Raw genomic sequence first — 65,338 nt, forward strand, 5'->3', positions numbered from 1 at the left:
TAACCCCCTAACCCCCTAACCCCTAACCCCTAACCCTTAACCCCCCTAACCCCTAACCCCTAACCCCCTAACCCCTAACCCCTAACCCCCTAACCCTAACCCCTAACCCTAACCCTAACCCCCCCCCCCCCCCCCTAACCCTAACCCCCTAACCCCCTAACTCACTCCTTATCAATATTTCCCATGGTATCTCTTCACTAAGTATATATTTCACTCATACACAGTCATTCTGACTCAATCCTTTATCTTTCCATTCATTTACATAGTAAACCTAATCATACATAGATAAGTAAACTGACTCATACATAGTATAAAACCCTGAGGTTTTGGCACCAAAACCTCAACCTCAATATTTTTGAACTGTTCTTCACCTTCACTCTGTAACCACCCAATTTAACTTCTCATAGTAGTGCTGAATTATATTCTGTCTCTACAAACAGCCACCTAGTGTGAAACTATTATTCCAGCCAGCTTTTAAGCTAGACATCACCCAACAGCCAGCCTCCAGGCTAGACACCTTCAACAGCCAGCTTCTAAAGCTAGACAACAACCCAACACAACCTCTAACTACATACATTTTACTTCCTAATCACCCCTCTCATAGGTAGAGACTACAGGTTTAGTTACCGAGTCCTAACAATGGCCAAACTGAGTGAGGTTTGCTGGTAAAAATTATTAGGGGGACTGACATGCTTCGGCGGGCCAGAAAAGTGCATGGATCATAACAGTAGGTTATTCCACACATCAAACAACGACAGACCAGTCAAACACGTGAAACATGTGCAAATGCAGGGCAAATGTCCAACATGGTCATGGTAGCAAGTGATTGATTCTTGATGAAAGTGTTATCTTCAAGTGACAGGAACATTACGACTGAAGTTCCATGAATGAGATGTCCCTCAATAAAAGCAATGGGCTTGTTTCCATCTGTGTAGAGTTCAGGGATAGCTTCATGGGTATAAAACTAAGGAATGGGGGAAAAAAACACCATATGGTGCATAATGTCTTCGCGATGTGAAGTGTCGCTAAACTTCATGCAGCGAGCCTCCTTTGGCTTTGAAAGAAAGAAAAGATCATACAGCTTACCATATACCTTAACAACGCGGTTCGTCACATCTGTTTCACATGGTTGTCCCTGTATGGCTTGTCGGTTAATGACCACAGCTGATTTCTCAGTCTGAAACATTGTCTACAAGCCTAAACTGACATGTTCTATGAATCTATAGATGTCAAGCTTGCTCCATGGAAACAACGCTGACCAAAAGAGAATGCCCCAGCTCAGGCAGACCCGTTCCAAAGCATGGAACTTTGACAATGCAAGATCAAATGTGCAGAAAAGCAGGACTGGGAAGGGGAAGGGGAGATTCCGCCAATGCAACGTGTTTTTTGGACCTAGAAGCAACTGTTGACGATGAGGACGACAAGGAGGACAACAACAATGCAGAAGATTTGAGTGCGTATCAATGCAGTTTTTTATTTGCTGGTCCTTGGAATTTTACCTCAGAATTCAGCAGATGACTTCCTTGTTTTTGAAGACGAGGCAGGATGAGGGAACACATTTTGGAAGATAGTTTCTGCACACTGGACTTGCTTCACTTACAAGAGGAGAATTTGTTTGACACCCTGCATTGATGAGAAACTTTACCACCTGTGAGGAAGATGCAGATACACAAGTGCTACTGCTGGAAGATTCTGATGGTGATGGATAATTTGGGTACTTGCACAAGCTTTGGCTCCTATGTTGCTGGGTACGTATGGTTATTTTTCTTTTCATAGAGCATCATGTATTCATTTGCCAAATATTATAGCCTCAAACAAGGAACTCTGGATCATGGGAAATATTCTGCATAGATGCATCAAAAAGAGAACGAAAAATCGATATCAACCCTCCATTGCTGTTCAGAAGGGGACAGCATTCTATTTCTTGACACTCCTGACCCAAATGAAAGACACAAAAATCCTCTCGTTTCACCTGTTAATTTGCCGATCAAAAGGGAACCTCTACACCGTGGCCTTGATATAATAGTTTTGGAGGACCTGCTTGAGAGTGCTTGGTCACTCATCCCTCCTCTGGATCACTTCATTCAACAGAGACTTGGGTCTCCCTTACCCTGTCCAGTGTTTTACAGTAACTGGCAGTTAGCATTCTCAGGTGGTCCGCTTGTTGTCACGAGATGCATAACTTACTTCTCCATAATTAGCCTTCATATTGACCTTCATTTCAGGCTCTACATCTCACATGAGCAGTGAGGGCGACAGTTGTCCTCTCAAAATCAGTTGAAGCTGGAATAAACAACTCCTGTCAACTGAGGGTATTGTTGCTGTTTAATCTTTATCTGAACAAGAAAAGTTCCCACGGTTGTTTGAAGCAGATGTGGGCGAATCAGAGGACAAGGAAAAGAAAAGGAAAATTTGAAAAATGGAAACGCGATTTGTAAAGGGTTCCCACGGCCTAACTGGTCTGGAAAGGGGTCTAACTGCCATTAGGGAAGGTGAGGAGTCCCCCAACCCGAAAAGCGAAGCGGATGGAGCATGGGAAGTGGGAGTAACAAGGGGGTGGGCGTCTCGATGGAGCATCCGACTCCCCGCCATACCAGTAACTCTTTCCGCAATTATGTTTGTTTCATTGCACTAGTTGCCCCTTAGCGCTACCAATCCTGACGCTCTTGCCGGAATCCGGATGTCGTTCCCGTGATGGTGGAGTAAACTAATAATAAGCCCATCAGTCGAGGTGGCTAAGTTCGGTGGAGATATCCAAGAGCACATACGAGTTCATTTAGGTCAAATTCAGCTTCAAGTAAAATTGTGAACTTGATGTGAACCCGTTTACGGAGACAACCGGACCGACGGTCAATCGAAATCTCTCACGTATGTAAGGCTGTGCGGAGCGCGGGCTGTCCAGTGACATCCGTTTATCTCTTTCTATCATCATCCACGATCCACTAACTCCAACGGCGCTCGTCCTGGGATTATCTTGCAGTGACAAGTACGATTGTGTCATTCGAAATTTTCCATACAAAGGATTTTGTTCAACAATGCCTTCGAGCCAGACTTAATTCGCTTCAGATGAGCTGTGTGCCTTTTGGCGATGGAGATGGCGATATTTTGCTTCTTCTCTGATACTAGGGCGCGAATCTACCACTACGGTATATGGCTGTACCACAAAGCCCGAGAGTTCGGTGTAGCCTCAAACAACTAGAGACCAACATCTAGGGCCAGTGCGCCAGAGTCTCGCGAATTGACCTTAAAAGGGAAATCTTAATGTTATTCGTATATCTATCATTCATGCTCCTCCATCAAGAATGATCATGAGCGTCAAGGTAGTTCTCGCTTCTCCCGTGAAGTTACTGATGAATTGATCATAGCCACGCGTGCAGACCAAAGCTGGTTGGTGTCCCCTACCACTGCGAGCGTATCAAGTTGTTGACTAACAATTCTATCTATTCAAATAGAATTAATTCGGGCTCTCGGCTGCTTAGGGATAGCTATCTATTTATATCTTCCAATATTGCACGGATGAAGCGGCCTTGTCAAACGGAAACGCTCCATCCCAAGATCGTACCTCTTCGGAGCTTTCTTTCAAAACAGATCGTAAGTTCTCCACAACTTTTCGCATCCGAGTTTGATCAACGATTCTCCCGGATTCTTTCTCCTCTTTACAGCTCTAAGTGTTTCGGGAAGGAATGATCAGTTTTCGCCTTTGATTTCCACAACTATCGTTTTTTACCTGAATTGCTTGAGTAATATCGCTGTCCAAGACGACGAGGGCACCGTACAACTTGTCGCCTTCCCTCCACCGTATTCCCACGGTTGCCGAGACTATGAAAGCGAGGACCTCCAGCGCCGCAAGTCCCATACCAATACCGTACAGAGATCGCCCATGGATGAGCGCCTCATTGAAATCCTCGGTAGGCACTACAGCCCCTTGCTCCCCTCTTCTGAATAATGACTCGTAATTGGGTTTGCACTCTTCGCCTTTAGAGGAGTAATATCCGCGAGCGACTTCGCCGAATGTCTTTGCAATGCCTGGTAGCCCTGAAGAAAGAAGCCTGCGTACAAGTGGTCTCAAGCTGAAGAGGCAAAAATGAACGTAGAGCAATTGACGGTGAACAGGGGAACTTACTCGTCAGAATCGACGTTCGCGAGAAACGTGTCGACCATGAGGTTCCTACAAGGAGAGATCGGAACGGGTAAGTGTGAAAGATGGCGCGAAAGCGTTTTTGTTACTTACACGTGTCCCACAACAGGGTGGGTGACATTTGTGGGAATCGAGACATCTGGAGCGGGCATTGTGAACAGTAGGGCTGCCTGACAACTCGGTAAATCAGTGAAGATTTATTTTATACGCGAGCAAATCTCGATTTGGGGAATTGAAACAATTATCAAGCGAAACTAAATGGCTGTAGGGTAGAGGGACGTTTGGTATTGACGCGATTGGACGGAAAATGCTCATAACCTGGTTTTTTCCTTCAATGACTTTACTGTTTGGTTACTGATGCTATTTTCCCTTAGATTTTTACTCTTTTGTCCAGAAAAGCGGTACCAGATTGCTGTCCCGTCACACATCCCATGTTTTGTATTGAACAGGAAGATATGCACTCCGCTGAGACCCTCATCTCACCTCAATTGCCTTGTTGTACTCACCACTGTCCAGCCACAAGATGATCAGGACTGAAAGCGCGTGGCTGCCTCGGATCATTCTGGATTTCTCCAAAGGTTATAAGCAAGCTACGAAAAGGCGTCGTGTATATTCCTTACATCCCTTCTACGGAATCTCATACGTTGCGTCGACTTTCTTCAACTGCAAATCATGGAAACCGTTCACCTCGGACCCTTCGTTGTTCCTCGTATCTGGACTGGCCTTTGGCAACTTTCTGGCAATGCTTGGGGCAGCGCACCCGTTTCCAAGATTCGAGAGGCAATGAAACGTCATGTCGACATGGGATACACAGCATTTGGTGAGATGATTTCCTAATTCCCGAAAACCTGATGGTTAATTGTCTTCGTTGTTTAGATATGGCAAGTGGACGGACTTTTTCTATCGCTCATGTCTATCTGATTGATTGGATCATTTACTTTATATACGTTAGGGTAAGTGAATTGAATTGACTCACAAAAGCTGTGTGTAGGTGACTTACCGTCCTCCACAAGCTGATCATTATGGAAGCGCCGAGATTATCTTTGTACGTCAAGGATTCAGGATCCATGTTCGGACTTTGGATGACAATTGATTGACGCTGAGCAGGGACAGTTTCGCAACAGCCTAAGCTCGGAGTCTCCGCGTGTCATTGGGGCGACCAAGTGGTGTGTTTTCAGGGATATCACCGTTGATCGTGAGACGGTCAAGGCTGCGGTTTCCGAACGATTGGAACGTATGCAGACGGACCGCTTAGACCTTTTGCAGGTATGGTTCTACCTTGATTGATGGCTCTAACTTGATTGACCGATACTCTCACGATTGCTATCGGCATCTCCACTAGTTTCATTGGCAGGACTATACTAGCAAAGGCTATCTGGAAACTCTAGAAATGTTGCACGATCTCCAGATCGAAGGCGTTATCTCCTCTCTCGGTCTCTGCAATTTCGATACCATCAGAATGGATGAGATCTGTACTCAGCTAGGGCCGGGAGTGATCGTGTCGAATCAAGTTCAAGTGAGCTTTCCTTCTTCCCCTATGATGTGGGTATCTATTGATCATCTTCGGAACTCGAAGTTTTCAGTTATTGATACGCGTCCGCTCCACGGAATGTCTGATGTTTGTGAGAAACATGACGTCAAGTTGTTGACTTATGGTACGCTGGTGAGCAGTTTTCGGGGATCTAGCCACTGTTCGGATCTCATTGAGCTCTAGTGTGGTGGATTTCTGTCGGATGACTGGCTGGGGAAACCTGTACCAGACCCGTATTCCGGTACTCTCACGCCCTCGCAAAGAAAGGTATATCCTCGTTACCATTTCCTAGGGACTGAGCCTCGATCATTCATACTAACCTTGTAACCTTTTCTTTTCTAGTACCTTGATATGATCGTGAATGCGTGGGGTGACTGGGAACTGTTTCAATCATTGTTGCGTGTTCTTCGGGATGTCGGAGCTAGGCATGGCGCTGCTAGCATTTCCAATGTGGCTGTTCGCTGGGTCCTAGATCACCCGTTCGTTGGCGCGGTGCTAATAGGTATTTTGACTTGTTTGCTTCGAGCGATGAGGCTTTCTCAACGTATCTTCATCAAGGGGCTCGCTTGGGCATATCGGAACACATCGAGGATAATTATCGAGTTTATGGATTCAGTCTCACGGCTGAAGACAACCGAGATATTGAAGCGGTGTTGGATCGCTCGAGCGGGCGCAGAATGGTGACTACAGTTGGAGACTGCGGAGCTGAATACAGGTAACCGTGTAGACAATCATTCAAGAGACGGCAAAATAGCAGAAGCTTCCATTGCTTACGTTATTCAACCAGATTCCATACACCTTCTAATTTATTCGCGTTTTCTAAGTATGGCGATATCAGTGATATTAAGGGGGAGCCCAGTGGTTTAGTCTATCAGTCACTTGATGCAAGGCCACTGTCGTCCGATCCCATTTACACTTTAGCTACACGCTTCCGTGGGACGTCAGGAAGCCATCAGATCTGGTCCAAGTTGTGATTAACGGGATCGAAACGGTATCTACAGAGTATTTTCAATCGGAGACAAAATTTCTTGCTGATTGACCCCCCCTGGGCCCAGGACTTTCTACTATATCATTGATCATTGTCTTTCGACACCCGTAGAAGGATGAATTGGGTATTCCGAGATTCTTGCCGATAACTTCGTTCAAGTATTTCTCCGGGCTAACTTGGTCAACCAAAGAGAGAGAAGTCACATCATTGTCTACGTGAATGCATCTTCCATTATTTTCCTGTAGCTATCTGCCTCTTATATATCTTCACCGTCTGCTATTAAGAGCCTACTTATCGTTCGCCACAGTTTATGAACAGAACAGATCCTCCGGCGTCCCTTGTCACGCCTAAGCACTTGGCTTCAAGGCACACTCTCCCAAAAATATCTCGGCTACCTTGAACTCCGCATTCTGGTTACTTACACCAATCCTCTCCGATTTCTAGACCAGAAATTTGAATATGTCAAATGTTGGGAATTGAGAGTATCGAGGGTAGAGATTTACCTATTCCGAATATCCATTGAGAAAGAACTGAGGTTTGCTTCAAGTTGAGGATACTCCAGCTGACATATAGCGTGCCCACTGCCGAATCATACTCGAGTCGTTGAATCTGAACGTTATCGAGCTCTCGAAGCGGCTGAATCAACTCGGTATTACGGATCTCCCAATGAAAGGATGCGCTGGACGTGCATTGTAATATAGCCGCTATGTCATGACCGGAGCTCAGGAAGAAAACCCAACTTTTGAGGAATATAAGTTGATATAATGGTAGCGTCAGAGGCGTAAAGAGTGTATCGTAGGGAAGACATAAGAGTTAACGCGCCCAGAAGAGTAAAAAGCAGCGGGCGATGGTCGAAGTCGTAAAGGGTGGTTTTGATGACAGATTCGAGGCTAGTGTATCTCCTGGACTATTGGGGTTTGGAGCCGGAGATACGCGTACGGATGGAATATCACCAACGGTGCTATCGAGAACAGCGATAACAGTGATTCCAAAGAAAATTTGCCATCGATTCGAGGGTAGAATGTGTGGGGAGTCGGGATAATCTTCAGACCACGGTTGATTTGACATGATATCCAGAACAGAACGAAGAACACGTATACATCCTTAGGAAGTACGTGAGATGAGATCTTCGGCATTGGGATATGAACGTGAATAGGACTATCGCAGGGTTAATATAAACCTGTTCAAGGACGGAGAAACCGGTCAGGCCGCTCATGAGTCTCGCCTTGACATTAGGGAGTCATGAAAACGTGCCTACAAACACGCAAGAGGACCAAGTTGCCAGATGAAAGGGTCACCCATGAGGTGATGAGCCGGAAACTCGGGAACAGTATTTCAAACGGTCGCCCTCGTTCCCTGAGAGAGGAAAAGATTTTCAAGTCTTGTAAAGAGGCACTAAGCACAATTTCGAATTCAGAAAAAACCGTACGGGCGTACCTTGAAACCCAGTCCTGTATATCCCACCTCATAGCCTTCGTTCCTGCATGTGTGGAAACCAATGTGAGTAGCAATCAACCAGCGATGGAGACAGAGTATATATACAGCAGTTGCAGTGGGCAGTGCACTCACAGGACAGTGATGATGGCCGTTTGATTGAAGAGCAGTGAACATGTAATTTCAATCGCCGTTTGTATTTATTTAGAGCACCGCCACTTCGTGGGCGGGTACCTGAATTTCGAGGCCATCCAATGCGTCCAGCTAGAGCTTGATGGAAGGGTGAATAGGTGAAAAATACGTTACTGACGACTCACGAGACCTCCATAGTGACCCCTGCCGACAACGCATCCGATGAGAATCATACCGTCTGCATAGCGAGGACACGGGAGTGAAAAAAAAGCGAAATAATACCGCGGCCGCCATGGCTATTCTCGTAGCGAAACATCCGAACCAGTGGGAATATGAGGTGTCAAATGGGAAACAGAAGCGTCTATGAGTAATGAGTCTACCCCCCACCGAGTTGAGGCTAACGCTCAAAATCCCATGCAACTTAGCATTTCCCTAGGGATGTGGCATGAGCAGACACTAGTCATCCCCTCCTCCATTGTTACGACTAACCATGGCTCTGGCAATGAATAAGGATGTAAGCTGTGCGTTGTTGAACATGATCGTTGAGATGTATTTGACGGAACAGATGCCGATGGAATGTTCGAGAGAAAAAGGAGAGGCTTTTGAAGGTTTGAATGCCCTTCAGGTGCACACATATTCGAAGGTCAACTAAATCCGTGACTGTTATAGTGAAGTCATTGAGAAACGTGAGCAAAGATATGAAGAGGCCAAGCAGAATAAATCGACAAGTAGCGAGAGTCAAAGCCCAAGGGTTCGGCGCGACGGATATTTCCGACGGGAGCACCGCAAAACTGTGCAGTTATTAGTCATCAAATGGCGCAATACGGCATTGTGATTGTGTGACCTTTTGTTTCCGAAATCCCGACACTTTACCAGAGTCGTAAACGCGTACACCTGCCGGCCTGCACATCATTTTGGCTGAAAGGTCTTGCGAATAAGTCAATTCCCTCGGGGACCAAAGACGCCACAGCTGGATCCATATAACCCACATATAGCTTCCAATTTTAAATACAGTGAGCTTTGTTTGTTTTGTTTTCCGCTCAATACCCGCTTGCTTAACGATCATCCTTACGATAGCTCAATTGTTAATGTTGTGCAGATAGCACTTTGGTCCTGACGCTTTCTTAGGATACCTTGGGTATGGGTGGGCGCAACCACGCTGAGCGTGCGATTACGTGTGACTGGCGGTGGTTCTCCACACATAGTGGGGTGTAATTTCTGGGGTTCCAGGCTGGCACCTCTACCCTCTACCCTGACACCCACCACTTCACTGAATGCACGTGAAGGCCACCGATATCCCACCCACCCGTGACCCGACCGATGCTGTGGCGGAATGGGGGACAGCCACTGCGGGGTTAAATATACTTCTCCCCTCCTCAGGCCCCCGATACTCAATTACGGCTTACTAAATTACGTCGTTTCTTTCAGATTAGTAACAGCCAGTCCAAGACTTCTCGACACAGAAGTCAGATTATGTTGCCTCAACTGACCTAACATCTCAATTTACCGGTGTCTCTATCCTTGACTATCGCATCTAGCGCTGAGGGCAATCTGATTCTGACCAGCGCAAGGTCAACGGGCAACGGCATGGTAGTTTTTAAACCTCTGTATGGTGAATTGCAGTGACCTAAACTGACGTTGAGCTTTCCAGGTTTGAACGGTTAGAAGCGCGGTCATGTTTGGAGGAGCTTCAACAGCCCGACAAAAAAGCAGTGCATGATCGACTTCTGATTTCGTTATGTCAGTGGAATTAATGAACCTCCGCGCCCCAGTTTTATTCGCAGTTAAGCGCTGATCAATTTGCGTTCCATTTTTTAACTACATAACGTACCCCAACTTCCTCCAACTAATATAAAGATGTTCGAAAACAAATCGTCGAAGTCGTATCCCCCGACTCTACGCTCAATGAAACACCCAACTCCCCAACGTACAACCAAAGATTATCCCCTTCTCAGTTTTTCGTCTCAAATGGTACGGCAGAGTCTTTCTGAACGGACATGTATCACTCATGCTAACACGAGTATTCTAACAGACCTGGTACCATCGCGATCAGAAGTTGCCCATAGCGATCATGCTTCCCCTGCGTCAGCTTCCAGTTCTCTTCCCTCGTCCGGACCACCTAGTACCTATCAACTTACTACAAATACGCCATGGTGAGCTCATATGTTTTGACTTCTTCTTTCTCGGCTCAACATCATCCAGTATGCAATATCCCGACTCCGAATTTCAATTCCAAAGCCAGCAATTCCAATTCAATCTTGACGATAATTTTCCTGCTACAAATGGCCAACAAGCTGGCTTCTCCTATGAAAACGATGACTCTCAAATCCTCAACGGACCCACGAACTCAAACTTCCATTCGACCCCGTACCAGATCCCTGGTCCCTACCAATTTTCGACTTCCACGCCCGATTCGTATTACATGCACCCACCGACTGCATCCCCCGACCCGCAGTTCTACAACGTCGAAGCCGAAAACTGGATTTCCTATCCGAGTGGAGACTCGTGGCAATACCCCGCATTGCCTCCTCCAAATCCACCAAGCGTTTCGTCTTGTCCAGTGCCACATCGCGGGCAAGTGGGTTCACAAGCGATGACTGTCGTCGCTCTCTCAAGGCGAAAAAACAAACCAGTGTTCTTCTGTCCGGTTAAGGGATGTATATCCAAAGGGTTTACTGCGAGACATAGTTTTGAATGTGAGTTCATCCATCCCGAATCCTTAGATACGAGAAGTAATTTACCATATTTTCGTTAGATCATAAACGGTCACACCAGAATATTCGCCCGTACAAATGTTCGAAGTGTACTCGTACATTTGGGTCGCAGTCTGATCTTACGAGACATCAGAGATCTCGGGGAGGAGCCTGCAAAGTCCTGGACAGTCACCCTGTCAGGAGTTCAGAATGACTGAAAAAGGACATTTTCTTCTCTAAGAACTGTACAGTTTTTATGCGGTGTTCTCTGTACGACATTCTACGCACATGTATGACAACTATCTTTGAATCGGAAAGAAATCTTCCGAACGTTTTCACAATTTACTGAACCTGACTCTAAAATACAGTGACCTTAGCCACGAGCCGCAGCCTACAGAATAAGGCGTATGGGTTAACAAGGATGTGTTCATACACCAGGGAGCATCGAAATTACAAGAGTTCAACCTAGCTTGACCTAACTTCGAATTGTCACGGCGCCGACGCAGTTGAGAGGTTTAAAGAACGCAGTTCCACCGCGGGGAAAGCGCTGGTTCATTAGGTGTCTGTATCCCCCATGCGATGCTACAATAAGAATCGATACCTTCAAGCTCACGGCGTACCGTTTGTCAGGTACAAAGGCAGAGAAACGTCGAGAAAGATGTTGAAGAACCGACTCCGTTCCGTGATAGCGTCTAGTAGCAAGCTTGGCTCCTTTTCACTTTTTGTGGTATGGTACTGCAGTTAAGCGCGGCTCCCAGCGTCCCACGAGGCTGTGCTCCCGGTAATCAAACAAATCGGCGGAACGTCAGCGCTTTCAGCACCGCTTAACGTCGGAGGGAGGGAACGTGGGTATTAGAAAGTGTACCTTCCAAATTCTAAACTTTAAATCTGGACTTGTGAGGCGCTCCACCTGCGTCGTGAAAGCTGTTGTGCGTACATAATCCTATAATCTCGCTTCCGTTGTTTCTCCGAAGAGCGTGTCACAAACCCTCCAAATTCCAATTGAGACACCGATAGTTCTCCATCGTTTTGCCTTCTATTAGGATTTCCGGCACTTATGCATAGCAATGGCATCGAGATGACAAAAGGCAGGCGATAACTGTCTTAGTCGTGATTTTAAGCTGTTATGCATTGGTATCGATCGATAAAAGTGAATGAGGGGGGGAAAGTGAACGTAGGTGGGGAAACCGTCGTCCGAGGCAAGTAAAGAGAAGAAGAAGAAGTCTAGATCTATCGGATGGAGAGCAATAGAGACATTATCCGCGCACGCGAATCCGGCAACCATTGGATGATTATCGGCGGATCACCCGATCCGCCACCAACCCTAGTTTTCGGTGTTTTTGAAGTGTCATGAAGAATTCGGAAACTGGCAATTCTGGTGGTTACATAATAAGCAGGAATGAACCGATGGGGGCGTAAAGATACTAAACTCAAAAATAATCTAGACAGGGAGCTACTTGTCTTGACCTGCTTGACTCCTTTCCTCGCACTCGAGTTTGCCATTTAAGCTTATTTCTGTCAAAGTTAGGGTTAAGATGACGAACATGTCTCTCTTCAACCTTCCCCTCGCTCTCCCTCGAGACATCCTCAAACTGAGACCAGCTGTCCAACTGAGTGTCCTTCTAGCCCTGAGAGTTCTGTTCCACCGCTACAGCGTCGACGTCGAGATCAAGTCCGAGCTCGCCGTTCAGGTTGCTAGTAGGACCTCCAATGACAAAACACATATTAAATATGTAAGACACTGATAGTTCTTCATCGTTTTCTATTAAGATTTCTGGTACTTATGTATAGCAACGACACCGACATAACCAACCTGACTCGAACTGACGCTTGGATATAAATACACCATCAATTGGCTGTAAGTCGCGGTTTTGAGTTGTTAGACAATTGCATTTTGTACCTAACCCTTTGAGGGAGCTCGAGCTTGGGTCTACGACTTGGGCGGTATAATCATTGAGGGTAGAGGGTAGCCCACAAAAACGGCAATGGTTGGTTCGCTCGGCATCCGCTCGGCTAAAAGCCGGAACTAAAAACGGTTGAAAAAATGCAATTCATGCCGAGTTACGACCGCGGTCCGGCTCCCGGGACTGACGATGCACATGTTTGGCAACGGCGATGCCTCTGATAACCTCTGATAACTACAGACCTCTCCTTCCCCACCATCGACATTCACGAAATTACAAATTCAGTGCACACGCTCGCGAGACTCTTATATCAGCGTGTACTAACGTCAAGCCCTTCCAGTTAAAGTCTGCAAAAACCCCTCATTGACGTTTTTAAAGCCAACAAGACGACCTTTGGAGCATTCGTAACCAATGGAGGCTTCTATGATCTATCACGCCCGAACAGTCGTTCAATCTAGCCCTCATATCGCCTGGATTGTTGTTGACTGTGAACATGGATTGACGGACTTGAATCCTGGAATAGCTGATCCAGGTTGCGGTTGTTTAAACTGAAGGCGCACCTGCTTGGCTTGGGTTGGGGTACTGGCGACGGCCCACAGGAATAATTTCGGTTACGATTCGGCAGATATCGTATGGTTTGGATGCTGGTGCGAAAGGTGTGCGCTCTGTTCTTCTTCCTTCTTGTTGTTTCTCAATATCTCGATAGGCATTTACCGTAACAATGGTGAGTCGTTGGCTCAGAAGGTTTCAGTCACGAGAAAGAACCCAATCGGTTTCAGCTCCAAAGGCGGTCGCCGAAGCTGTATCAGACTGTCGTTGCCCTCCAGGTGGTAGGGGAGGATTGAAGCGCGTACGGCCATACGAGCTGAAACATGAGCAAACAATGACCAGCGCAAATAGAGACGAAGGAAGGCATCGAGAACCTTGAGAAGATTGCAGCCGTGGACGGTGTTGGTATGTGTGGTCGCCCATCGGTATCAAGCTCGCCGAAAGTCCTAACGAACGTGCTAGATGTCGCATTACTCGGCCCTGCTGATCTCACGGATGCCCTATTCCGACCTCTGATCCCCATCCAGAGATAGAGAAACTTATTCAACGTACGAAAGTCGCTGCAGATGCCGCTTTGGAAGAAATGGTGGCCCTCTTTATTGGGGACCGTGCTGATGTCGACATAGCTTCACGTACGTCAATACTGGGGAACAAGCTTCTCAAAGGGCGAAGGAAGGATTTGACATGGTGCGTTACTAAGACACCACGTATTTCTAGATAGGTCTGTCAAACGATGCCGTCATTCTCCAGTTACTTAGGTCTTCGACGCCAACTCCCCGATGCTATTTGTTTATCCCAATGACCGAATAACGTTTGAGAACACCCTTCAGAACGGCCTTCACTCATCTACTACGCCCCGAGATCAAGTCCGAGCTTCTTGTTGTCAGCAAGACCTTCAACAACACACATATCAAATATGTACAGAATCAAGTAACCATTTTGACAGATGCCGTCTGATGAAGGGTAATATTTTTAAGTTCTGGCGGCACAGCGTTTCGTGTTTGTATTCATCACTGAGGACCCAGGTCCACATATAAATCGGGAATTTGAAAAGAATGGGGTTGGTTCTATTTCCCCTTTCTCTTATTCCCTAACCTCTCAGTGTCGGCGAGCTGTTGGCAAGACCAGAGGCAGTTTCCGATTTCTAACCGTCATTTGTTTCTTGGAGAACGGATACTTGGTGTTCATGTCAGTCCCGTCGTCCATGCCAGTGGGTCAAGCAATAGCTGCCTCTATTGAACCTCAATACTATGGTGCGTCATTAATGGTGATCCCAAGTCTCATCTAATTGTACTCAAAATTCCAGGCGCTGTAATCGCAATATGGTACGTCGCGTTCCGTAAGAAACATTTATGAATTGACCTTAGGGTTAGTATGTTCGGAATATGCATCTCGCAAACATGGACGTATATCCACACAAACGATGATAGATGGCCCCTTCAGGCGACAGTGCGTATCCATATTTTATCTGTCCAAGCTCGTACCGAATATCTCTCCGACAGGTCGCATTTATCTTGTGCGTACAACCATGGTATCCGTTTACCATCACACTCCTCAAAGACCTTGTTTCACAGTCTCTTTGTCTTCGGGTGCACCCTTCTAGACGCCTTGGCGCTCAATCATTATCTGGTAGGTTTCCCGACGTCAACAAACTCGTCTTAGTCGCTGAGCTAGTCATAATCAGGTCCTCGAATACGGGAACGTCATCGAACTAACGCGAATCACTCCGTGGGTCTTCAACATTTCCGTCCAGTTCGGTCCCCAATGAACCCTTCCGTGCTGTCAGCGAACTATCACTTTTTACCCTGTTCACCGTGGTAGTTATCGTAACGTGCGTATTTGTTTCAGACCTCTGTTACATTCCTAAATTTTCGGCTTTTAGTTCTGATCTATGTTTCGCTACTCGGGTCTGGAGGCGTGCGTTCCGTTTCGAGATATTCTAGGAAAAGGCAGTAACAACTGATGTCCCTTCGCAGTGAGGCGAGTTCATTGGATGATCACCGCCTCAATTGTGAGTCAACGTCAACCACAGCTAACTGCTTGAACCCTCTGAACTTTCCCACCTAGGCTTTAACAGCAGTGGGAGCCCTCAGTAAGTAGTCCATGTTTCGCGCCTAACATTAATCTGTCCGAACCCGAGTAACATCCGCATCTTTTAGTTCCCGGAATTAGTAGGTCATCTCAACAACGGAAAGTTCTTCAAACGAACTGACCTTTTATTCGCCCACGAAGCACTGGTGAACGCACTGTTCGAATTCCCAACGATAGGCAGCCTCAATAACTTCCATCGAAAGGTACTTGTCAATTCACGTACACGTATTGAACATCTCTTCCTAACTCGCATACAGCTCGAAGTTGGATTCATCAACATCCTCGCAGCGGTATCGCAGTGCATGTCAACCTTCGCACTTTGGTATTCTTTTCAGGCTCATATAAATGAAATACCGAGGTTAGTGGATCCGTTTCAGCAAGTGACCCTTCTCCAGTGACTGATCGAAAAGCTCCCGGTTTGCATAGTACTCCACAGTCTGTTCTCCAGCGCTTAAGTAGCGTCGTTGTCAATCGAGGGGCGCTCTTGACGGTGTGTCAGCTCCTCGTGGCTTTTTTGTTCTTTTACCATCCCGAAAGGCTCTATTGGTAAACGGAACAAGAACGTTCTTACCTATACACTGCATTCTGATAGAACTTGCCTCAGGTCGCCCTTTCATCAATTCCTGGCGCCACTGTATTATATTACCACGCGTAAGTTCAAGTTTTCCTTACGACGCCTCTCGAGCCCGCCTTTATTGACTTCCGCACCTCTCCAACTGTGGGCGTTTCCCAATTTTGTAATCACCAGTCGCCACGTAAGTCATTCCACATCGTTGATCATACCAAAACTCACTGAAACTAGACTAAACGCGAGACGACCAGAACGCGCTCAACCTTGGGAACTTCCTCCAGAGTCCCCTACCACGCCTTCTGCCTTCACACCCAGCGCGTTAGAGCACGGTCACAGTTTCCTCCGTGCCGGGTTAGGAAACGAAATGCGAATGAGGATGGGTTTCGGAATTACTCCTTTCTCTCTTGACACTCCCGGCGCTAGTATTACAGGAAACCCATCCCTACGGACTCGGACTCGGACCAGTACTCAAGACCGCAAACCACTGCCGCAACAGGCGTTTGCTGCTCTCACCCCAGATTTTCACAACAAGAGTCCAACTTTGCCTCAGGAGAAGAAAAAGGGTTGGCAAGGAACCAACAAAGACCGAAATGGAAGCAGTGATATTTCGTTGGTTGATCTGGCGACTCCGGAGCTGTTAGTCGATCAAAAGAGCGAAGTAGTGGAGGTGAGTCTGAAGCGGACTCTTGTGTGGATTCATTTCTGAAATATCTGCATAAATAGACGCCTCGACGACAACTACCACCGATACCTCCGCCCGCATTGCTTCCTAGAAGACCAGTTTAGGACTCGTCGGCGGTAGCCGGTACTTGTTTTCAGTGGATCCCATCACTCCAAGACGCTATTTATTAAGTTAATCATTCATAATTTCGTATAATGTCTAAGTATGATGAAGAAGCCTTGTCCTGATGAACGGAAGTTCTTCCTTACGACCGGTGACAAGCCGAATGCGACATGGATTGATTGGGGAACCCTCCTTGCAAACCAAGAAACGATGCCGAAGATAAATAAGCGATCCTCTGAGAAGTGACATGTCATTGATTGGAGCGCAAGGGAGCTATCATTTGACGACTAACAAGTCTTTATAGTTCGAAATGTGTACAAGGGACACACATGGCCATAGACGAACACGAAGTGACGTTAAATAGCAGCTCAATCTCCCGAAAGATGGCGCTGGCGCTGGACAGGCCCTGATTAAGGCATCGAATAAGGCCTCTGAAAGTAAAAACTTGGAGTGTGTACGGCATCGATCCCTGCGGTCCTCGACTAGTGAGTAAGAGCAAGATCAAATGTCACCTGCAAAGAGATGATGTGAGAATTGTGTGCGCTATCGAGGACTCGGGGCTAACGCACTTGCATTGACTACATCACAAAAATCCGGGGATTGGGATAATGGATTATCATGACGTGCCTGTGATATCTTATCCCAGAATCAGTATCATTTCCCTGCCAGATGATGGGATACCTTATTTTGGATTATACTGGATTAAAACCACGGGGGTAAACGCTAATTACGATGGCTCCTCATCTGCTGTTATCACTTATCTGACGACCTACCATCAAATATAATGTAGATATGACATGATATGACATTATCATGTTTGCCCTACACCGGGGCAAAAAAAAATCTGTAATGCTCATTTCGGCGTAATTATTTCATATATGGTGCACTTGATGTTGCTATATCAAGGATTTCTTAATTTCTGTTTCTGATACCAATTGACGTGACTGCAAGCTATATATAGAGTAACATATTATAATTATTATATTTTGGTTTAGTATATTTTACGGTTTTTAGAAGTTAACAGTCACATGCATGCAGTACCGAGTAAGTTAGTTCGTACTTACAAGTACTATTTTGTTGAAGGTCAAATTTAGGCCTGGTGCTAGCGATTTTGATTGCGTTACGCGCGCGCGCCGGCCATACCTACGACGTACAGGTTCATCCCCACATTCAAAATCTGAGTTTAGGACATGTAATATGCACTCATCTACTACTCTACCTGCTCTACAGGTGATGATCCTGAATATTATACAGTTCTAAGATGGTCACTGCTGATACATCTAACAAGGCCAACAAAGGCACCCCCTTGTCCTAATGTAGAAGCCCTACATTGAATGATACCCCATTAAATTTTGTGGCATGAAGGACTCCCTGTCACAACCAGCTTATTTTATTTATTACATCAGGCAAGCTATAGTCATTATGAGATAAGCAAACAAAAAAATTATTGGGGAGTTGTACGCTATGATGACGAAGTCAGAAATTCGGGAGTGAATGAACTCCACATTATTTCCTTTTGGAGATCATTCAGGGTTTGACAACTTAAAATATTCATACCGGATAGATGATGGAAAAATATATTGACTTGGTAATCTGCCCGGCAAAAGATAATGAATGATATTGGAGTATCTGGTTTCAACGTCCTGACACGTGGTGACAAACTGTGTAACAGTATATCACAATTCGCGATTTTTTGTGATGTATCGACCACGTGACTTTGGTTGAAGAAGACGACTCGAGGCTACACCTCTTCCAGGAATCTAATATGAAGTGGCAGTCAATGGGGAGGAGTGATCAGGTCTTCCTGGTGCTCTTTGTCGCAAGAACTGTCGGAATCTGATCAAGCAAAGAAGTTTAACCAAGGCTCGGTGAAAGAGTAGTTAGAACGGTTGCAACGCACACTTCGTCCTCGAAGGTAGGTTGCCTACAAGATGCTTGTTCTTCTTGTACAACAGACTCTGAAGTTCGAGGTCGTGTCCAGGATGAGCGACAAAATTCGAGGTTTGACTACCAACTCCACTACTAAGTCATACTCGAAATATGGATATGAAGTAGGACGTACGTAGAGGTCACTTGAACCCTGAGACCTGAAGCGTCTACCACCGAGAACGCTGACGCCCTCCAGTTAACAACTGAACCAGAAAAAGGAAACGCTGTCAAGCTTATGAATCAAATAAATAGAGGTGTTAATCAGAATTACCTGCAGTTTCTCGTAGTTCTCCCCCTTTGTTAGTCAGTCTGGGGAAACTAGGGAAGAACGTGGCTGAAATCCTCCAAGCTCATACATTTCTTCTAATTCAACCATCTAAGCAGCGAGAACTCCGTCGGTGGAAGTTATGGATAGAATGAGATAGATAGCAGAGTAGCCCGGGCATCATGAGTGGTAAGTAAAAGCACGAGGCCTGCGTCTTCCATATCGAATCCTTGCAAGAAAAGAAGAATGACCCCGTTTTCGGCTCGTGCTTCTCCTGTTCGCGCTCGTTCCTGTTTCCAGGGGAAGATGAACAAGCGTTTTCGTCATGGCTTTTCTTCGAGAAGTATAAACCTAGGGGAAATCCTTTCGACTTTCTCATTTCCACGGTCCTCGCAAGAGAGCTCCGGGAACCGATAAATCGTTCTTCCTCAACATCCCGTTGATCCGCTAATGCTTTAACCTCCAATCATCCTCGACTCCGGTTTCTGTCTGTCAGGTTCCAGTATCTTCAACGAGAGTCCACAGAAGAAGGCCTTCTTGAGCTCGAAAAAGGGTTCGAAGCGATAATGATAGCGGCAACCTTTTCTACGGACACCAGATGAGCAAAAATATATGGAACTGTTACAATAAGTATCTCACAAGCCCGGATAAGAATGAAATAGTGTAAAGAGAATCTGTGGTCGATGCTCTGCCGTCCGCGTGAAAACGACGAACTACGCCTCATATCCGTAGAGGTTGAAAAACCAGATGATCCGTGGAAACCACCTGCTCTCGGATTTGCAATCGATATTTACTTCGGAAGTAACGGTCGCCATAGAGCCTATTCGGTGATTTGCTTTGAGGGAAAAGTAAATCCATTGGTAGTGGAGGGGGTGTTGGTGGACGTGAAAGAAAAACGCGTAAACGGTACAGATGAATCCCCTATAATGCATATGTCCAATAATGCATACTTTCCAAAAATGCATTGATTTTCGGCTTCACCGACTCGGTTTGCAGGTGAAATTGCATACCTTTCTGATTTCACATAATGCATACATTTTTGACTCAAAAACCGATCCTTATGGGCTAAATTCACCTCTAAAAATGCATACCCCCTCAGTGTGTATAGTTACCATAGAGTAAATCATTTGTAAATTTGTCTCTACAGTACTATTTACACCCAACATGCCCCCAAAAATCAGAGTTTTGGATTACTTTCATCTTTTGGCCATAAAACACATCTGGAGGCTTTCCAATCTCAGACTGCACAGAGACCACACATTATTTTGTTCAAAAATAGTCTTTTTCTACTAATAGCAGGTCTACAATACAGTTTGAGCTCTTTTGAACCCATTACAGTGACCCTGAAAGTGATATAAAAAATATTCTAGAAATGCATACTCTCTAAGAATGCATATGTTTTGGACCCAACCAAGGGGTATGCATTATAGGAGATTCATCTGTAATAGGATTGACCCTTGTTTGGCCTTTCCACGTGCTCCACAGTGTTTGTACGCGCATCTTTTTCTTCTGTTCAACTTCTTGTTCTGTTCTGATCAACACATCGCGAAGCTACCACTTTAAAGTTGCTTCTTCATTCTTCCAGCTCTCAACGACGCGAACCGAAGAGTGAAAGTTAATAATATGGTATACATTCGTTTTGAGGCTTTGGCGTGCCAGCCAAACCATGGGTCGTCCATCTACAAGATTGCCCTACATTTCCTTGACGTTCCTACGACTCCGAACCGGAAACGTTTCAGAGCCGTGCTAAACATCGCTATGGCGATACAGTGTCATTCACGGGTCCATCGGCTATCTTCACTCGCTAGCGTTTCAGAATCAGCTGTACCCAAATATAGCTCCATCAAGTTAATCCAACGCAATGCGACGTTCGTTATCAATTCGTTATCGAAGAGATTAGAAGGTTTGCGAATTCTTTTAGAAGCGTACCGCATAGACTGGATAGCACGCAAAGACTTAGGATGGATTGAAATCAAAGCGTGGTGGGTTAGGAGGTTTCACGGTGAAATTGAAATTTCTGTACAGCCTTGGTGATCTGGCTGATTGATACCCGTCAACAATTGTCATAATCAAACAACCTCAGGTTAACGTCGGATAAACGGTACTGCCGAGGAAGCAGAGGAAGGTTCGAAAGATACTGCCTGTTCTGACGAACTGTTCATGGATGTAGAATCTGTTGGACTGAGAGATCGAACCATTCGATGATGTTTTATTTTCCACTCCCCTATCGAAACAGGGACGCTTGTGCTATGCACACAGGACTGACGGGCCGGAATTCAAATATTCATCGATAATCATGCGCTCATCATGCGCTGGCGATTGCCGCTTTTGCCCTCCAGAATGCAGGGTTTGCTAAACTCGTATAAAAGCCCAGCGGTTGGGGCAAAATATTTTCAAGCGATTGCATCGTCCCTTCTCTCCACTTTTCGTCTTCACTTTTCGTTCACAAGGCCGAGCCTTTGAACTAAAAACTCTCTTTATCAAACTTTTCTAACGAATACCTTCCACATTCATTAACCAAATGGCCAGATTCGCCGTCATCCTCGCTCTCCTTTCCGTTAACTGTGCGTCTCTCTCTCGGACTGGATTCGTTCTTAGCACTTCTTACTGACCCTCCTTGCACTTATAGTTGTCGCTGCCACTTTCATCCCCAGAGCAGCTCCAGGCACTCAATTCATCACTGGCACCTGTATCACCGACGCGGATTGTGCATCTGGCTGCTGCGGTGTCAAGTCCGGTAAATGCGCCGGTGCTATCATTGCTCTCACTCGTGACGGTGGATGCGGCCATGGTGATGCTCAATCCAACAGCAGAGCTGCTGCTGTCCTCCGTGGTAACTGCCCTGGTACCAACCTCAAGCGTGAAATCCTAATGGAAATCGAGGCGAGGTACGTTCCACTCACTTTCTTCTTTCCACACGTTACTTAATTACTTTCTAGGGCTCCCCTAACTCCCGACCCAAATGGTGCCAAGAACCTCGGAAACGGCGCAGGGACACAATTCATCACTGGTCAATGTGCCTCCAACGCCGACTGTCAATCGGGATGCTGCGCCACACTCGGCAGCATCGGTATCTGCTCAGGTCCCCAAGCCGCAGACCAACAAGGTTAGTACTTGTCAAAATTCATTTCTCCCTTGTCGTAAAATCTCATAAACCTTTCTCACAGGCAAAACCGGTTGTGGCTTTGGTGGTGGTGCCGGTGGTGCCGCATCCCCTCCTCCTCCTCCTCCTCCCGTTAACAACGGCGGTGCCGCTCCTCCTCCTGCCGCACCCGCTGGTGGACTCGCCACCTCCGGAACCGCCGACGTCGGCGCTGCTTGCGGCAGTGACTCCGAGTGCAAATCCGCCTGCTGTGGTTTCAACTCGGGTAAATGCGCTCTTGCCAAGACCGCTCCTGGATCCGATGGTGGATGTGGAAAGGGCGAGGCTGCTCCTAACACCAAGGCTGCAGATCTTATCAAGGGTAACGCACCTATTTGCTAAACGAGAGGTTCACGAGTCTTTCTTTTTTGGTTTTTTTATTGGAGGTATTTATTTAATTGGTATTTAAGAGTTTTTTTACGCACTTGTAATGATTTGGTACGAATTGGAGATTAGCCTTTGCACCGTTGAAAAAATAATTCGAGGGTAAATGATCGCCGACACCTGTCAAAAGCCGAAAAGTGGGCGGCGACCACGACTCGGCCGGCTTCATCCGAAATAAGGAAATGCTCGGAGGTGAACGGGATGATAAGTGGATGCGAACTAGATGCAAATGCTCATGAATGAATTTAACATGTAGCATATTGACAGTCGCGAGCGAAAGGAAAGAGATATGGCGATTGGAACCTGCGGCCTGAGGACTGAGGCCGGAAGCTAGTCTAATTGAGTGTATGCTGAAACAGAAAAAGTATTGCATTAAGAGGGAATCGAACCCCCGGCGGGTCGAGTCAAACAACAGGTGTGTAACATGGAGGTATGGCAACGACCCAGGTTACCACTACCCCATTAATGCATATGTAGTAGTATGGCTGGCGGGTAATATAGCAACTCCGGACGGTTGTTACCACGACGCTGATCGTTTTGCCGCAGTTGCTGAACATACGGACGAACGAACGGCAGTTGTGTACCACATTTTGAGAGTGTTTAAATTTCACGGAGGTTAGATAGACTGTGGTAGTGGTATTCAAGGTTTTTTTGTGAATGCTTCAAGTCCCTTCAGCATGCTGATTTTAGACTTGTTGTTCTACTAGTTATATATGGTACGCGTGTTGAATCGACTTTACCTTGTTCGGAGAACCACTTGAACATCTGATTGCCAAGAGCCTCTTCAAGAGCTTGATAGAAAAGGAAGGATTTCGTCGCGTAGCGGTCTGAATTACAATCCGACATTTTGAGCGGGCTCTGCGTTATTACACAACGCGCACTACGACCCCCCACCGTTAACCCTTCATTAAGCATAGGGCTGGTTTCTACCTAACATTTAAGTCAACCCTCCTTCAGTTCCTTACTACCAGACCTCACTGGACGAAGAACACGCGTTCGGTCTTCCAACCAAAGAAGAACACTGACAAGCAGCTAAGTACCCATCTGTTATTGTGGAGAAAGGGGTGTATCGCTAGCCAACTCCAGTGTAACTATGCAAGCGTACAGAGGAATTACCCAATCTGTACGAAAACGAAAAAACCAAGGCGGGGCCAGTGTAATGAGGGAAAGTAGCTTGGCGGTCAAAACAGAAACAAATTCAATATACAATCCGGTCAACTTCCTCACCACTGAAATCCGATTCATACCCTCTCTCCAGGTGCCAAACTGAATTATCCACATATTCAACCGACCAGAGGTCATCCAGCTCCATGTCATCCGAATAACGACTCTCCGCTTCACTGCTATCATCAAGCTCAAGCTCGTATAGGCACGGATAGTTGACCGAGGTCTTGTCCCACGAAAAACCACTACCACGGTTTTGAAAGTCGGAGAAGGAGCGGGAACGGCGAATTCGACATTTACGGTCCTCCTCAAGCTCACAATTAGACTCCGAGGTATCTAGCTCGAGAACCGCCAAAAGCCGAGTCCATCGAGCTTCAGCTTCAGCACTCTCGAACGCGTTACAGAGGAACGTAGGGGTAGGAGTGGAGGATACGAGTGTAGATCCGTCGGTGGGCCCAGTATTGGTTCCGACGACAGACGTCGAAGACATCGAAAATTTCCTCGAACGCAAGCCAAACAAGGACCGTGTGCGAAGTAGGGAAGGGTGAGTTTGTGTCCGTGTGGTATCCGCTCGGTTCTCCTTTGCAACAGTTGTTCTGAAGAGCGATAACGAGCTCAGAGAGTGTTTCCTCTTGACTTCGAGCGGCTCGGTACCGTACCTACTCCGCGGGGCGCGACTGCCAGTTCCAACCCGTTTCCCCTCCTTCCGCACATCGTTAAGTCGCCCCAGAACCGATAGTTTCTTCTTCAAGACCAAAGACAACGGTTGGGTGCCAACGCGTTCCTCCGAGCCCTCCAAGCCATCTCTAGACTCATATGTGCCACTGGCCTTCAACGTAATACGAGAGATGGTCTTCTTCAGCCCACGAAAGTTCAAGAATGTTGGTTTCTGAGAAGGAGAGAAGGGAGGTAAGACGTTGGTATCGGGCTGAGATTGGGCACAGAAGTCAGTGATGACAGTGGTGGATGGTCGAGGTTCAGGTACTGGTCGTGATGAGAGAGTAGGGTTACTTGAAGATGCAGATGTAGCGGGAATGGTAGCCATGATTTTCGTTCAGTTTCCGACGGAGAACCGAGGAATAGAGTGGTATCGCTGGAACTATAGAACGGGTTGGGATACGGTGAAAGAGATGGAGTATGGCCGACTCGCTAGATTCAGATAGGAATTCACGTAAAGATTGCTCAAAGCGGTGATGCTAGTGGCAGCGATAGCTTTGAAAGACAAAATATCTTCTCAGGGTCCTGTGGCATTGAAGAGTTTATTGTACCCTAAATGCGGTAAGGACTTGGAGCCACGTGCTCCCAAAACGGTGGCAGTTTCTCAGCAAGGTAGGGGGGCTTCGCGTAGTCGAGGGGGTTAGTTTTGAACTAAACGGGGATATAAATCAGTGCACGTCTGAGTATTGGAAGCCATTACAAAGTTACCACTCGATTAGCGGGTTTCCGGAGACAGTTCCTGTATCTCATGGTGGTGCGAAAAGTTCCGAAATACCTGGAGCTGAATACAGTATGACGGCATTCAACGTAAAGCATTCGTAGGCGAAATTTGACGTTGGTGTTATTTGGACATAATACACGTGCTTGAGCGCTAGACGAGCGCTTTCTGAATTTAGACTGTTCTGGCTTGCTTGGCCTTTTTGGGATCGCATTATTCGTTCGCATTTAGTGAGAATCCTTTTGCGCGTGAGTCATGACGTTTGTCTGTGCTTTTTCTTCCGACTTTGACGTGAAAATTATTCACTAGTTGCGAGAACTCAAGAGGTCGACATCCCGTCGCAACTTGCGCTCGGTGTACGGTTCTTACAAGCCCAGGCTCACATGTTCGTACTCCTCTTTTCGGTGGAAGAAACAGTTTATCGCTCGGGCTCTTAAAGGAGGTTGGCCGTGCATTCGCCATTGCCCAAGTGTTTGTCAATGAACCTCTATTTATCCTGAGTGGAACAGTCACTTCCGAATTCATACATCGTACGGCTGGAGCCTATCTGTTCGTAACTCCAGTTTTATCGATACTCGAACGGATAAACGGGATGCCTTTTGTCCGTTGTCCGTTAAGGGCCTCATTGTACTATTGGTCCTCTGATCCGGAAGGCAAGATACCAGTCCCCAAAGAAGATTGGGAGCGGATTGGAATCCCCGAGCTTGAAGTACAAATGTACATTGGGTCATTCTGGAACACAGATGATTATGCGGCCATGCAGGAGTATTTGACGATACAAGGCTACGATTCTTATAGTTGCGAGAGCGCAGGGATACCAAAGTATGAATCGATGTAGGTTTTTCGTATCGAGTTTTTATCTCGGTGTTTTGTATTCTTATTTCGATTGTTTTCTGTCAGGGGATCCACACACGACTACTCAGGTAATGCTTGAAGATGCGGACGATTGGGTTCGTCTAGAAGATGGCCAACAAGCAATAACTGAAAGGAACCCGAATGGCATCACCTCTCCTTCGATGTATTCATTGATCTCGGAGAGTGAAGCGCAGAATGGTGTGTGGCCTCTGAGATCTTGATGACTCTCAGGACCCAGCCTTACTTCATTTACAGGAGAAATGGTGCTTGGTGGAGTCTCGACTAGTAGTGAAGGCGGTAATTTCATGGGGTGGTTACAGAAGGGTTGGCTGAATCCATCAGCATTTTGGCACTTTGATTGCCGCGGGTTTTCTTGGGTTGTGCAACCCAAGAAAACCCGGAACAACCGACAACCACGCCATCAGCAACCCCAGTCCGTTTATTCGCAATCGATTGATGGACCTGTCTGACCACCCAAATCTCTACCATTAAACTTTACCACTCACCATAAGACCATTCTAAATTATAGTAATTCTTTTCATTCATCCTTTTGGCAGATTTTAAACTCATGTATAAATAAAATTATTGATTAATGTACAATTTATATATGTGGATTGTGAGGTTGTGTGGAATTGTCAGGTGGTGCAGTTGTGTGACCATCTAAAAATTCGCCAAAACCCGCCAAAACCCGGGGCAGCCGCGCCATCAAAGTGCCCAAATGCTGATGTCGCCGGGCGCAAGGTAAGTTGCCGATGATTTTTGAGAACTCTCAGCTTAGATTGACGGATGTTAACAGGGGAAATCTATAAACTTAAGGCTGATCTCGACCGGATTGTCCCGAAGGCACCTGAAGAGGATGACCATGGATCTCCTGTTGTCGTGTCTCCATATACTTAGTTGCCGTTTGGTAGTCGAATATGTACGGCAGGATGGCCGTGGTTCGTATTCTCCTTCCGTACCACTGGAAGTCGCCGATTGGTTGTATATATGTCCCATTTTCTCCGCCGTAGACCTGGCAGATTGGAACTACATCGTCACTTAGTGCCAGCCAGTAAGAAGTACCCACAGGTGAGAATAAGTCAGGAAATTCTTGAACTGCGCGTAGAAGATTCGGAGTACGTGAAAAAGGGTGTTAGAAGAGAACGTAACAGTCCGTACTGTCTTCCACCAAGCGACTAAGAGGAGCTTTAGTCGGTTTTATGGTAATACCCTCGTTCCGATTTCATGAATATGTGTGTAAAACCCTTGTGCTCTTCGCGAGAGTTCTTCGTGTCCACTGCCATGTATATACTACCACTTGCTATGTTGAATGTTTACCCCTACCTCCTATTGTATCACTTAAAGGGACCATGCTGCGTAATCTATCTATCTATCTATCTATCTTAAATATTAATTTGACTTCAAGAAGGAGTCGGTACCAGTACTCGCTCAGCTTCGGATTCCGCGGAATCGGAAACGGCGGTTTGACGTCACATGACTAAGGTTCGAGGGTCCGCTGTGGCTATGCCTTCCATCCGACCCTGAAACGACTGAGATTTCTAACTTTCCTCCGATTTCCTCCACGCGACTCCGAGTGACCGTGGATGTCTGTGGCCATTCGGGTCTGTTGAATCTACACGAAGCATGTATTCGAGACTCCTGGGCAGCAGTCATACCAGCAGCCTTCGTCCTCTCTATCTGTCTCCTCTCACTTGCAAATATCCCGTCGTTATCTGTCACAAGACTTTACAAGACCGTCAGATACCCGTTTCGACCGTTTTTGACGTTAACAGACGCCCAAGCGTTGGACACTGAGGGAGATGAAGCAGGATATGAAGAGGATGGACGCATTGGCGAAGTAGGACAAGCAGGAACGACGGCAACAGCAGCAAGGGAATTTCCTGTTTGGAAAACAGTTGTTTTGGTGTTTATCGGGTTACTGGAGGGTATCTGTTGGACTATCGCTGGATCCTATATCCTCATTTCCGGCGAAACGAGCTCCAACGCGAACGCTGCCTGGAACGGAATCCGAGCATTCCTCGTCGCCTTTACATGTACCTATACAGTCATACGCCCCATCCAACGTCCAACCGCGACTGCGCCTTTCGATCTGTTCATGATATACATGTTACAGTTAATGTCGGGTGTTGTCCAATTCGGAGGAATCCTCTACGCTCACACCGTACTCGACATACCAGCCTCGAGCATGACGGTCTTTGCGCACACCTTGAATCTATTCGGGATACTGGTCCTTCTGAGCCTCGTTCTCAGCATGCCATTAGCTCTCCCAAGCAGAAGAGTCAAACCGTCCGAAATCGTACGTCCAACCTATCTCATTTTGCTCCGTTTTTACCCATCCAATTAAGGGCCAGTCAATCTCACCAGAAGATTACACAACCCTCTGGGGTTGGATATCGTTCAGTTGGATATATCCCCTCGTTCGCCGCGGGAAAAGCTCTACACTCAATGAAGAAGACGTCTGGAATCTCAGTCCTACATTTCAATCTCGACCCCTTTTCATCAAATTCAGTAATACCCACCGCACCACGCTTCTGAGGAGGCTCTGGGCCGCAAACTCGTTGGATTTGATTCTATATGGGGTGCTTACTATAACGAGCAGTTGCTTGAGTTTCATGAATCCGTTCTTCTTGAAGTTAGTTTTCTTTTTCTTGCCTGTTTTTCTTTTTTTTTCTTACGAGCTTGAACTACACAGCCATATTCTGTCTTCAATCGAAAAACATGGAGCTGATGTCACTCCCGCCGACCGATCTAACGCATACATTTACGCTTGTCTCATGTTTCTGACATCGTTAGCGAAGGTGCGTTCGCGTTCATAGTCTTCTACCCCTTATTATACACTTTCCTTTACCCTTTTCCCTTACGATTCCTGCTCTTCGCTTTCCTACATTAAACATTGAAGGCTAACTCTCTAACAGGCTGAATCAGACGTCCAACACCTTTGGTTCGGACGAAGAGCTGCTACGCGCATCCGTTCCGAGTTGATGGCTTCCATCTATGACAAAGCGTTGAAGAGGAAAGAAGTTGCAGGCGCTGGCGAGTCGCATGACAAGAAGCAAGAAGACAAGGATAAGGGGAAGAATAAGGATAAGAGTAGGAATAAAAAAACGAAGGCGAAAGAAGAAGATAACGAGCCAAAAGCGGGTGCAGACGTGGGGAAGGTTGTCAATTTGATGGCGGGGGATGCGACTGTGGTGAGTGAAATATACGTTCTCTAAAGAATCTAGATTCCTACTACGCCGTTTTTCTCAATATAGGTAAACGGTGCTTGTACAGGGTTATACCTCATCTACGGTTGCCCGTTTGAAATCATCTTGGGTTGCGCGTATATTTATCAGTACGTTTCGTCCTCTTACTTTGAATTCTTACGCCAACAAAAACAAACACACAGACTCCTAGGATGGTCTGCATTCGCAGGATTTGCAGTTCTCCTCGCGGGTTGGCCGTTGAATACGTTATTGGCGAAACGGAGTATCAGGATTCAAAAGGGTACGATGGCGGCTAGAGACAAGAGAATGGGAGTGTTAAATGAACTTATTGGAGCGGTGAGTTGGGCTCTTCCCTTTTTTGCCCTTCATTTTCCGATGCCTTACTCTTACTCTCCAAGGTCAAATTTATCAAATTCTTCGCATGGGAAGATCGCTGGATTGATCGCGCTATGGGAGCGAGGGAAAAGGAGATGAAATGGATGATTAAAGGTAATGTCTAGTCTGGATTCGACACTCCTTTTACCGCCGTTACTTACCCTTTCCCCCAGCCCGTATCAACTGGATCATATTTTATCTCCTAGGGATGAGCGCGCCTATCCTCATTTCGATAGTTTCTTTTGCTACATTCGTTGCTCAAGGGAATGAGTTGAGGGTTAGTACGGCGTTTACGGTGAGTTGCTTTCTGTGGTTCTATTCGGAGTATGTAGGACTGACTTCCCGCGCAAACGTCTTATCGCAGGCTATAGCTCTCTTTGGTATGATAAGGTTGATATCACCCCTTCGTACGTTGGGTCTGAAGCGCTTTTTAATCTTTTCCACTCAGGGCACCTCTCAACGTTATACCTACGTGGATAGTTCAACTTCTTAACGTACGTCCACGTTTCTCAAAAAAGCGTTTAGCTAACTGACGGATCATACCCAGACAAAAGTCGCACTCGACCGTATCGCAGTGTTCCTCGCAGAAGATGAAGTAGATGAACAAGTTTCGTCTCTCAAGGGCCTCCACTCGAGGGAAGAAGATCATTCTCACCAGCATCCTTTCCTCTCTGGAGACTCGGAAGGCGGTTTGGGTTTGGAAGGTGCTACACTCAAATGGAACGAAATTGAGAAGAAGGAGCCGCCCAAGACTAACGACGATGCATCTCAAAAACTTCGCACTTCATGGTTTTCAAGCGTGAGGTCGAAGATGAGGAAGATCAAGGGTACCATCTCCAGGGATAGTACCACCGCGGATGACAACAACGACACTACTGTCGCTTCAGCCTCGGAGACTGGAACGGTTCATTCCGTTCGTTCGGATGATGCCTCGCAGGAACGTAGATTCGAGTTGAAGGATATTTCGGTTTTTTTCCCAGAGGGAGAGTTGTCGGTCGTTACTGGACCTACTGCGAGGTATGTTTTCACCTCTTTACCCCCCTCTCATTTAAACGGGGCTCAATTCTCGTTTTTTTGTTTCTTCTCTTTCGCCAGCGGAAAAACTGCACTTCTCGTAAGTAACTTCCCTCCCAACCTCCAATCAACGTTTTTCACCACCTTCTAGATGGCAGTCTTGGGTGAAATGACGCTGCTTAACGGTCGAGTCATCCTTCACAAAGATCGGAGAAGGGTAGATGAACATGGGTACACACGTACGATTTCATACGCTGCCCAGAGTCCGTGGTTGAGGCATCAAACGATAAAGGAGAACATTCTTTTTGGATATCCGTATGATGACAAGAGGTACAACGAGGTGGTGGAGGCTTGTGCGCTCAATCCTGACTTTGAGATTTTGGAGGATGGGGAGGAGACGGAGATTGGGGCTAGGTGAGGGTAGTTTTTTGTTTCGTTTCGAAGAATTCGGTCTGACTTTGGATTTTTTGCTCGTTATAGAGGTGTCTCGTTGAGCGGTGGACAGAAGGCGAGGTTCGTAGAAGGGTTTGCCGTTCATTTTACACCTGCTTTAACTGGTGGGTCTTTCCAGGGTTGCCCTGGCGCGGGCTGTTTATGCCAGAACGAAGTACGTGCTCCTGGATGATCCACTTAGCGCTGTGGTTAGTAGTGATCGTTTTACTCTCAAACGTTACCACTAATTGATCCATTTTCTCCCTTAGGATAGTCATACGTCTCGCTACCTCTACGAAATCTCTTATGCGGACCTCTTCTCCGTAATAGGACTGTGGTACGATCCTTTACCCCTGTGCCTCAAATAGGAAATGCTAATCGACCCTTCTTTAACAGGTACTCGTAACACACCACGTCGACCTTGTCCTTCCTGGAGCACACTACCTCATTCGCATGCTCGACGGTCGTATTGATACTCAAGGCACAATCAAAGACCTCCGTTCACAAGGATTATTAGAAGGTATCGCTTCCGAAGCTGGAATCGAAGCCCATCGTGAACAAGTGGCCGTCGCGGAGGAGGAAGGGAAAGCAAAAGCTACGCCGGAACCTGAGGTACCGGGAGACGCTGGGGAGCAAAAGAAACCGAGGAAGCTTGTGAAAGATGAACATCGCGAAACGGGGAGTGTGAAGTGGAGGATATACAAGAAGTATTTGGAGGCTTCGTAAGTTATACCTTCGACTCTTCAGTCCTGTTCTGGTGACGACGCCCACCACAGGTCATATTATATTTGGGTTATCTTGGCAGTGTTCGTCGTTATGAACCAGTTTTTGGGCGTTGCAGAGAAACTTTGGATGATAGTGCGTTCCCTTTTTGTCATGTTGGGGAACGGACATTCGTTTAACTTCTTGCTTTCCTTCTCTAGCAATGGGGAGAGGCATATGGGAATGACGACACGTCTTTCCGCTCCCACCCCTTCTCAGCTTTCCGTAGCACTGGAGGTATCTCCGACCACGAATACGTTGCGGACAGTTACGTGTATTCGCAACACCACCAGACCCCTCTCTATACGTATGCTTCCAACCGTACCGGAGGCAGTCGCCCTCTGTTTGGCGTAAACTTGCCAAACGCATATGAACATCCACTGTTCTATGTCGGGATTTACGCAGCCATCGGTCTCGTGGACGTGACGGTCAACCTTTGTTCTGTCATTGCGCAGTATACCGGGGCGTTGAGGGCTTCTAGGGCATTGTTTAAGTGAGCATTTCTCTTTCTCTAACATGACATCAACTGAACGGCGATCGCACCCCCCATAGACAACTGTTGGAAAGAGTAGTCAGAGCAACGTTCCGTTTCCACGATACTACCCCTCAAGGGCGTATGTTGAATCGTTTTGGCAAGGACATTGAAACGATCGACTCGTCTTTAGCTGGTTCCCTTCAGGCCGTCAACTCGTCTTTGGCGAGTTTCTTTGCGTCTGTCATTACCATCACGTACATGACTTTGGTGATATTATCTTAGACGTCGACTGACTCCCTTTCGCTTTTCTCTTCTTCTCATCCAGTGTCTTCTTTCCTCTATTCCTTCTCCCAGCTACCGCTATTGGTTTCGTTTACCGGGAACTCGGAATCGGCTACCTCAACACAGGCCGTGACCTGCGACGGATGGAATCCAACTCCCGGTCGCCTATCTTCTCGCACTTTGGTGAATTACTCGAGGGAATCGTGACTGTTCGAGCCTTCTCCGCTGAACGTCAGTTCTTGGACAATCTCCATAAGAAGATTGACCATACCACCAAGGTGCGTTGGAATAACCCTTTGCTCATATTTATGCTAATCATGTAAACTCTTTTTACTATAACTCTTTTTAGATGTGGTACGGATTTTGGATGACGAATCGCTGGTTGCTTCTCAACTTTGATTGTATTGGATGTCTGGTACGTTTCCTCCCTTCATTGTCAAACATTTGAGGTAATTCTGAATATCGATTTCCTCAGGGCGTATTCATCACCGCACTGTTCTCGATTTCCAGAACAGACCCTGGTATTGCAGGTCTCTGTATCTCCAGCGCGCTCAGTTTTACGGGATCAGTTTATTGGGCATGTCGATTCTGGACGAACTTGGAGTTGGATCTCAAGTACGTTTATTTGCTTTTCCCGAAGCCGACTTCTGTCGTTCAACTTTCAACCCTAGCTCGGTAGAAAGAGTCGTAGAATACCTTGAAGTTCCACAAGAGCCTCCAGCGATCATTGAATCCAACCGTCCTCCTGCATATTGGCCATCCTCGAGTGCAAATAACGACACACTTATCCGGGTCGAGAATGTAACTGTCAAGTATGCTCCGGAGCTTCCGGAAGTACTGCAAGATGTATCGTTCACGCTTAAAGCTGGAGAGCGGGTTGGATTACTTGGCAGGACGGGGAGTGGAAAGTCGACGTTGGCTATGAGCGTTTTACGGTTTGTCAGTTGCCGTCTCTCCGTATCTTAAGTCGTTATACTGACTCGCTGTCTTCCAGGTTGACCCATCGAGTGGCCGGATTCTTATCGATGGAATTGACATCTCGACGATCGGAACCTATGATCTGCGATCTAGGCTGGTACGGGTGCTCTTTATTAACCCGAATGTTGCTGAGACGGTTTCTTTCTTTTCCAGACATTCATTCCACAAGATGCCACCCTCTTCTCTGGTACCCTCCGGGACAACCTAGATCCCTTTCATGAACACACGGATGAAGAGTGTCTCGATGCGCTCTACAGAGTTCAAATTATCCACCCAAACAATGATGGAGGATCTCGAAGATCTTCCCGGGCACCCTCTACCGTCGCCTCGGGCACCGCTTCACCCGCTTCACCCGCAACTTCCCGACCTCCTTCTGTGCAGGCTAACCGGGAAGAGGACATGATTCGTACCATCGCATCAGATTCAGATTCCTACTCGACTACCACTACTGACGTGGAAACTCGAACGAGCACGATCACCCTATCCACTGAAGTCACAAGCGGAGGAACTAACTTCTCCCAGGGTCAAAGACAATTACTATCTCTGGCGAGAGCATTATTGAGCTCTGTTATTGTATTGGACGAGGCCACAAGTAGTATTGATTTCGCCACCGATGAAAAGATTCAAAAGGCGATCAGGGAGGAGTTTGGGCAGTCGTTGTTGTTGACAGGTATGTTTTTATGCCCTTGGACTGACTCCCATGCTGATTTCTTTTTTTTTCATCTCAAAAGTCGCTCATCGCCTACGAACGGTGATTGATTACGATCGACTGATTGTTTTGGACAAGGATACACCATTGAGCTTAATACGGAAGGAGGATGGGTTATTTAGGAGTATGTGCCTGAAGAGCGGTAAACTGGCGGAGTTGGAGGCTGCTGCTGTTGTTGCGAAAGCAGAACGTGACAGTCTTAGGGTTGGTCAGTAGTCCTGTCAAGGCTAGCAGTCGAAATTTTCATTCTGGCTGTACATCTATCTTCCGAATCATGGTCGTACAGTACAATCGTCGTATTCTTTTATTTCTAAGTGCCTCATAGACTTCTTTCTGCTTGCATGTAATGAGAATGGCAGGGAACGGCAGGGTACACAAGATGCCAATTTTAGGAGGAACTTCAAATCGCAATTGAGTGTACCTGTTCGAACTTTGTACCGAAGGTTCATTCCAAAGCAACTCTCATTTAAGGTATGAGACGTTCAGGATTGGTTGGGTGCATGGAAAGGGTTACCTATCAGGCAACGCGAAGTGTCACGGTTTGAGAACGGGCCGGCACTGGAACAAAGTGTGACAAAGTCACACTTTCCGCTCGAATCTCGACGGCCACGACGCTCTCGAAATTTTGCGTCAACTAGGGGTTCAACCAACCCAGGAAATCTTGCGACCCAAATTCCTGGGGTGAAGAATGAGGATCCTCAGAGTAGAACGAGAAAAAGGCTGGGAGTAAAAAGCTACGGTAGCTTCCATTAACGTTGGGGTAAGCGTAACCGTGCTTCTCTGCGACGGTTCTTATTCGATTCCCTAAGTCTATATTCTCTTTAGCATGTCTTAATTCATTCAAATTCTCCTCCGAGGACCGGACTCATGCCTGAGTAGGGCGAGATATCGGCTTCTTCTTTGAGTGGGCATTATAAACAAAGCCGTAGTCGTTCCAGTGAGAATACTAATTCTCCAGGAGAAAACCAGCGTTGGCGGCTGAGGCGACGATGAAGATGGTGTTGTTAACGTTATTTTCCGAGTAAGCGTTTCGCCGTATTGTCTTCCTTTCTTTTACTTTACTTCCTTCACCCATGGACCCTTGGCCCCGTACACTCGACTTTTCTCTTCCCTCATTGCTATGCAAAAGTTTCCATAACTTCCATATCCCCCAGTCTAAATACTCATGCTCGACTTCATTGCAAACTTCTAACTCCTTTCTGGTAGACTATCTATCGGTATTATCAAAGCCTCACGCGAGTACGAAGAAAGGGAAGGACGGAATTGCAGCTAGGCGTGAGGCGGAGAAGGAAGTTTGTGGCGTGTTGGGGAAGTTTTGAATGCTATACAGGAGGATCATGGGAATGAGTCAGGTTGGCTAAATTGAGCGGTTGACGAGAGGGAAAGTCAGACACAGAAAGCCTTTTCAATATGTGCGTATCACTTTATTGACCGTTCGCATCACCACCGCCTACTCATTGCTTCCGGCCACTTAGCCATTTTCCCTGCCATCTTCACCACCCAATACCAGCCTCAAGGTACGATCCACGTTATTCTCACTTCTGAAGGAAAAAAGTACACCAACCATGCTTGTATGGCGGCACTCGCTCCGTTTCCATGGTTGCTTGGTGACGATTCTCACCAATTTGCTATCTTATGACGGTCGTGGTTATCCGTCATAATGAACCGCCCTCCGAGTTCCGAGCTTCACAACTTGCTTGGATTCAAATACCAGGTGCGCACTTCATTCTGAATCCGCCGGAGATGTCAAAATATGATTATCTTGGAAGGTGCGCGGGAAGGCCCAGAGCACCAGGAAGGTTGCTCGTGACCATGGGAGGGAATGGAGAAGAATAGCTCGCGGACGTGATATTAGGAAGCTATGGGAGCCATCTATCAGAACTTCCAGGAGTTGTGGAATCTGACATTTGATCGATCGTATTAAGATTAAGTGGTTGCATGCGAGTTTATGCCAAACTTTTCCTTCATGGTTGGTTCTGATATTACTATTCGTTATCGATATAGGCTATCAATGCGCCTATACGGCCTTTTCTTTATCATGGTTTCGAACAAGCTCCCTTGTGTAGTGATCGTTGTTCAATGGAGGCCTGTTGCTTCATCTATCGTCGTGTACGAAGGGGCTGTCCAGAGGTGAAAGACCACACCGCCATCATCTGTCCACGGTATTTGCCTGCCTTCAGTGCATTCGAATGATGTCCACTGCCACTAGCATTTGGGTAAAATCATGTTTTGGAAGTAGGATCATTCGAACCCGTCTTTCCTTCCGCCTTACTCCAGCAGGCTGGTATGGATATTGTCCTAAGGTGAATTCGTTCCCCTTGCCTAGCCTTACCTTTGTGAGCGAACCAACCTTTTCCTATAGAATTTCCTTCATTTTCGTTCTCGGGCGATTGTGCGTAGGGTTTAACATAACTCCACCATCCCCGCTATCTACTGGTGCTCCCCGGGCCTTCAATTACACATGGAATCCTACGGACGCCCAGAACAGTCCGTTAGGAGCATTTGTCGCGATGCTCATTCAACCGCCAGAGGGTTTCGAATGCCCTGACCTTGACGCAGGAGGAGATAGTCTGATCAAAATCGTAGAGAGCTTTGCTACCGTCCAAGTTCCTGGTCCTGCGATCGTGTCATCAGGGAAGTTTTTTCTCACCCCGGCGAAGCAAGGGTGAGTGGCCAATCATTCGGTTGAGATTCTAGAATCCTAACCTTGGTCGCTTTACGATAGAATTCATATCGTCTGTACGCATGGGTAAGAAGGCTATTCGATGGATGAGAAATAGCACGCTGTTAATCCAACACCTCAAATGGCAGCAATCTCCCACCGGGCCTGCTGAATGCGCAAGGCTCTAGTGGTATCAGGTGAGGGCTCATTCGCCTCATATTCAGGTCAAAGTCAATGCTGATAATACAATCTGGTGGCAGTGACATCTTCAAAAACTTCAAAAGTTTGAACTTGCTTGATCAATCAAATCCATTTGATGTTTCTTTGCCAACAAGGACGAGCTCCGCAAATTCAACTTCCACTAGTGTCTCCGGCGTATCATTCTCTCCAACTCCTTCCAAGGATTCGGACGACAGTGGCCAGAATGATGACCATGATGGCAAAGGTCGAGGGTACGACTTTCGAACTCGATTTATCGCTCTGTGACTGAACCAATATTCAGCAGTCATCATGGCAGTGGCAAGACAACGGGAGTTGTAGGAGGTATCCTAGGAGCCGTAGCGCTCATTTTCATAATCCTCGCCATCCTCCTTTACCGGCGCCTCAGATACCAGCGAAAACTCAACCAATTCCACAAAGAACACATGCTTCTCCAACAACAACCTCCGTCAACGTTTCTTTCATCCATCACTCCCGTACAGCGCGTTACTTCTTCTCCGATCCCCGGGATCCTCGCGCCTCTGTCTCCTATATCGACTATGAACCGGCGGTCAGATATTCCAATGGGATTTGAAGAGACTATGTTGACACAGAAGGGTCCCTATCAGTTCTCTTCTGATAATCATTTAGCTCGCCCTTCTCCGCCATCGTATTCGGTTGCCCTTCCACATAAACCTCTGCCGATGTTTCCAACACAACATCATACTCCAGATTGAGCAGCACATCGCAGTTATGTTTAGACGCATGCCCCGGTTTCGTTATATAATAACAGACATTGTAGGAAAATATGACGTTATCCCGAGAACAAAATTGTACTATTTGTATTTAAGAAATCTTCACGATATCATTCTACTACTGCCGGTGGGATCCTTACGTTCTGGGTCCCGTGGGGCACACCACGAAGCTGTTATTCACCGTAGGGTTTCTTTCTGTTTGTGTTCCCTCATCACTGCCTTTCCATTCCCTCCAATCTATTCACGCCTTGATATTGACGTCGCCATTGATATCAGTAGGATAGGGACGAGCTTGAAAGCTTTTAGACTACGATCTTGAACACTCGTAGCGATCATTGTTGAATCGAGGCCCATTTCTCCATCAATCGTTGTGCAAAGGTTCACGAACTACGAAGGGACTGCCCAGACACGATCGATGAGAAACCACACGGCTATCGTATTGACAACCTGTCGCAGTATTTACCCGCCTTCAGAGACTGTATACGCATTTTGAATGTTGTTCTGTTTTTGTACCTTGAAACGATCACGATGTCCACTGCCATTAGTAGTAGCATAAAGGTAAAACCATGTCTAACTTCTAAGTTGGAAGTAGAATCATTCGATCCTCTCTATCCCTCCGCCTTATGTTCGCTGTCCAGCAGGCTGGTATGAATATTATCTTAAAGTGAATTTGTTCCCTTTGACTAGCTTACCTTCGTGAGCGAGCCTAATCAAAATCTTTCACTATAGAACTGCTTTTATTCTTTTTCTCGCACGATTGTGCGTAGGGTTTAACATCACCCCACCATCCACGCTATCTACTGGTGGTCCCCAAGCCTTCAATTACACATGGAATACCACGGACTCCCAGCACAGTCCATCAGCAGTATTTGTCGCAATACTGATTCAACTGCCAGAGGGTTTTGACTGTCATGGCCTGGAGGCGGGAGGAGACAGTCCGTTCAAAGTCGTAGAGAGCTTTGCTATCGCCGTTATTTCTGACCTTTCAGTGACGTCATCAGGGAACATTTTTCTTACTCCAGACAAGGAAGGGTGAGTGGCCAAAGAATTTGATAACCATATTTCAGGATCTGACGGAGTCATATTACAATAAGATACCATAGTATCTGCACGTACGGGTAAGAGAGCTATTTGAAGGATGAGAACTTGATGAGAACTGCACCCCATTAACGCCACACACCAAATGTTAGAAATCTTACACGGAGCCTGCTGAATGCCCAGGGCCACAACAGCATTGGGTGAGAGTTCTTTTACCTCCTGTTCAGGTCCAGAGTCAAATACTGATATTTCAATCTGGTGGTAGCGCCATCTTCAATGTCCTCAATGATTTGAATTTTCTTGATCAGTCAAACCCATTCAATGTCCAGGATGATGACCACAATGGGGACAGTCGAAAGTAAGGATGTTCCAGACTAGGTTCATTCACCACTCTACTGAATCACATTCAACAGTCATCATGGTGGCACAGACACAACAGCAATTGTAGGAGGTGCCTTAGGAGCCATAACTCTCATCTTCATAATCCTCACCATCCTCCTCTACCGGAGCCTCAGATACCAATGGAAACTCAACCAATTTCATAAAGAACACATGCTCCTCCTCCAACAACCCCCACCCACATTTTCGTCCACCATCACTCCCATGGTACAGCATGTTACTTCTTCTCCAATCCCCCAGATTCTTGCGCCTGTGTCTCCTGTATCGACTACAAACCGGCGGTCAGATATTCCAGTCAGATCTGAAGAGGCTACATTGATGCAGAAGGGTCCCTATCAGTTCGCTTCTGATGATCATTCAGCCTGCCCTTCTCCGCCATCGTATTCTGTTGCCCTTCCAAGTTCCAAATAAGCCCTGCTGATGTCCAACATAGTATCATACTCTGGATTGGGCAGCATGTTGCAGTTATGTTTAGAAGCATGCTTGGGTTTTGTTATATAATGATGAACATTGTAGGAAAACATGATTGTAGCTGGAAAAACAAGATTGTAGTCTTGTATCTATAAAATCTTCACATATCATCCAATATTACAACTGATAACATTGTTACATGCTGCATTCTGGGTGGAGGAAGGTTATATCAAAATGCTAGCCAGGTACAGGATTGCAAGTTCCAGGCGACTTTGAGGGCTGACTGTACATCTTGGGGCTCCCGCTCTGTCCTTAAGGCTTAAGCTCCCAGGCCAAGCCGAGCTCTGGCTTTGCAACTCAGGCTTGAGGTCCAAGGTCTGGAAAGCCCGAGCCCAGGCTTTTTTGCAAGTCTTTCTCTTTGTTGTATGTCCATTTCCCCCAGTGTGGAACTTGAATATTTCCAGGACTTGACATGCACCATATGAAGCTGTTCATTGTTGGGTTTCTTTCCCTCATCACTCCCATTCTGTTCCTTCCCTTGATATTGATGGTTGTCATTGATATAAGTAGGGTATAGATGCGGCTTGACAGCCTTTCTACTATGATCTTTGAACACTCTCCCTTGCCTGTAGTGATGGTTGTTTAATTGAGACATGTTCGCCATCAGTTGTAATGCCTGCAGAAGGTATACAAATCACAACATCTTTGGACAATCCATCAGTGCTATTTTTGTGCCTTCAGAGACTGTATATGCACTCAGATGGTGTCCTGTGTTTTGTACCATGAAACAATCATGATGTCTGTTGCTGTTAAGGACGTGTGGAATGACTCGGAACTGAAAGGAGAAACGATAAGATAAGATATAAGATATGTACTGAAGGATATACTAGAAGAGGAATGATCTAAGATGAAGAGAGGGAAGAAACGGAGTTGATCGGAGTGTGTCAGAGAGCGACGAGGAGAGCAAAGGAGATAGTGAAGAGAATGACGGAGTCTTGACAGTAGCCGAAGTTATTGGACAACGGCTCCCTGAGTCGAACTGCCTTAGACCAGGTCACTGGGAAACCAGAGTCGAGTTTAATTCTGAAGAATGTAACTACTAAGTCGTACATCTTATATAGGATAGAATGTACAAGGTCCGAGACGGAGACAGTAGTCGGATCCGTATTCGGACCGCCGACTCCCAAGCCGATAGTCTAGGCTTAATGGGAAGTATGGAGATTAAGGTAAGTGGAGTAAGTAAGAATAGAATGAAAGTGATTGTGACCAGTCAGTCTGTATTGGTCCGGCATGGATGTAACAGTTGCCAGTAGTATTTAGGTAAAACCATGTCTTTAAAGCAGACTCATCTGATCCCCTCTTCCCCTCCACCTTACATTCCCAGCAGGCTGGTATGAATATTATTTTAAGGTGAAATTGTTCCCCATGACTAGCCTTACTTTTGTGAGCGAGCCTAATCTTTCACTATGGAACTTCTGTTATTCTCTTTCTTGCACAATTGTCTGTAGGGTTTGGCATCACTCCACCACTCCAGCTATCCACTGGTGACCCCCAACCCTTCAATTAAACATGTAATACTATGGACACCCAGAAGAGTCCATTAGGAATATTTGTTGTGATGCTCATTCAACTGCCAGAGGGTTTTAACTACCATGACCTGGAGGCAGGAGGAGACAGTCTGATTAGTATCATAGCGGCAGTAAATGCATGTATTTTGATTAATGATCTCACATCATGATGTAACTCTGTCAGGAGTCGATCCTTGGGTGAGGTGAGCTGACAATTGGAGGGGAAAAAGGAATGACTCCTAGGTAGGATTGACCAGACAAGAGTGAAGTTCTACTGTACACTTGGAGTACTTATATACTACACTACTTAAGGGGTAAGGAGTCAAGGGGGCAGGGGCCTCCCTATCTACGATGGTCTATGGCGATCGCGAGTCAGACAGAGTGCTCAACAGTAAGGGGCTGAAGGGGTGGAAGGGAGGACAATTGCAAGGATCAAAATGATCAAGCGCGAAGACGGGAGGGGTTGTAATAACACGTGAAGTACTATGGAGGAGTACTCGGAGTACAGCGAGTTCGTGACATTACCCCCCCCCTTAAGGGCCTTCACCCTCGAAGGCTTTGTGGTTATACCATATACCCAAGGCTGACTTTTTTGAGTACTTTCGGTGTAATTTTCTTGCAGTCAAAATGGCAGGATTGCGTTAATTCATCGGGGAGCACCTGGGTTGGAACGATGGAACTTTTCAATCATTTTCTTACAACCATCGCCAAGGTTGTCAACCGGTTCCCATGTGGATTCCGATAATGGATAAGTGAGCCATTTAACGAGATAGTGTAAGACAGAGGTTTTCGTCCGGCGATTGTACACCATCTTGGAGTCCAGTATTTCTTCCACGTCCCACACAGCTTCACCATCCTCAATACTTGCTGGTTCTTGGGACACATCTTCTTGTTGGTGCTTGGCGATGGAAGGTCGATGACCAGTGAGGAGTACCGTATGGAAAACAATGTGTACTTGCTTCCATGTCGCAGGGAGGTCCAACTTGTAGGATGAACTGCCGACCTTCTCAATAATCTTGAAGGGACCGTAGCATTTATCCCCAAGCTTCACGGATGGCCGTTCTGTTCTAACGTTCTTCCCTTCGAGGTAGACCAAGTCTCCAGGTTTGTAGTCCTCTGCTGGCCTTCACTTGGCATCGTAGTACTCCTTCATAAGTTCTGCACTGCGATGGAGGCATGCTTGTGCGTCGTCGTGGGCTCGGTTAAGCTGGGTAAAGAATTCTTCCGCCATTTCATTGTTCGTCTTCGTGAACAGTTCGGTTGCCTTTCGAGGGTGGAAGCCACACGTTAGATAGAACAGGGAGTACCCGGTCAAACTATGGGCACGATCATTGTAACAGAATTCTGCCATGGGAATCCATTCGTCCCAATCGTCTTGTCTCCAATTACAAAAGACTCATAGGTACTGCTCAATTTCCATGTTGACACACTCTGTTTGGCCATCTGTTTGCGGGTGATAGGCTGTCAATACATTCATCTTGATATCCAGGATATTGTACAGTGCCTTCAAGAACTTGGAGATAAATACCGTACCCCGATCGCTGATCACCCATTCTGGGAGACCGAAATCTCTCCAAACCCGATCAAGGAAGAGCTTCGCAATTCCTTCACTATCAACTTTGTCGTAAGTGGGTACGGTGCGTACTCTCTTACTAAGTTGATCAACCACTACCAGTATAGTGGTGTACCCATGAGCCTCCAGGAGCTTGGTGATCAAGTCGCAGGATATGTACTGCCACAGTTGACTAGGGATGACATTAGGGCTTAAGAGTCCTCGTGGTTTACCGGGAAAAGTTTTTGTTCTCTGGCAGGTGGGGCATCCCCTAGCGTATGCTTTGACATCCCGATAGATTGTGGGCCACCAATAATATCGTAGTATAAGTTTGGTGGTTTTTGCCTGTCCTGGGTGTCCCACAAAGTAGGTGTCATGATGAAACCGAATAATCTCGTGCTGCAAGCTCTTTTCAGGGGGTATATAAAGCAGGTTGTCCTTGGTCAAGTAGTCTCTGTGGTTCTCGACGTTGCCCTTGTTTTCTCCCATTTCTAAGACCTTGACTTCCCATTTTGCCTTGTGTCTTTTGATTTCTTCCAGAAAGTGGGTGTGAATGGTGCGAAGGAATTCGGGTTTTAAGAGGACAATGTCTCTGTTATCATTCTCCCCCCTCTCATGGCCCTTTCGTCTCGAAAGTAAGTCCGGTTTAGTCTGCGATTTTCCCGGTTTATGAACCAGTACAAAGTCGTAATCCGCTAGAGTCACTGACCATCTCACCTGTCGTCGGTTGAGGGTTTTCGACATCATGAAGTATTGTAAATTTCGGTGATTGGACCAGATTTTGAATTGTACTCCATTCATGAGATAATGCCTCCATTCCAAGAGTGCACACATGATAGCCAACATTTCCTTGTCATGGATATCATAGTTTCTCTCGGTTTTGTTCAGTCCTTTCGATAGAAATGTGATCAGCACCCACCCATCCTCTTGCTTCTGGGATAAGATTGCTCCCGTTGCAAAGTTCAAGCTATCCGCCTCAACCCTAAATGGTGCATGGTCAATAGGGAAATGGAGTACCAGGTCCGACCATACTGCGTCGTTTAGCGAGTCAAATGCTTTCTGCTCGGGGCCTTCCCACTTCCATACATGCTCCTTTTTTGTCAAGTCGGGAGAGGGTCAGGAGAGGTTGGAGTACCCACGAATAAACTTTCGGTAGAGATTCATGAAGCCTAGAAAGCTTTGAACGTCCTTAATGCATTCAGGCGTTTCCCACTTTCTTATTCTGTCAACCTTTACAGGATCCATATGTAGACGGCCATTTCCAACAATTAAACCCAGGTACTCCACTTCAGCTTTATGGAATTCGCACTTTTCCGGTTTGAGGTATAGGTTATGCTCCTGTAGAATGCGGAGTACCTCGTCCACTGTTTCTCTGTGCGAGTCCATGTCTTCACTGAAGATCAGGATACTGTCCATGTAAACAATAACCTTTCCAGCGATAACGAGATCTGCAAAGATTTCGTTCATCATAGTTTGGAAGGTTGCGGGGGAGTTCATTAGGCCAAAGAACATCACTAGGGGCTCAAAAAGGCTCCAGTTGGTCACAAACGCTGCCTTTTGTTTGTCCCCTTCTTTAATCCTGATATTATTGTATCCCCATTGTACATCTAATTTTGTGAAAATCTTGGCATTCCAGAGTTTATAGAGTATGTCGGAGATGAGGGGAATGGGGTACTGATTCTTGATCATCATTGTGTTCAGCTTCCGGTAATCCTGTACTGGATGCAGTTTCCCGTCTTTCTTTTTTACAAAGCAAAAGGGTGAGGATATGGGGGACTTGGATGGGCGAATACGTCCAGTCTTTAGGTGTTCTTCTATAAACACGTTGAGTTCCTTCTGTTCCTCTGCTGATAGTGGATACAGTTTACTCTTGAAGGGTTCCAAGCCTTCCTTGAGTTCAATGGCATGGTCCCACTTCCTTCGCTCGGGTAAGGAGTCGAAATCTCCCTTTTCAAATACCGAGCGGTACTTTTCAAGGTACTCCGGGGGTACTATTTCTTCTATAGTCTTTTTTCCTTGTTCCTGCGCGTACTGGGCAGCTAGTTCCACCGCTATGCTCCTTGCTGCGCAAATCTGTTCTGCTTTCTTGTCTTCGAAGCGAATTTGCGTCATGAAGATTCGATCCTCTTTTTCGATATCTTCAGTATCTTCTTCCTTCCATATTTGCCACATTCGGCGACGTTTACACTGTGGCGGGCATCGATTAAACTGAAGGGTCCCCTTTTTCCAGTCCACCGTTGGGTTATGATGCTGAAGCCAGTTATACCCTATGATCACATCGCTTTTTCCCGTATTGGTTACAGCGAATGTGGTGACTTCAGTGTGGTCCTGGATCATAATTCAAAGTTTGGTCATGTGAGAAATCCTGCCTGCATGATTAGGAGTACCATCAGCATTATAGACAGGAATTGGCCAAGCTAACTCATTCAATTCAAGGCCTTTGTCCATCGCAAACACCTTATTGATGTAGCAACTGGTGGCTCCGCAATTGAGGAGGGCTTCAGTAACAAGTCCTTTGTGCGAGTTAAGGGTCTCCAGAGTCGTCGGCACTAACACAGAATCTCCTTGAATCTTCCAGATCCATCGAACAGATTCTTTTAGTTGTTTAATGGTCGAAAGTGCATCTTGGATTGCCATCTGGAGAATATCGCGTATTAAGTCGTTGTCGACTTTGGACGTCCTGCTTTCATGCGACCATTTCTTTAGGAGATGCCATCCCTTTCCCTCATTGTGACACAAATTCCAATAGATCCAATAGGCATCCTTCTTTGATGCAGGGTAAGGGAGTTCAGGATTACTAGTTTTAGGGGGTACTCGAGCAGGTACTCGCTGAGGTACTCCATCCCTTTTTGCTTTTGGTGATAAGTTGGGCATGGGTTTTTCTGATACATCTTCGTCTTTCACCAAGTCACTCTCATTCGTTAAAACACTGAACCGATTGTTATTGGATTTACAGACAAAGGATCCCTTAGGTGGCGTATCTTTCTTCCTAAGGGGTTTTAAAAACCTGCCTCCTCTCCAATTTTCCTGAACTCTGCTTTCTCTGCAGTACTAAACGACTGGATTTCGTTAAGAAGTCGAGACATGCGATTAACCCTGGGATGAGGACAATCCCGCACAAGGTGGCCGACTTCTTGACAGTTGTAACACTGATGGTTTGCATTCCAAGCGTTAGGACGAGCACAGGCTCGATCGATTTCCATAGGTCGTCCTTGACCTCTGAAGGTTATACTGGTTCCTGTTTTAGCTTCTGCAGGTCCCAAGGTCGCATTTGACACAGTGGGTACTGTTGATACCTGATTCCGGAAAGGATTGTTGGTACTCCGGGGTACTGCTGCTGTAGGTTTCGCTGCTGGAGTATGCACATTATGCTCTACTCTCAGAGTCTGTGCACTGTGCTCCTGAAGGTCAAACTGAATTGCTGCTTCCTTCCATTTGTCGTAGGTCTGCAGCATAGGATCCATGGCGTAGATACAGCTAATGAGGAATGGTTTGAGATTTGTTTTTAAAAGTATGAGGAGTCCCTCTTCTTCAAGCCCGGACTCGGCTCGGTACTCCTCGAACTCAAGGAAGAATTGACTAGCCAACTTGTTAGGTTTCTGGACCAGGCTGTGGAGCTTCCTCTGTGCTATATCCTTCTGGTCACCACCAGCAAAATCTCGACAGATTTCTGCCTTTAGGTCATTGAATGACGCTGGCCACCGTCCGTTCTTGATTTCTCGGATTTTATTAGCTGCCCATTTAGGAGGCAGTACTCTGTCGGTCATATGGGGAAGGGTTTTGAGGACCTTTGCATGGTCCACAGCGGATTTCTCTGGATTTCTCTGGAAATAAATATAGAGTTGGGTGAAGAAGGGATCAATGCCTTCGGGGGTCCCGTTGAACGCTTTGGGCTTCGTAGCAGACAATTTCTCATTACTCTGGCTATGACTCTTCTCGAGTAACCTAGCAATGACTTCGTTTTGAGTATTCAACTGACTAAGTTGTCGCCAAATGTTGACATTGAGTTCCCTATCCTGCTGTTGTGCGTTAAGACCCTGGAACCATTCTTCGGTTCCTTGAGCAAGGACTTCTGGATTGGGGAGAGCTGGTCCAGCATGTTGGGAGACATTGGGATTTATGTGGGTGTCCTGATCTAAGGTGGCAGACATATGCACAGCGATCAGGGTGGAAGGTTTCCAAACTAAAAGTTGGTAAGAGTAGAAAAGGTCAGGTCGCCCCTGGGGTACTCTTGTCTATTGTCAGGAGTCGATCCTTGGGTGAGGTGAGCTGACAATTGGAGGGGAAAAAGGAATGACTCCTAGGTAGGATTGACCAGACAAGAGTGAAGTTCTACTGTACACTTGGAGTACTTATATACTACACTACTTAAGGGGTAAGGAGTCGAGGGGGCAGGGGCCTCCCTATCTACGATGGTCTATGGCGATCGTGAGTCGGACAGAGTGCTCAACGGTAAGGGGCCGAAGGGGTGGAAGGGAGGACAATTGCAAGGATCAAAATGATCAAGTGCGAAGACGGGAGGGGTTGTAATAACACGTGAAGTACTATGGAGGAGTACTCGGAGTACGGCGAGTTCATGATAAACTCTCATCTTGAGACATCTTGAGACATCTTGAGACCTCTTGAGAATATCTCAAAGATCTCAATAAAAGTACACTTCCCATATCAAATAATACATGCTATTATCTCAAATTTTCCATCTCATTATCTCAAAAAGGTAAGATCTCATTGTCTTAAACATCTCATAAATTTCAATCTCAATGTCTATGTCTCAATTTCTCAGTAACTGAGATTGTCAGTTGGTATACTAAGCTAAGGTTGAATGTAATAGTGGTGCTAGCAATTTTGATTGCGTTACACCCACACATAGGTTGAGGGTCATCTGTTACATGACTAAGTTATAATATTATAAGGGTGAAGGGCCTACGTGTGGGTGTAACACAATCAAAATTGCTAGCACCACTATTACATTCAACCTTAGCTTAGTATACCAACTGACAATCTCAGTTACTGAGAAATTGAGACATAGACATTGAGATTGAAATTTATGAGATGTTTAAGACAATGAGATCTTACCTTTTTGAGATAATGAGATGGAAAATTTGAGATAATAGCATGTATTATTTGATATGGAAAGTGTACTTTTATTGAGATCTTTGAGATATTCTCAAGAGGTCTCAAGATGTCTCAAGATGAGAGTGATGTCACGACATGAGATCATTAATCACAGTACATGCAACAGCAGCATAGAGAGCTTTGCCACCATCCAAGTTCCTGACCCTACAATTGTGTCAAGAGGGAAGTTATTTCTCACACCACAGAAGCAAGGGTGAGTGGCCATTTATTCAGCTGAACTTCCAGAATCCTGACCTTAGTCACTTTATGTCATGAACTCGCCGTACTCTGAGTACTCCACCATAGTACCCTGCATGTAGTTGTGGCCGTTTCCATCGATATACTTGATTGTCTCAATTCCCGCAATCACCCCCTTGTCGACCATCCTGTCTGACCTGCAATTGCCATAGACCATTATAGATAAGGAGGCCCCTGCCCCCTCAACTCCTTTACTCCTTAAGTAGTGTAGTATATAAACTCCAAGTGTACTGTAGAACCCTACTCTTGTCTGGTCAATCCTACCTAGGAGTCATTCCTTTTGTCATGAACTGAACCAGGGGTAGCACCCTACCGTCGACTTTTCTGCCTATGGAGTCAACTACAGTCAGACTCAACATATGATCAAGGGGAATGTCATGTGAAAGGGTCGATTCATAGGAGAGTACTCCTAATCTTAGGGGAAGGGGTCATCAGTATAGGAGTACAACCCTTTCTATTAGATAGGTATATAAGGAGTACTTAGTAGTAGGTAGTTCCCCAGAATTTGATCTCCTTTCATCACCTCTTTGTCCTAATTCTCTATCCTTTTCCTATCTTTGTCTTTCACCTCTGCCCCATTCACTCTGTTGCTCTACGTCGTCCAGGTCACCTTTATGAGAGGACTCACCATCCAGTCATGGTCTGGACTCATCCTAGAGTCACTTCCTTTGCATTAGAGTACAGGATGGGGTACGCATGGATTAGGTATGTGGTACACTACATTGGTGTACATTGGGTACTGTCTATCGTATGCTCTCATCGTCGTTGGAGTACTGGCTCATAACGGTCCTTGTCTTAGGATACTCTCATTGTTGGAGGTTCACTCTTGCCATAGGAGTACGGTTCGTTGTATGGTTCACCACACGGTTCACGGATATTCACGATATTGGACATCATCATTATTCATTCTCCTTGGTTGCCAGCTCTTGTCATCCTCTATTGCTGATAGGCCCATAGGATGGTTCGCCAGCATTAGCCTGGAGTACGATTTCATAGTAGGTCGGAGTACCGGGGGTTGGTACCCCTCGGAGCACGCCCTATGTGGGTGTTGGGTTGTTGTAGGTGTATGCTATCCTCAGTGTCAGGGCTTGAGGCCTGGCATATGCATAGGCGGTTCACCCTCCTGACACCTTTCTTATTCATTGTCAGCCTGCCTCGCTCAAGGATCGACTTCTGACACTTTACAATAGAAATCATATCATCTGTACGCATGGGTAAGAAGGCTAGTTGATGGATGAGAAATAGCATGCTGTTAATCTGACATCTCAAATGCCAGAAATTCCCCACTATACCCTGCTGAATGTGCAAGGCTCTAGTGGAATCAGGTGAGGGCACATTTGCCTTGTATTCAGGTCTAGGTCAATGCTGATAATACAATCTAGTGGCAGTGACATCTTCAAAGCTTTCAAAAGTTTAAACTTACTTGATCAATCAAACCCATTCAATGTTTCCTTACCCACAAGGATGAGCTCTGCAAATTCAATTGCCTCAAGCATGTCCATAACTCCCTCCATAGACACAAACATCAATGGTCAGAATGACCAGAATAGTCAAGGTCAATGGTAAGAACATTGCAGGTCTGATTGATCCATACTTGACTGAACTGAAATTCACATAGATTGGGGATAAGGTGTACTCAACCTTTGTTTCTTTTATGTATCAGCAATTAACAGACAGAAAATCTTAAGTATATAACACCATACTTGGGGGTCATCTTCCAGTCCAGGTAGCTTGGAGATGAAATGTGCCTTCTGAAAACAGAAATAAATCAGGAGAATAATAATTAAACACTCCCACAATACAATGATCTCCCCATTATGCTAAGAGACTGTGATCTGAAAAAGATTTGAAGTCAGTACAATCTGTGGATAATAACACTATGAGTATAACAACAAATTTTCTCCTTATACATCATATAATATACAAATATAGAAATGAATGGCCAGATGTGCCACAACTGACAAAAATGGATTCATATAGCTCCCATAACATTGGCAGCAAGAATAAGTAATAAAATTAAGTCACAAATATTATAGTTTAAAATACATGGGTTCTCTGTCAAAGTGCTCTGATACAAGTAATTGGATATCAGTCTGTCTAAGCATTTGGCAAATCAGATACAATGGAGAATATATCATCATCTTCACTGTCAACTTCTGGGGTAATTTGCTTAAGGTTGTCTTTGGCTGTACAGACTGCACCTTTCAGTACCCATCAAGCTAAGCTGGAAGTTCCCAAAAATATGTAAATGGCATCTCACCATGACTATGTTTTAGCCAACCCCTTGTTAGCCAGCTCATGAATTTATCACTTCTCAGATTCTTCAAAGCTTCATTGGATCCTAGGCCCTCTGCACCAAGTTGGCCTTCAGTGTTTGTCCATTCCTGACTTTCTAGATGAACCCATTCATCCCCAGTATGTGGATCCCCTGGAAGAGTAATAATAGAAGATAATGAAAGATGAACCTTGAAGAAACATGGAAAACTCACACAGGTTTATAATTTGATATCCATGCACCCTTGCATACTCATCACTGTACGGATCATACCCCTTGATTGTCAGGTATTCTTCCACAGATGCATAATCAAACTGATCCCATGAAGTCCCAATGTATGTATACAAATCCAGTGTTGGAATCTCATACTGTGCCCAATTCTCCTTTGGTATTGGTGTCTTCCCATTGGAATCAGAGGACCAATAGTACACCTGGCTGTCCAAAGGCCAATGGAGACATGGCATATTGTTGATCTGTTTGGGAGCTATTGAAAGAAGTGGTTGAATAAATAGGTAGACTTTAGTTGAGAAGTTATGAATAAAGTTGGAGGTGAAAGTTCCAGTCAGAATAAAGTAGACTTCATCCATGAGCACTTCAATAACAATATTAGCTCAATGCCAGGGGAAGAAGGTAATGAAACTAGAACTAGAACTTACATACACTGTTCCAAGAGGCTTTAGGATGACCAATATCCTTGAAAAATTGGAGTGATTGACTCAGATATGCACATCGAAGTTGTTCCTGTTCATCAGAAGGTATTTGCAACCTGATCCGTAGTCTGATTATATTTACTCCAGGGTCATCAAATATCAGGTCAACACGACCTGAAGCTGCCAGTGACTTAGTAAGAATGAGGTGAGGGCATGAACCATGATATAGATTACCTAATTCTGAAAGCCTGGCCTTGACTCCATGTGTGCTGAGATAAAAGCACCATTCAGGGGATGGTATGGAAGGGAGATGTGCCAGAATACAAGACTTCTCCCAATCAATAATGGCTCCAAATGGAAGTAAGTTATGGGGTATAAAGCAATCTGGAATGATGTGCATGGCTCCAATTGAGGTAACCAACTTGAAGAACTCTTCCTGAAGACCATCAATGATTGCCTTAGGTTCAAGGCATAAATTCTGATAAGATTGGTTTATTAGCTGAAAGCTAATGAATAGAGGTCTGCTGCTGCTGGACTGAGGAAATTCAGAAAAGGATGATGTGAATTCATACTGCCAAACATTGCTTCTGAAGTTGAAAACCCATTCTTCATGATTGATTGAATGAGCCTGCCATAAAACATTAGAAAATTAAGTTTCAAAACCTTATCTAGACAACCTATGCACATTTTTCAATAGTCTCCGCATATCACTGTTGGTTATCATGGCATAGAATGAGCGGTACTTGAAAGAACCTGTTAATTGAGAAGCTAGAATGCTGCGGGGTTCAACATACCATTTTATACCAAAGATAATTCCTAACAACTGGTGTATCAATGCCAAACTGACTGAATATAGCACCTCCACTGATGAACACTGTTTAAAAGTTAGAGGGGAAATGGGACAGTAAGATAAAAACGCACCATCGTGGAATATTAGGGTTGGTGTTCTTGAATGAGCCAATCCAAAAAGCTGAGGTAGCATGTCAAGTCTGTGATTCCGAATTTGGGGCATATCAGCTGTGGCATAGCTACTACACATGAGATAAGCTCACCGTTGAGAGGATGAGATATTATAAATCTGCTTCCAGACCTGATACAATATATGATATCAATCAGACAATTTGAAACCCTTCAACAGGAAACAGGAAATTATTACTGTCTCCAGATTTTCTGCATCTGTCCCATCTTCAGGTTCAAAAGTGACCATGGTAAAATGATCCTGAAAGTTGATAATCCTCACATTCTGTATCCTCCTTCTGATTTTGCACGAAACACTGGGTGGATCACCCATATTAACACGACTTCAGAATGGGTTTGTTTTCTTCAAGACACGACCAGCAGGACATTTGACTGAAATGTTGAGAACATCTGATGAAACTTCTTTTTCCACAATAATATCCCCCATCCTTATCAATCGGAACCCGTGTTCTTCAGCCTGGAAATGATAGCACGTCCATCAGCATTGTTTAAGGGCAATTGGAAGGGATGCTCACCAAATTAAACAAGTTCTCCTTGTCCCTGGTTGTAGAACACTCCTTATCACTTGATCCTCCATATTCAGGCTGTAGGAGCGCTGGATAATTGTGGTTAACAACAGTTCTTGCGTTTGTAAATGAATTGCCGCCAGAGAAGTTCATATGGTGTGAGTCTTGGAAAAAGGAAGACGTTGCCGCCATACTGGGAGAGGTGGGAGTGGGAGAAATCAACCTGTGCAATTGCCTGGCTCATTTTTTATGTGTGTGACAGTAACCATAACATCAAGCCTGCCGCAAAATCGTAACTTCGTGCGTTTGATCCGGGATAACAGAACAAAACGGGAATAGCAAGGGTACAACCCTTGAGACGTGGTGAACGCCGGCTTCGAATCTGGTTTTTTGTATTGACGATTGATGATTGGGTTCTGGTAATCGCTGATAGGTGGACGGAAAAGGAGCAATGCGTTGAAAAAAAGAAAGAAAATTCAACGGATTGACCTGGCCAGGGTGAGAAGTTAAAAGTTTGAACCGCCGACCGAACCCGTGAGGGAAGAAGACCTGTACACCACCTGTCTTCTATTTCTGGTACCTACTAGTAGTGGATTGCCTGATCCAATCGATAGGTGTCCCTTGCGTTTCTCCGTGCGTGCCACGTGCATTTGCGGGGAGAGTGGACTAGTATCCCCCGAGCGTTGATACAATGGGATAGCTTCGAGTGGGAATAAATGGAAATTATAATTAGGATATATCGATTTACCGGGACCCTGAGTGGAACCGGCGGGGCTGACCGTTACGCTGAAAGACCGAAAAAAAAAAAAAAAATCGAAACCAGTCCGATTTCGGGATAATAAGATTACAAGGGGAAAAGAAAACAGTGTCGGATTTGCGGGTACCCAAGCCGCATTTGAATATTTGAATCCTCATCTGGAGCTGGGTCCATGTGCCGTAGGTAGTCCTCGGATTTGATCGGAAATGGCTAAATAAACCCGCGCAAGATTCCCACAGGCTATTTTCTGTTGTGGACACCCATCATCCCCACCTCTGAGGACAGTTCTCGATGTGAACCACGTCGTGGACACTGAGGTAAGTCCATCCTTGCTTTTCTACACAATTCAACACTCCCTTTTTGTAGCGTCCAATAAGTCAGTCATGCTACAGGAACTCTGAGGGGTTACGGTACACATAGGCAGGACAATACATTGGGAAATACGGCGTTCTTCCGTGCGTGCTACGAACTTCATGGCTAGTATTCCGGTCGCTAACTATTCTTACAACTCACTTACCACATCGTGCTCCACCGACGTCGGTATATCTCAGCATCTTCAACATCAATCTCCACGGAAAAGGAATACTCTAGACAAAGCTTCGATTGACGCATTCTGCACCACTTTAGCTACTTTCAGTCAGTTCAGGGTGAGAGTACAGAGACAGTCGGGCATGGAAGACACCTTCATCGACATCTTTCCTTTAGTTGTGGAGCTCGCGAGTGAGGTGTTACGGAGGGTTACTCTGGGGTAACTTGTCGGGGAGTCATTCCGACCCTGCTTCTCTTATCCAGCTCCACCCATCCATTGGAATCCTCGAACAAAGTGTATTCCTAATGCTCATGCAAAACCAGACAAACATTTCATCCAATGGATTAGAACTCGTCTCCATCGGCTTCTATCTCTCACTTCACTTCCTCCGACATCGACATCGTAACCCAATGCATCGAAACGAGTGCCGAGCCGATTTTGGCTGGCATTGACGCCCAGGCGAATAGATCCATCACGCATAACACACTCCGACAATAATCCCTCACCTCATGCGTATGTCTCCTACGAAAGGTATCAGTTTTTTTGTTATGATGGGTATCGGCGTGGAGGTGGGATACAGAGTATTCGAAGGCAAGAGTTTTGGGGTTGGTGAAGTAGCGTCGGGATTTGGTCCTGGGCTCTACGTCCACGGGAGGTTGACGGGAGGCTTATGGGAATGTCAATACTGGCGTTGGCATTGGCATAGTGACTCTTGTCTACGGTGGTGGAGGGGGAAATAGGCTGTTGAATGCCGATAATAACGACAACACACGGAAGGACGCCATCACGGTCAACATCGTGACCCTACTTCACGACCGCCTCCTCATATTCTGAATTGATGAAGGAATGTATGGTTTAGTCGAAGTGTTACGAATGCCGTTTTTTACCGACCTAGCGAGAGGGTGGGTCTCATTTCCATTTCTGCTGTTCAATTCTTCGTGTTTTCGCCTGGAATCAACGGGTCGAGTGGCCTACGGTCAGAAAAGTGGAAACGAGAATGTCGAACTGGCTTCTTCCGTTGGTACTCCTTGAAGAAATCTACGACGAAAAGACTTGTTCACCTTCGGTCTGGAAACAACGGAGCGAGAGCGAGCGTGGGGGTACGAGGCAAAAACGGAGTGGTCTTCCTTTCCCTAACACTTTAATTTTTTTTGGTTCACAAGCCTGACAACGTTGCTGTTTGATTCAGTTGTCAACTGGTGGGCTTCAGCGTTCTGGGCGGTAGATCCGTCACGCGTTGAAGTTGGTTTCGTGCATGAAGAAGTGGTCCTGGGCTCCATATGTACGAGATAGTGAGTGGCCTCTACGTACATCCTACCTCATATCGAGTATTTTGGCCGCTCATCTTGGACACAGGTTCGATATTCGGAGTCTGCTTTCCAAGAAGGACAAACTAATTGGGGGTGACTCGGAAATGGATCTTATGCCGGTGTGAACGGAGAGGCTAGTCGGCGTTGGCGCTACTTCCACCCGTCTCTTTGTCCGTTGTTGAAATCCGCGAATGACGTAGATCCACTTATTATCACCATTTCGTCCAAGTGGCCAGATAGGAAGACTTGTGATGACATCCCTACCCATCACTTAAGATCAACACCTCAAAACATCAAAACGAGCGCCCATCCGATTTAACTGAGTTAACTTAGCCGATGTTGTTTATGGCTACCTTTCTCCAAGTAACACCCACCCGTGGTACGGTTACGATTTGGTATCCGAGTTGGCCGAGAAGGCAAGCCTGATTCTTCCGTTCTTTCCGCTGTAACTTATATAAATTCTGGTTCTCTCGACTGCGATTCCCATCAGAACGTATTCAGGGCATGTTCAGAAAGGTGAGCGACGGGCCTACTCCGAAGATACTTACGGGTGTGTATCACATTTCCATACTTGAACGGACACATCCCTAGGTGTATCCAAGATCAAGACTCTTCGGTAAGCAGTGCCCCGACATCGCTCCCTGACGCCCCTGAATGGAGGAAGGTTAGATAAATCTGACAGTTATCCGAATAATTGTAGGCCGCTTTCAAAAAAAAACTTGCGTTTACAAATCACTCCACCTGCTCCAATACTGATATCATAGTCTCGCATATGGACCCACAGACTCGACTCACTCTATAGCCTATTGTATAAGCTACGAAGTCGGCGGAAGGCTCGTGTACTGTAGCCACTGAAATGCGATATTTTTGACGGCCATTGTCCTCGAAGATACTGCGTGATGTAGACATTTTCTTTTGAGGGTGCACGTATTGAAAGTTTCCCATAATTGACGGTGGTGGTGAGTGAAGTAAATCTTGTATTGAAAGGGCTAAATAGATATTGAATCATGGAAGGTTTTAGGGTATAATGTGGATATGGAGACTAATGCACTCACCAAATTTCAGACCCTACAAGTGACAGCTACGTCGTCGAGCTCGCCGTCGAGGGAAGAGTCGAATCACACGTCGACAGGACGGTATGTAAATTGGAGCAGGTGGAGTGATTTGTAACACAAGTTTTTTTTTTGAAAGCGGCCTACAATTATTCGGATAACTGGAATGCTCTAGAGTCTAAACAGTCGTTGTTGCTGCACCATGTATAGTCTTTACACCAGGACAAAAACTTCATCCACGAGTACCTACATCCGCAAATCACTAGACACGGTGGTGTTACCAAGCAGCACTCGGAGATGAATGGGATGATCGGGGAAGTCTCGTAGGATGGCTACATACTCGATTCATTTATGAGCTCCTGCATCGCAATCATCAGCTGGCCCACGGTGGCGTTTCAAGTACGAGTCAGAGATGAATGGAGGGTACTTAATTGAGGGAACAATTTGGGACTTGCGGTGTTGGGGAACAAGGGATACTCGGCCTTCGTTTGAACTGAAGAGAGGCAATGCAGTCCGACAGGTTCCGTCGAGGAAAGGTATATAAGGATGGAGCAGACTCTCACTTTTCTTCATTATCTTTTCGTTTTTTTCTTTCAACAACCGTTACTATTCTTCTTGACGCAATGCAATTCAAGGTTTCTACTTTCCTCGTTGTCATCGCATCTGGTAAGCCCTTTTGTGCCCCGTTTTCTTCTCACCATCCGCATCCGCTGACGGGTCTTTAACGCCTTCCCCCATTTAGTGATGATGCTTACAGTTGCTCAACCAGTCGAAAGTGCTCCCGAAGCACCCGAAGCACCGACGGAGGACGTGAGTGATACCTTTCTTATCCATTTGTCGTGGTCTCAACTAGAAGAAAATCTTTAGTACGCCGTCACGTGGTGATACTGGACAGTTGAAAGCGGCGCTTCTCCCCCACCGCAGGCAGACGTGAGTGATGCTTTTTTCTCGTGTCCGCTTGTTGGTCTCAATTAGACATCTTGAGTACATATGGTTCAATTACAAACATCCTCAAGTCATTGATAGCGATTCCTAGAAATACCTTTTTGTGTTAACCCATACTTAGTCACTTCCATAATAGATTCCTCACTCCTTTTCGATGATTTTGTTTTGAGAGGATACTGTAGGGTGGCCAAATATGTTGGGAAATAAGGCGCTCTTCCTTACGTGCGGGTTTCCCACGCACTGGCAGGTCGGGATTCGGACTTTTCCAGTCAAATCTATCCCATGTGAGGTCATATCCGATGCAAACGGTGTTCCACTTGCTTCTTTCCACCAGGTACGGTGGAGCTTAGGGGTTACCTTTTTTAGAGCCCGAGTTGGCCGTGCTTGCTTCGACGCCGTCTGTCCAAATCTTCGTGTGCTCCCTGTAGGGAGAGCTTACGCGTACGAGTATGACACCTGAACTGAGTTTACTGTTAGATATCTACAAGGACATGAACCAGTATTCCGTACTCCTTTTACTGCCGGGAGACAAGCCGAGATCGCCAAGGTTGTAATTGACTTTCCTGTGCCTGTGGGTCCAATTACACGTAAAGCCTAATTAAGGGAAGTACATTTGGCGCTGTGGGGTTCTACCCACAGGGTGATTCGGGCTGAACGGGTTTAGAACACAACTTTACCACGTCGAGTCATCTTCATTGTATTCGTCCCTTCTTCTCTTCCTTCAATCACACTGACAGGCAAACTGCACTGTATAAGGAGGGTGCTTACACAACTTTGAAGCGGCGAAGACTCGGAGTCGACCCTGCTCTCTGACAGTCCAGGATGGATGAAATTGACTTTTCCCCGTTCTTTGAGGCTAGAGCTGAAAGGAACGCTTACCGTGAGTGGCATATTCTGTCAATGTCAATAACACCTCTGACAACAGGCCATGTTATAGTTGCAAGTGGTATTCTTATTCTGTACGAATATGGTGAGTTGCCCAAACTACCGTACGGCGTCATCAGGCATTCAAATTTGTCGTGTCACTCTACATCGCAAGTTCTTCAATTGGACACGGAGGTAGGTTTCACGACATCACCTCCTTTCGACGTTGACCACCCCCTTTCTTCTAGGTCGAGTTTTTCTGGGTATGTTCCTAAGCCAATCACCCCCTGATTTCACTCTTTCCTCAAACAACTTCAAAGAAACAGCGATGGTCGATCGCGAAAGGGCTTTTTCTTTGGGTCAGTTCAGAAAACACCCTGCATCCCTTTGAGCTCACACCTTAGCAGAGCCGATATTATGGGTTACTCTTCAACATGTACGTCCCAGTCCAGTGCATTGGGTAACTGAACCTGGAGCCGCTCCCGATTCGTTCATTTCAGCTCGAATGCCATTGGTATGTCTTTTGATTATCTCTCGAAAGACCGGCACGCTCACTCACATCCAGTGTTCCTACACCCAAAACCGTCATATTCAGTAGGGGTTCCATCTTTGATGCGCTCCGTTATCGTTATACTCATATCATCGCATCATTTGATTGCAATTGGCAGAGGTGAGTTCGTTTTCGGGATGTTCAATTGAAACGGGTTAACCTATCTACCACCAGATGTGATTCTATCACGCCGGTCAAATCGGACTTCATAACTTAAATTATTTATATTTGCAGGCGCTGATTTCTTTCATTGGCAAAACACCGGAGCTTCCCTTCAGGTGATCACATCACACCGTAAGGGTGTTCCCCCACAGTATTGCGTTTGTGCCTTATAACCCTTTATTTCCGAAAACCTAGTGATTCTACAATTACGATTATGCGCGATGTATGGGAACACTTGGAAGATTGTTGCTCTATGCGTGCGTGGTTTCGCCTGGCTGATCCCAAGACGGAAGAAGAGGCTTTTTAGGTATTCTTGACTTGCGGCGAAGCCTTGACAATGGGAATAATATTTGGAATACCTAATGACAAACTCGTTGGTACGTGGCTTTCCCTACGCTTACCGTCTGAGTATCATTGAACACTTCATACGTATACAGGAACTAACAATCCGTTTCCCGGGCTGTACATCTGCGCCGACGCGGACCCGTCAGACGGTTCCCGTTGGCTGGTGTACTATTGGATGTCTATATTAATCACCGACACTGTATTACTCTCGTTGGCTCTTGCGAAAGCTTGGAGATATCGCCCTTCGACAGGACTTTGCAGTGCCCTTATGATAACACTCACAAAAGATTCCGTGGTCTATTTCTTCATGTACGTTCATGGTTTTTACCTTCCGATTGACCCCATAGTTGATCAAACGATTTTAGCATCTGCTCTGTTTACCTCGCCAATCTAGTCGTTTGGTTTTTCAATCGAGTCAGGGACCCTCATTCCTCACCTCAGTAACAGTGATACTGATTCAAACTAATCCACCCTACAATGCGATTAGATCACCCTCAACGAACTCCTTACTTCCTTCTCCTTCGTCATCTCGAGTATCCTCGCAAATCGCCTTCTCATTTCCCTCCGAAGAGAAAGTTTTCGTTGTCAACCGGACGCAGAAATCCATTCATACATGCTTTCAATTCGACGTACCGAAAGTCTACAATTCACTACCATCCTCGATAATGTCACCCCTGCGACAACATCAACAAATGGTTCGAGGATATAGCGGATAACGGGTCGTATTCAATGCTGTAGATAAATACTTACTTATTACTTAGGCTATATGTCCTCTGTTCTGTTCCCGTTGGCAATTACCAAGTATTCAAGTCCTGAGTGTCGATAAACGGTTCAAGTTACGGAACGAGTGTGACTCAAGTGGCCTTCCAGAACGCCACTGCGTTTATATACCCATAAGTAACGGCAGCACGAAAGAGGAGGACGAGTACGCGCCGACGAGGAATCAGGATATCGATGATAATGGTTGAGAAAGAGCGGCGGTGCATCGCCACCCAATCGCCACCCGCCACACATTGCCCATCAAATTTATAATCTCACGGTCCTAACGGGCCGTGATAGCCGAGTTAGGCTTCCCGATTCTCGCCATCAGAGTGACAAAATCAGCCCCTCGTTCTACAGCGCCCATCAAACGGGCGAGAGGGATCTACTCGGTTCCAAAATCCTCTGCATGATAACTTGAACAAGGGTTACATCGGATAGGACGGTCCTGGACCTCATATGGGATGGGAATCGACGAGACCTGTAAGGGTAGTGCGTCAACTATCCTCTCAAAACAAGACCTGTAGGCTTGTTGGAAGTCATTGGTTCACGGAAAAATAAAAATTCAAATTTATGGGTTAACACAAAAAACTATTACTAGGAATCGATATCAATGATTTGAGAATAATCGTAATTGAACCATATGTACTAAAGATTTTGTCTAATTGAGAGACCGTGGCAAATGGATAAGAAAAAAGTATCACTTACATCTGCCTCGGGTGCGGGAGAAGCTTCAACTGGTTGTGCAATTCCATCGTTAAAAGCCCAATGACGTCCCCGCCTGGAACTAAAGATTTCTTGTTGAGAGCGACCCATGACAAATGGATGAAAAAGATATCACTCACGTCCTCCGCTGGTGCTTCGGGTGCTTCGGGAGCACTTTCAACTGGTTGCGCAACTGCAAGCATCATCACTGAATGGGGGAAGAGGTCAGAGACCGTCAGCGGACGCGGATGGTGAGAAGGAAACAGGGCACAAAAAGGCTTACCAGATGCGACAACAATGAGGAAAGTAGAGAGTTTAAATTGCATCGTGTCAAGAAGACTAGTAACAGTTGCTGAAGAAAAAAACCTGAGAAGATAATGAGGAAAAATGGGACACTCACCATCCTTATATACCTTTTCGAGTACCTTTCCCCGGGCTCATCGGACTGAGATGCCTCTTGAACGAGGCCGAGAGTGCCTTATTCCCCACCCATTCATCTCTGAGCGTTGCTTGTATATGGAAAATGTGCCCAGGTGGATGTAGGTGCTCGTGGATCGTTTGTTGTCCCGGTGTAAAGGCTGTAGCAAGCTTGCCTCTCCGCTCATGTAATAACTGTCCATCTTGACAATCGTTACTTGCGAGCTCCATAAAGATGGCCGTGTCGGTCAGACTGGACTGCCTGTATTCAGTTTGAACGAGGCCGAGGATGCCTCGTTCCCCACCCATTCATCTCCGAACGTTACTTGGATATTGAGAATGTGCTCACGTGGATGTAGGTGCTCGTGGATGAAGTTTCTTGTCCCGGTGTAAAAGGCTGTACGTGGTGCAGCCAATAGGTCGGATTCTCTCTAAGCATTCTATGAATCTTCCTCCATCCAGGGAGATCGGAGAGCGGTTTCGGGGCTGCTTGAGAATGTAGGTCCTCGCCTTGAAAGTACCATACATACTTGCCACATTTCTTCGAAGTAGGCCCGTCACTCCCCTTCCCGAACAGAACCTGATCTATCCAGGAGATTCCGAAGCCACATCCCGGGCCATTTTCCGACAAGTCCATGATAGAACCCGAGGCGCCCCGTCAACGAGATAAACTTCAAGAATAGGGCAATGGCCAAGTCGAATACGACCTGCATGTTATCATACATCGCGGTTGTTAACGCGAACTATAATCTCTGTCAAACAAGTTTCAGTTCATTCAACCCAAACGACCCGCTCGCCAACGTCGCCTTCGCCATCACTAGCACTCGAATTTATTCGCTAATTCAACCAACTCAAATAACGGTCCTTTTCGTCCACCGGGTGTACCAGACAGATTAACGTCTGAATTTTTGCCCTCTCCATCACCGTTGCCACCGTTAACATCGTCACTGTCGACGTCGTTGGGACATTGAATGGGTTCGTCAATAGCGAGAGATATCTCGGCGGCGTATGTGTTGTAGCGCGGGAGGTCCAATGGTCTATCGTATTCACGAGTGTGCAAAGAAGGAATGGGTCGAAAGAACACATATCGATGTCATGCTGTAGGAACCGAACCGTTACGTTCAGTAGGTTTAGCCTAAGCGCCCTGAGAACGTGGTTTGTCGCTGCTAAGGCCTCGGGGAAGCAGACAAGATCATGATGTCGTATGGAGGAATTGGCTCCGAAACACGCGTTTCTAGATTGCCAAGCCCACTCGCCTCTCTCCGCGGCGTGAAATCGTAGTCGACAGAAAAGCCAGCGGTTGCTGTGAGATCAGAAGATTAAAAACTCTTCCACTCGATTATACCAGCCCACTGAATGCTCTGTAATCGTGACCGACAGGTCCTATTCACTGACATATATCGCTTGAGCACGCCTCAGCCTTTTTTATAACCCCATTTGTAGGTCTGGCGCTATCCAATCTTGCTATTCAGGAACCGGAGGGGACTACAGGGCTAGCCTGGGATTTATGAGTGCAGACACCGACGTCCGAGTATCGTAGTCCTACAGATAACCACAAAATACCTCAACTACGATAGTTGTCATGAGTTGATCAGGGCACGAACCTGAAATTCATTCACCACGAGCCATCTCCGATCCTCCAAAACCTCAAACCAGCTTGGTACAACCTCGAGCTCTGCGACACGCTCCATAATCTCGAGACGGCTCGGATTGAGCAACCGGGAGCTGAGCGCTGAACGTTCAAGGAAAATCGGTCTTGTAAAGGTCCTCTGCCATATCTGCCACCTGCCATCTTCCCAATACCGTTGAAGGTGATCGGACCAAGTGACCCAATAACGCTCCTACGATGGATGGCACAGGTCAAGTTGTGTGTTACGATAGTGACTCAAGTATTCAAGTTCTGGAATTGCTCGCCAAATGGGGATAGAAGCCCAAGCCCATGTCAGTGCTATCTGGCCTCAAAATCAGGTAAATTCAAGAATGGATGACTTTCCGTGGCCCTTTCTAAACCAGATCCTATTCTAAACAGCTTAGCCGAGCTTAGCCGATGACCCAAATGGTGATGAGTCCGTTCCGGCTAGCGGAGTTCGAAAAAGGACCCCGTTCTAGATTTTAGTCTGGAGGGGGGGGGGGGTACCCCCCCTTCCAGTCTAAATTCTGTGTTTTCTAGATTAGCCGACATTATCCGAGTTTTGCCGAGGCAATTCGGGGATACGAGTCACGTCAGCTGGCCCTCCGCCGCCGGCGTCGTCTTCATGGTCTCGCTCGACATCCAGCCACAGCATGCAGCCGTTAGTCGTAAGGCTCAAAAATCGTTATGGATGTTCTATCATATATTTTCTACAATTTGTGGAATTCCCTCTGATTCCATTTTCCTCTAGCCTTCTTAATTTCAATTTTGGACTGCAAAAAAACAATTTCTGACTTGTACAAGGTCAGTAAAAACCCGTATATCTCTTACTTTTTGCTGGAATTGACAAGGAATTGAACACTCTTTAGGTGAGGCATGGGAGGTTCATTCATTTTCTACAAAACGTGTATCATGCTCAGCAGCAACAGCTGGAGTAGGGCGGTGTCGTCATCCACCATGTCAAGAAGTAACTTAGTGTAGCGACTAGGATCTATGTTTCTCTAAATACAGATGGTCGGCGGGAACACAACAAAAAGCTAAATGTTTTTCAAACTCCGCCATCAAGGGATTTAGAAAATCCTAGACGTGTTTTTGGCGACGGAAAGTCATCCAATGACGGGCGACAAACGCACTATTTTGAATTGCTCTTTAAACCCATGTCGTAACAGCAACCTAACAGAGTATTAGTATCGATATGGCTAGTTTCACCACCTCAGGCAGGAGTTTGACAGCTAACGTAAAGGCCTGATAGGCCCCCAAAAAAGCCGTGAGAAAAGGGGCCTCAAAGGCCTTCTACGCCGTCAAAGTTTCCAAGGCACCGCGTTATACGGCTCTACCCGCTGCTACAACTTGCGCCTAATCTACTTCGTTTTCATTCCCCTCCGTCTCTTGTGTCCTCCGCCGTCATTTGGGACAAGGAGACGTGAACTCGACCTCCAACGACGTTGGGTAGCATAGATTTCACCCTGGAACCAGAAATTGAGCTGCTACAGCCTTCCGGTATGTGCCTGCACTTTTCATTCCTTTCGTTATTTGATCTCAGACATGCATATTGGGCCCTTCTCATGTCGCGACATCTTATTACCTTGAAGAACCTGCCATACCCGCCATTTAAATTCAAGATCCTCGTATGTGTTACTACACGGGTACATAGGGATACTAATTTTTTTCATTGTCTGACCTTCTCTAAGATCATCATTCAAGAATTTACGAGGCTGAATGACGTTCATAAGGACATGTAGTTGTCGATCATATCTAAATCTCGTTGGTATTACTGGTACGCATCCCAAAATTTCTTTCCTTGTTCTACCTGTCCCTTACATCGGTCATATCCAGAACCATTTCAAGACATTGAAGATATGCCGAGCACAGAACACTTCAGATAGTTTTACTTAGCATGAAATTGGTCATAATGTTATGATTATAGAATCTCGTGGGACCTAGGTGTGTTCGGCAAGATTGACCTTCGCACCCACTTCATCCTAATCATTTTCTCTATTCAGAATAAAGCTACTCGAAGCACGAGAGAAGCTCGCTACTGCCTAAGCTACTTAAAGGCCGGCGGACCGTGCCTACACGCAATCTAGTATCTCTGCTTCATGGTTGAAGCGGTACTACTATGATATCTGTGCATCGTATATAGTACAGGCTACACCTCAATAATATATAAATTCTCCTGGTGTCGTTCAAAACCACTTTAAGGCTGGCTTTCCGATTCAAGTAGAACTTGTCCGAAACGAGCACCGGCATTTCGGCGATTCTGTAACCGGCGCTTCTCGGAGAACATAAATGGTTTTCCTGTACATGCAATACTCGATCAATTTCTTATTCTTGCAGTGAAAAACATTGATTTTACTTATGGTATGATTAGCCTATCAAAATTTCGAGTCAAACACACGATCAGAATAAAGTAATTGAAAAAGTAAGAAAACCGGCGACCCAGATTTACGCATTAAGTATACCATGAAGCTAGCTGCCCATACACAAGACGTTATTGACCTTCCAATATCAGTCTGAAGGTACGATAAACCCAACTCCAGTGATCAGAATCTCGGGATGTAAAGCAGCTCATTATACTTTTATTGCCATTCTGACATGTGCTTTATATATTTATTGCGTATTTATACAACTGGCTACCGCTGCACATTTAGCGTCGTTGGCCGTCGAAATCAATCAATAGGGCTTATTGAAGGCTGTAGAGTATATATTCAAAATTTGTGAAAACC

At 46.0% G+C, this 65,338-nt stretch overlaps 15 protein-coding genes and 1 non-coding gene across 17 annotated transcripts; 11 read left to right on the top strand and 5 right to left on the bottom strand.

Annotated features, from left to right (window-relative positions):
• Positions 1-3,368: 3,368 nt before the first annotated feature.
• On the bottom strand, positions 3,369-4,382 carry E1B28_012954 (uncharacterized protein). Of its 2 annotated transcripts, XM_043158105.1 has the most exons (4): positions 4,232-4,382; positions 4,124-4,168; positions 3,728-4,070; positions 3,369-3,664 (listed from the first exon to the last, which is right to left on the bottom strand). In XM_043158105.1, exons 1-4 carry the CDS (start codon positions 4,288-4,290, stop codon positions 3,494-3,496), a joined length of 618 nt encoding a protein of 205 aa, XP_043003448.1. In that variant the 5' UTR covers positions 4,291-4,382; the 3' UTR covers positions 3,369-3,493. The 2 variants fall into 2 exon arrangements, with proteins under 2 accessions (XP_043003448.1, XP_043003447.1); XM_043158104.1 differs by lacking the exon at positions 4,232-4,382 and having other exon boundaries at positions 4,124-4,203.
• Positions 4,383-4,391: 9 nt separating this feature from the next.
• On the top strand, positions 4,392-6,484 carry E1B28_012955 (uncharacterized protein). Its single transcript, XM_043158106.1, has 10 exons — positions 4,392-4,459; positions 4,513-4,958; positions 5,015-5,091; positions 5,130-5,183; positions 5,246-5,404; positions 5,481-5,654; positions 5,715-5,801; positions 5,853-5,936; positions 6,012-6,171; positions 6,228-6,484. Exons 2-10 carry the CDS (start codon positions 4,811-4,813, stop codon positions 6,386-6,388), a joined length of 1,104 nt encoding a protein of 367 aa, XP_043003449.1. The 5' UTR covers positions 4,392-4,459; positions 4,513-4,810; the 3' UTR covers positions 6,389-6,484.
• Positions 6,485-10,128: 3,644 nt separating this feature from the next.
• E1B28_012956 (uncharacterized protein) lies at positions 10,129-10,978 on the top strand (the record flags this gene model as incomplete). Its single annotated transcript, XM_043158107.1, has 2 exons — positions 10,129-10,376; positions 10,426-10,978. The coding sequence occupies 2 exons, from the start codon at positions 10,129-10,131 to the stop codon at positions 10,976-10,978; spliced, it is 801 nt and encodes a 266-aa protein (XP_043003450.1).
• Positions 10,979-16,268: 5,290 nt separating this feature from the next.
• Positions 16,269-16,946, top strand: E1B28_012957 (uncharacterized protein). The gene is made up of 2 exons (XM_043158108.1): positions 16,269-16,698; positions 16,755-16,946. Exons 1-2 carry the CDS (start codon positions 16,396-16,398, stop codon positions 16,815-16,817), a joined length of 366 nt encoding a protein of 121 aa, XP_043003451.1. The 5' UTR covers positions 16,269-16,395; the 3' UTR covers positions 16,818-16,946.
• Positions 16,947-21,355: 4,409 nt separating this feature from the next.
• Positions 21,356-22,620, top strand: E1B28_012958 (uncharacterized protein). The gene is made up of 4 exons (XM_043158109.1): positions 21,356-21,573; positions 21,639-21,897; positions 21,949-22,115; positions 22,177-22,620. Exons 1-4 carry the CDS (start codon positions 21,531-21,533, stop codon positions 22,491-22,493), a joined length of 786 nt encoding a protein of 261 aa, XP_043003452.1. The 5' UTR covers positions 21,356-21,530; the 3' UTR covers positions 22,494-22,620.
• Positions 22,621-22,903: 283 nt separating this feature from the next.
• On the bottom strand, positions 22,904-23,004 carry E1B28_012959. The gene has a single exon. It is a non-coding gene; the product is annotated as a tRNA-Gly (tRNA).
• A 558-nt stretch (positions 23,005-23,562) lies between these two features.
• Positions 23,563-25,188, bottom strand: E1B28_012960 (uncharacterized protein). The gene is made up of 2 exons (XM_043158110.1): positions 25,125-25,188; positions 23,563-25,067 (listed from the first exon to the last, which is right to left on the bottom strand). The coding sequence occupies exon 2, from the start codon at positions 24,742-24,744 to the stop codon at positions 23,734-23,736; it is 1,011 nt and encodes a 336-aa protein (XP_043003453.1). The 5' UTR covers positions 24,745-25,067; positions 25,125-25,188; the 3' UTR covers positions 23,563-23,733.
• Positions 25,189-25,393: 205 nt separating this feature from the next.
• Positions 25,394-25,972, top strand: E1B28_012961 (uncharacterized protein; the record flags this gene model as incomplete). The annotated part of the gene is made up of 1 exon (XM_043158111.1): positions 25,394-25,972. Exon 1 carries the CDS (start codon positions 25,727-25,729, stop codon positions 25,970-25,972), a length of 246 nt encoding a protein of 81 aa, XP_043003454.1. The 5' UTR covers positions 25,394-25,726.
• Positions 25,973-26,060: 88 nt separating this feature from the next.
• E1B28_012962 (uncharacterized protein) lies at positions 26,061-26,459 on the top strand (the record flags this gene model as incomplete). Its single annotated transcript, XM_043158112.1, has 2 exons — positions 26,061-26,187; positions 26,245-26,459. The coding sequence occupies 2 exons, from the start codon at positions 26,061-26,063 to the stop codon at positions 26,457-26,459; spliced, it is 342 nt and encodes a 113-aa protein (XP_043003455.1).
• Positions 26,460-27,462: 1,003 nt separating this feature from the next.
• E1B28_012963 (uncharacterized protein) lies at positions 27,463-31,422 on the top strand (the record flags this gene model as incomplete). Its single annotated transcript, XM_043158113.1, has 18 exons — positions 27,463-27,471; positions 27,524-28,285; positions 28,335-28,621; positions 28,682-28,787; positions 28,905-29,180; positions 29,244-29,323; positions 29,378-29,531; positions 29,594-29,684; positions 29,744-29,865; positions 29,935-29,960; positions 30,019-30,064; positions 30,118-30,587; positions 30,666-30,684; positions 30,736-30,998; positions 31,065-31,097; positions 31,156-31,225; positions 31,286-31,353; positions 31,413-31,422. The coding sequence occupies 18 exons, from the start codon at positions 27,463-27,465 to the stop codon at positions 31,420-31,422; spliced, it is 2,892 nt and encodes a 963-aa protein (XP_043003456.1).
• A 47-nt stretch (positions 31,423-31,469) lies between these two features.
• On the top strand, positions 31,470-34,438 carry E1B28_012964 (uncharacterized protein; the record flags this gene model as incomplete). The annotated part of the gene is made up of 11 exons (XM_043158114.1): positions 31,470-31,738; positions 31,793-31,874; positions 31,940-32,271; positions 32,331-32,507; positions 32,579-32,813; positions 32,885-32,950; positions 33,011-33,150; positions 33,207-33,474; positions 33,530-33,610; positions 33,667-34,183; positions 34,245-34,438. The coding sequence occupies 11 exons, from the start codon at positions 31,470-31,472 to the stop codon at positions 34,436-34,438; spliced, it is 2,361 nt and encodes a 786-aa protein (XP_043003457.1).
• Positions 34,439-36,508: 2,070 nt separating this feature from the next.
• E1B28_012965 (uncharacterized protein) lies at positions 36,509-37,819 on the top strand (the record flags this gene model as incomplete). Its single annotated transcript, XM_043158115.1, has 6 exons — positions 36,509-36,525; positions 36,585-36,887; positions 36,948-36,971; positions 37,034-37,081; positions 37,145-37,336; positions 37,387-37,819. The coding sequence occupies 6 exons, from the start codon at positions 36,509-36,511 to the stop codon at positions 37,817-37,819; spliced, it is 1,017 nt and encodes a 338-aa protein (XP_043003458.1).
• Positions 37,820-50,275: 12,456 nt separating this feature from the next.
• On the bottom strand, positions 50,276-52,310 carry E1B28_012966 (uncharacterized protein; the record flags this gene model as incomplete). Its single annotated transcript, XM_043158116.1, has 10 exons — positions 50,276-50,379; positions 50,439-50,606; positions 50,668-51,045; positions 51,110-51,283; positions 51,338-51,731; positions 51,789-51,845; positions 51,898-51,977; positions 52,025-52,092; positions 52,156-52,193; positions 52,260-52,310. 10 exons carry the CDS (start codon positions 52,308-52,310, stop codon positions 50,276-50,278), a joined length of 1,512 nt encoding a protein of 503 aa, XP_043003459.1.
• A 4,508-nt stretch (positions 52,311-56,818) lies between these two features.
• Positions 56,819-57,328, top strand: E1B28_012967 (uncharacterized protein). The gene is made up of 4 exons (XM_043158117.1): positions 56,819-56,901; positions 56,978-57,045; positions 57,103-57,165; positions 57,221-57,328. The coding sequence occupies exons 1-3, from the start codon at positions 56,859-56,861 to the stop codon at positions 57,118-57,120; spliced, it is 129 nt and encodes a 42-aa protein (XP_043003460.1). The 5' UTR covers positions 56,819-56,858; the 3' UTR covers positions 57,121-57,165; positions 57,221-57,328.
• Positions 57,329-59,093: 1,765 nt separating this feature from the next.
• On the top strand, positions 59,094-59,545 carry E1B28_012968 (uncharacterized protein; the record flags this gene model as incomplete). The annotated part of the gene is made up of 3 exons (XM_043158118.1): positions 59,094-59,133; positions 59,194-59,410; positions 59,467-59,545. The coding sequence occupies 3 exons, from the start codon at positions 59,094-59,096 to the stop codon at positions 59,543-59,545; spliced, it is 336 nt and encodes a 111-aa protein (XP_043003461.1).
• Positions 59,546-60,564: 1,019 nt separating this feature from the next.
• E1B28_012969 (uncharacterized protein) lies at positions 60,565-61,213 on the bottom strand (the record flags this gene model as incomplete). The annotated part of the gene is made up of 3 exons (XM_043158119.1): positions 60,565-60,773; positions 60,849-60,917; positions 60,979-61,213. The coding sequence occupies 3 exons, from the start codon at positions 61,211-61,213 to the stop codon at positions 60,565-60,567; spliced, it is 513 nt and encodes a 170-aa protein (XP_043003462.1).
• Between the last annotated feature and the right edge of the window lie 4,125 nt (positions 61,214-65,338).

The sequence above is a fragment of the Marasmius oreades genome, chromosome 9, assembly GCF_018924745.1.
Source record: "Marasmius oreades isolate 03SP1 chromosome 9, whole genome shotgun sequence".
Taxonomy (NCBI): domain Eukaryota; kingdom Fungi; phylum Basidiomycota; class Agaricomycetes; order Agaricales; family Marasmiaceae; genus Marasmius; species Marasmius oreades.

What these genes read in the sequence shown, in the direction of transcription:
- E1B28_012955 (XM_043158106.1), top strand. Translation starts at nt 4,811, where the DNA reads ATGGAAACCGTTCACCTCGGACCCTTCGTTGTTCCTCGTATCTGGACT. An exon ending in TCACGCCCTCGCAAAGAAAG is followed by an intron (nt 5,937 to 6,011) that starts GTATATCCTCGT and finishes TTTCTTTTCTAG; the next exon opens with TACCTTGATATGATCGTGAA. An exon ending in CGTTGGCGCGGTGCTAATAG is followed by an intron (nt 6,172 to 6,227) that starts GTATTTTGACTT and finishes ATCTTCATCAAG; the next exon opens with GGGCTCGCTTGGGCATATCG.
- E1B28_012957 (XM_043158108.1), top strand. Translation starts at nt 16,396, where the DNA reads ATGCGAATGAGGATGGGTTTCGGAATTACTCCTTTCTCTCTTGACACT. An exon ending in AAAAGAGCGAAGTAGTGGAG is followed by an intron (nt 16,699 to 16,754) that starts GTGAGTCTGAAG and finishes CTGCATAAATAG; the next exon opens with ACGCCTCGACGACAACTACC.
- E1B28_012967 (XM_043158117.1), top strand. Translation starts at nt 56,859, where the DNA reads ATGCAATTCAAGGTTTCTACTTTCCTCGTTGTCATCGCATCTG. An exon ending in CCTCGTTGTCATCGCATCTG is followed by an intron (nt 56,902 to 56,977) that starts GTAAGCCCTTTT and finishes TCCCCCATTTAG; the next exon opens with TGATGATGCTTACAGTTGCT.
- E1B28_012958 (XM_043158109.1), top strand. Translation starts at nt 21,531, where the DNA reads ATGGCCAGATTCGCCGTCATCCTCGCTCTCCTTTCCGTTAACT. An exon ending in CTAATGGAAATCGAGGCGAG is followed by an intron (nt 21,898 to 21,948) that starts GTACGTTCCACT and finishes ATTACTTTCTAG; the next exon opens with GGCTCCCCTAACTCCCGACC. An exon ending in CCAAGCCGCAGACCAACAAG is followed by an intron (nt 22,116 to 22,176) that starts GTTAGTACTTGT and finishes CCTTTCTCACAG; the next exon opens with GCAAAACCGGTTGTGGCTTT.
- E1B28_012954 (XM_043158105.1), bottom strand. Translation starts at nt 4,290, where the DNA reads ATGCCCGCTCCAGATGTCTCGATTCCCACAAATGTCACCCACCCTGTT. An exon ending in CACCCTGTTGTGGGACACGT is followed by an intron (nt 4,169 to 4,231) that starts GTAAGTAACAAA and finishes CTCTCCTTGTAG; the next exon opens with GAACCTCATGGTCGACACGT. An exon ending in ATATTACTCAAGCAATTCAG is followed by an intron (nt 3,665 to 3,727) that starts GTAAAAAACGAT and finishes CGAAACACTTAG; the next exon opens with AGCTGTAAAGAGGAGAAAGA.
- E1B28_012960 (XM_043158110.1), bottom strand. Translation starts at nt 24,744, where the DNA reads ATGGCTACCATTCCCGCTACATCTGCATCTTCAAGTAACCCTACTCTC.